This window comes from Talpa europaea (assembly GCF_964194135.1).
Source record: "Talpa europaea genome assembly, chromosome: 11".
In the NCBI taxonomy this organism is placed as follows: Eukaryota; Metazoa; Chordata; class Mammalia; order Eulipotyphla; family Talpidae; genus Talpa; species Talpa europaea.
In genome coordinates this window covers 2,522,122-2,583,069 of record NC_140078.1, presented here as the reverse complement: position 1 = coordinate 2,583,069, position 60,948 = coordinate 2,522,122, and the positions used below count along the sequence as shown (strand labels likewise).

Below are 60,948 nucleotides of genomic sequence, written 5' to 3'. Positions count from 1 at the left end.
GCTCGGGAGAGCAATTTTAGGGTCGCAGCAGAGTTGCACAAACAGCACAGTGTTTCTGTACATCCTTGCCAGCCTCCCAAATGCTGACATCAGGCCCAGTCAGGTCCAGAGCATCTTTAAAAATCTCCTCTCCAGTATCTGAGGCTAGCAGCTGCTCCAACCAAGAAGAGGTCCCTGCAGGAAAGGGGTGCCCACACCTATCCCCAGGGCATAAGGGATTTGGGAAGAAGGGCAGATTCTTGCAAAGGTCTAGAGCAGAAAGCTTAATGCCCCTCAGATGCAGCTACAGGTCCGCAGGCCCCGGGGCCACAAGGTCCAGGTACACCTGGGACTTGATCATGCAGACGGGGATGCCCTGGTCATTTCTCAGGACATCCCACCCCAGAGCTTGCTCTCTGCACACCAATGGAAGGGGGTGAGTTGGGAGTGAGGATGTGCTAAGGGGGCCAAGGAAGCCATAGAGCAGCTGGAAGCAGAGGAGCCATCTATCTCCGGGGGGGGGGGGGGAAGTTGTTACCCCCTCACTGGGGCAGCCATTGACCTTCCTGATGTAGTGAGGACAGCAACCTTCTCACCCCCAGGGCTTTGCAGGTCACTAGGGGGCCCAAGCCTTCTCCCACTCCTTCAAGTCAGCCCCAGGTCCATCACCTTCCTCTGATCCAACCCAACCACCTTCCAAGTGGCCAGGAAACAGCCCCCCTTGGCTGACCCTCTTCCTCTTTCTGGAGTTCCCAAAGGCTTGGTCATCCCCCTCCCCCAGCCTCGCCTGCCTGTCCTCAGAAATAAGTCTGTCTCCTTCCTGATAAGCCCTGGGGGAGTTGGGCACCTAGCAGCCAGGTGCTGATCCAATTAGCCAGGAAAGTGATCGCAGGTGTGAGGACTGATGCTCCAGCTGCAGGAAGCTGAGGACCCTGGACCAGGCCCTGGACCCAGTGTGTAGAGGGAACACAGGTGAGGAGAGGCACAAAGGTGGCTGCCCAGGCCCGCCTGAAACTCCCAGAAGGGACTCAGATTGCCACTAGCTGCACGGGGAAGGGTCACCCCATCTTGCTCTTTGCAGAGGAAGCTTCTCTGCCCCCTTCAGTGAGGGAGAGCAGCCTCACCCTGGGGAGTTCCCCTTCAGTAGATGGCCCGGCCCAGCTCTCTGCTAGAACCACCCCAGCAGCTCCTTTAGGCCTCCCTGGGCCCCCTCACTGCCTCCCAGTGAGGACACAAATCCACCAAGACATAGACATATGGGGGGCTAACTGGGGGGAGGGCCAGGAACCTCTTGGGTGGTCATGACTTCTTAAAGCATTTTATGTAAATTTTCTTTAATTTGAAAACTAAATAGCTATCATAATCCCAAATCCCTTCCTATCAGCTGATTGTATGCATTTAAACAACCATTTAAGGCCTTCTGGGCCTGGGTTTCCCCCATCAGGAGAGCGGAGTAGCAACAGCTCCTACTTCCTGGAGGGTTGTGAAGATTACAACACGGGGACACTCGCAGAGCACACCGCAGGCCCGCCCTGAGCGGCCATCCGCAGCCCCTGACTATCGGAGAGAAGAAAGGCCCGCTGGCAGGCGTGGACTGGACACGGTCTTTCTGGAGGTCAAGGCTGGAGGTGGGTCCAATTTTTAAGCACCTTCTTGCCAGCGGTGTGACCTCCATTCTTCACCTCTCTGTGCCTCAGTGTCCACACTTGCAACGGGGGCCAGTAGTGACTGTTTCCGTGGTCACCATGAGGATTAAACTGAATGGACAGGAAGCACTTTGAATGATGCCCGGGACTAAGTGTTTGCTTGATGTCTGTGAACTGACCCCATGATTCTGCTTTTCCAATTCTAAGTCCAATCTTCAATTTTCCAGTTCCTCCAGGGCGCTACAAAAGCCACAAACTGTCTGCTGCCTCAGTGTTTGTCACAGTGAAGAATGAGCCTAAACACCACGTGCAGGACAGGGGACGAGGGGCGGGAGCTCAGCACACAAGGGCGCTCGCAGTCACTAGAAAGGCCTGGCCTGGCCTGGCCTCGAGGCCTGTCCGAGACGTGCCTCAAGTCAGCAAGAATAAAGGACGGACTGACAAAACCATACACATAATACCATTGGAGCTTAAAAAGATTGTCAGGATTGCAAAAAATTTCTAAAGGATTTTCCACCAACTGCTCATTTCTGGAGCAAGGGACTTCTCTGTAATTCCTGTTTGGGTGTTTTTTTACTGTGAGACAATCTTTTTTTTTTTTTTGACGAATAATAATATAACAGTAGAGATCATGGAAATGCAAACGGCCCTCATTGCTCTCCTTGGAGGCAGTGGGAAGGAATCCCCAGGAAGGGACCCTCTCCAGAAAGGGGGCAAGCTGGGCTCCCGGGGTCAGATTCCAGGCGGTGAGCTGGAAAGGGCCGTCATGTACTTTGCACAGGGAGCTCAGAGCGTGACATGTGACTGGGACATGCTGGGTGATCCGAGAGCTCGGCTGGGAGCTGCTGCGGTGCAGAGGCGGGCGGGCGGGCGGGCGAGTGGCCCTCCGAGCCCTGCCTCAGTCCAATCGGTCGCCTCGGGAGACCTGCCCACTGCCTTTCCCCAGACCAGGGAAGCGGATTCGGAGCAAGCAAGGAGGTTCCCCCACCTGCCCGGGTGTGTTTCAAGTCGGGAAAGAACAAGAGGATGGGAGCGCAAGCTACTCTGACCTTCCTTTCCTGCCTGGCTTCCTCCACAAACCTTCCTCACACGCTGGCACAGGCGGGGTCAGAGGGAGGGTGCTAGGCTTGCCGCGGGCGGGATGAGCCGAGGAGCCCTGTCTAGGGCTCAGTTATGTCCCTGAAAAAGTGCAGTCAGGACCCTGAGACTCAGAGATGGAGGTAATTTACCCCAACCACAGTGCTCGTAAGCGGTGACATCTACACATTTGTGACTATACGTCTTTTGTGACTATACGTCTTTTGTAAAAAAATGACACTTTCTGTGAATTGTAAAAGCTGGGATTTCCAACTCACTCTGTGTCGAAACCATCACTAAACAAAATCATAAATAAACCAGCAACACCCAAGAGTGTCATCATCGACCAGCTCTTTGGAGATTCATTTCATTGACCAGCACTGATCACCTACACCCGCCAGGCCGTCCGCGCTCTAGTCTGGAGACGCCTGCTGTCACGCCTGCTGTCACGCCTGCAAGGACCCCAGCCAGGATTTCCGAGTGAGTGCGGGTGAATGACAATGCTGGGCCTATATTTTTAACACTGGAAAATTGCCCTAAATTTTCTGGGTCAAAAATCTAGAAGATGTGCCCTCTGGATGAGTTAGCAACTAGAAGACAGAAACGCAAACAGGTGAATGATAGAACCGTTCACCCTTGGCCTATAAAACCTCAGTCTACTGCATTGCAGCCTTGACCTAAGATCGTTCAAGATAACAATCAACATGGACTTCCTTCTGCACAGCTCTGCAGCTTACTTTGACCTAATTCACAAAACGAAGATGGAATGATGGATGGAGAGAGGGATCGGCAGGTAAAAAGAAAAAATAAGTTTGGTGAAACGTTCACTACAGAACCTAGGCCTTGGGCACCTGAGTATTCGTTGTACCATTTTCTTCCCTTTTCTATATCTTAGACATTTTTCACCAGAGAAGGAACAAACTCGACTTCCTTACAGAGCAGGCCCTTAGCGAGCGGGCCGCCATCGCGCGTGTCTAGCTCTTCGTGAGCTCGCGGATCCTAGCATCTATTTTTCGTCTTGTGACTCCAAATAGGACATGAAATGGAGAAAGCCTGTCCAGTGGAGGAAAGCCAGCTCACACTCTCACGTGGAGAAAATCGATTATTTTGCAGAGTAGACTTGGTACATTCTTTGCATTTCATTGGGGGTTGGGGCGAGGGGATTCAATTTGGAGACTCGGGTCACCAAGCCGGTCCAAGCTGCTTCATTGGGGGTAATTGAGCTGGGGAAGATGTCAAGGGGCTCTCAGCAGACAACCCCCTGCTCAGAGCCCGCCACCCGTGTGAACAGGATGCATGGAAACCCATTCTGATTTTAAAATCCCTCTTCTAAGGAGCCCTGCATTTCTTCCCTTCCTGAGATTAGAAAGCTTAGGCAAGAAGTTCATCCTTTGGGCCACCCTAAATCTGCCATATTGGGGCATGGCCTGCAGACTCTAAGATCCATGCCTGCTGACATTGCGCCCTTATAAAGTTCCCTCCCCGGGAGAGAAGGCTGCCAGTGACTTGCTTCTAGCCAGCAGAATGTGGCAAAACTGATGGATGTCACTGTCTGATTAGGCAGCAAACGACTGGAGGCCGTCATGAGCAGACACTCCTTGGCTCTCTATTGCCTTCTGGGCTCACAGCTTGGATGATGTAAGCAGCCACTTGAAATGGGCCACAGGCAAGGAGGTAGGGTCCTCAGCTCAGCAGGGACTGAGGATAAGGAGCTGAGTCCTGCTAACCACCTGAGTGAACTTGGAGGATTATCCAAACCTGATTGAGCTTTCGGATGTGATCGCAGCCTCTGCCAGTCGTTTGTGGCAACCTTGACAGACGCCCAGGGAGAGGACCCAACTAAGCCACCCTGGGACCCCAGACTTTCAGAAATTGGGAGATAATAAATGTGTGTGGCTTTAAGCTGCTCAGTGTATATTGTTTATCATGCAGAAATACGTACCTAGCTCATTTTTGTTCTGCTTTCAAAGAGATGACTGCTTACTTACCAGAACCTGGACATCACTCTTTGGCCAGCTCATCTTTAGAATAAAATTCCAGATCAGCAAATCCAGGGGTTGAAATCTCAAAGCCTCCAGTGCTCAGCGGGGAGACTGAAGGACACAGAAGGGCAGATGGGCTGGAAGCAGGATAAAGGTCCTTGTCCACAGGCACCAGGACCCTCCCATTGTGCATCAGGAAATGTGGGCCCAGTTGCCAGAGCCTTCCAAGATGCTAAAGAGAGCAGGACCTCTCTTTATGGCCCTCTTTTCCACCCACCACCTCCCCCCAGCTCCCAGCTCTCTGCTCTCTAGCCTCTCCCACCTTATGAAGTCACCACGTTTCTTCGGGGCATTTGCACATGCTCTGTTTGCCTGGAGCTCCCTCTTCCTTGTTTTGGGCCAGGTAGCCTCTCAGAGCTCCACTTGGGACTCACCTTCTCCATGAAGAATTCCCTGACTTCCCAGAGGAAATAAGAGGCCCCCTCCCCACCCACACCCCACTACACACATCCTATGGTCTGAACACTTACCCCATCTTTATTCTGTGTGACTGATGGATGTCTGTCCACCAGACTAGACTATGAGCCTCTCAAGGGCAGGACTACATCCCCAGAGAGATGATCCCAAAGTCAGCACCACATGAAGAGCAGCGCCCAGGGGAATGGGCCCACTAGCCCACAGGCCAACCTACCAAGTCCATGCACGGTGTCCACACCGAGTGGGGGCCGTGAACTGGCTCAATCAGGAAACACGGGGGGCGGGGCACAGTGGGAGAATGCCAAGAGATGGCCAGTCTTGCGGAAGGGTGGGCAGCAGGGGACATGCAGTGGGACAGGCTGTGTGTCCTCCGGCCAGATTGAACGCTGCCGCCAGCAGGAAGGACCCCAGCAGCGCAGCTTAAGCGCACCACCTGCTCCTTCGCCTGCAGAAAGCAGAACTGCCCTCATCACCCAGGGAGCTGCTTCCCTCACAACTCCTACGTGGTCCTGGGGTGGAGGCGTGCGAAGTCCTGTGCTCAGATCTCCCAGCCACGGTGTAGGGCTTGAGACTCATAGTCCATAGCCTGGAGCCCGGGGTCTTTGCAAAGAGCTCTTAGCATTGCAGGGACTTGGTTACATTACCAAAGTGGGGCGCAGCACCCACAGTTGTCAATGTATGGTGACCTCAACCCCATCAACAGTGTGCACAGTTGACCCTCCTGTGCAGCAGCCTGTGCTCCCCTGGGAGGCTTGGGGGACCCATCAAGGCCCCCCAGCCTCTCTGCCTGCGGCTGCAGGCCTCCCCGCCCCGGATCCTGGTCTCCCTCATGTTGTCCTTCCTCTTCTCCTCTTCGGGTCTGTCTTTTTCCTGTTTCCTAGGAGAGAGAAGTGGGCACCCATAAAAGCCCAGAGAGGGAAATCAGACATCAAGCATCCCCCGCTGCGTGAGCAAGGCAGCTCACTTAGCCTCTCTGCGGTTCAGTTTGCTTTTCTGGAAAATGGGGCTAACAGTTCCTATTCGTGAGGAGTCTCAGCCTGCGGCCCACGCAGAGCCCTTAGGAAACACTTGTGGGTGCTGGCTGCTCTCCCAGCCTTTCCCTCCCTTCCCGCACCCTGCCTGTCAATGCCACTGCCACGGGCCACCTGGAGGCAAAAGAGGACACCAGCCAGCCCTGGGCTGGACGCCTGAGGTCCTCTGCAGAGTGACGGCTGAACGCTTCACACGAGGTCCGCCCCAGTGAAACTCCTGCCTGCTTCCCCGTGCAACTCCTGCCTGCTCGGCCAGGTTCAGAGACTATAAATACCACCAGTGGCGGGAATCAAAGGCCAGGCCCGGTAATGACTACCCCTCCGCGGGCCCTCGTCTGGGCAGGTTCCAACCTGCCAGCCAGGCAGGCACTCCTGCTAGGCGAGGCTGCAGCGAACAGGCCCGCCCCGCGAGACGCACGCAAGTCAGCTTAAGGAGAGTGAGCTCGTGGGGCTGCGCTGTCAGCCGTCTCGGGCCCAGGCTGCACCCTTAAAGCAGAAATGGAACACAAGTCAGGGGAGGACCTTCAGAGGACGCCAGGAACCCCCCAAGCTGAATTTAGCAGGTGGAGGAGTTGGAAGAGCCCACTGCCCTAGCCATCCCAGGACGCGGCGGGTTGAGATCTGTCTCCTTGGCATCTCTGCCGTCCAGGCCGCTGTCTCTGAGCTATTTGTGTAAAATGCTTACTAGCACGTGACACCGAGGTCACACCCCGCCATGTCCTTGCATAACTGGGGACTCTCTTAGGAAGACACGGGAGCTTGTTCAGGCATCCGGAAGGCGCGGGATACAGTTTTGTGACCTGGCTGGAGGCTTCGGAGCCAGCCCTGGGGTCAGGGGTGGGATCTGAGTGGTGGAGAAGCAGCACAGAGGGCTTCCTCGGGCTTTCAGTATCACGGCGGAGGTGCGAGCTCAGCTCCCTGTGCCCTCTCCCTGTCTCCTCTCACAGGCACCTGCGGGGCGCTAAGGGCAGCAGCTCTGAGGGCGGCGGCTCTGACTGCTTGCAAGATTGCTCAGTTTCCTGGTCTGCTGAATGGGGACTCCGATGGCTCCCGCCTTAGCAGGGCAGCTGTACGGACCATGGATGGCTGCTGGGCCATGTCTGTCCCACGCAGCATCTCATCCTTGCTTTAAGTGCCTCGCCTTGCCCGCAGCACCCACTGAGACAGGCCCTGATATGCTCCCTGCTTTACAGGTGGGGAAACTGATGCCCAGGGAGCCTGAACAACCTGCCCAAGGTCACGGACCTAGCAAGGGTTGTGGTCAGGGAACCCAGGCGCTTGGCCCCAGAGCCAGCTTCCTAACCATGGCCCCACTGGCCCCTAGTTCACAGGGTAATGTGCGGCCCCTCATTGGCACCCAGCCACGCACACATGGAGCCCCGGCCCATTATTCACACCCCCCATAGGACACCATGCCCACCACAGGCTGGTCATCAACACCAGGTGAATGGGCCGAGGAAAGTGTGCAAGTGCTGGCATGGCACCTGCAGTGCCCAGGGAATAAAGCAGAGGACTTACAACACCTCTGGAAGTTTCCATTCTGGTGGGAGGGGACAGGCGACACGCTGGGAGTCAGAGTATTAGCTATAATGTCAGGCGGTGGCATGATGGGAATTAAGGAGAAACGATGGGCAGGAATTTTAAAGGGGAATAATTTATAGTTTGTTTGAAAATGTGAGCTTTTTAGAATGCAAGGGACAGTGAGAAAAGTCCCAGCAGGAATGTATTTGTGACTTGGCCTTTGGATCAAATGGCTTGGCCGCCACAAAGCAGTGAGAGCTCACCAGGGGTGCGAGTGGTAACACAGATGGCTGAGGCGGTCGACCTGGGGGTGCCACCCTTACCCCCCATTTGCTTGCTCTCAGGCACAGGGTGAGGGCAGGGACCTGCCCCAGCAGACGCCACCTCCAGGTGTCCCAGCTGCCCGTGTGGCTGACCTGGGACAGGGTTTCTCAGGTCCTGCAGCAGGCCCACTCCTGAGGGAGGGCAAGGAGGGCTCCTAAAAATGACGCTGGGCCTCCCCTGGTGGCGCAGTGGTTGAGCGCTGGGCTGCTAAATGCCCGCAGCCTCTGCAGCGCCCGTTCGATCCCCGGCTGCTCCCCGGCCACCGGAGGAAGGTCCCACATGGCGCGCAGACCTCTCCTGCCGCCCGCTGCTCCCCTCAGCAGTGTATTTTGTCAGTCTGCCTGTTCTGCTCTCCGCTCTGGCTCTGGTGAATTCTCTCACCCTCTCGTGCTTCTGACTGTACCCAGGGCTTGTATAAATAAATAAATAAATCTTTAAAAAATAAAATAAAAATAAAAATGAGACTGTCACCTGCTACCAGGAGCTAAGAATCCAGAAGTGCGAGGCAGAATGGGCAGCAGGGTCAAAGCGATGTTGGCTGCAACACGGGGAGCGATGCAGGTGGGCTTTGACCCAGGAAGACAAAGAGCAAAGAGATGCTGTCCAAGTGAGGGCACCTGCTGCGGCTGAGCTCACCCCATCGCCACTGAGAGGTAACAAGAGCATAAGCATCCACAGTGACAATGGCGGCTAATTTTTACAGGCGCTTACAACGTGCCTAAGCCCGACATGCATTAACACGCTTAATCCTCCCAGCAGCCCGGGCGGCAGGCACTTTCCCATCCCCGTCTCAAAGACAGAGAAAGTGAGGCGCAGAGAGCTCATAACTGGCCCGCGGTCACACAGCTAGTAGTCAGTAGCAAAACTTGGGGTGACACCGGGAACCCTGGCCTCAGAGCACATGAAAACCAAACCGTGTCTGCAGCTGGGCAGAGGGAGGTTTTCCTGCTTCTGGTCCCAATGGCCCAGCCTTGAACCACACTTTTGACAGAGACACCAAACCAAGTGCCCCCACCCCGCACGCCCATGGTAGAAGCAGAAGCGGTCGGACATCGAAGCCCTGTGGCTGGGACCATCACCCCGCCTCTCCACCCACAGATCTGGCGGTGCCCCCTCTGCTACTCTCTTCCCAGAACCGACCTTGTCTGGACAACATGCTAATGAGTTTGCCACGGAGGCTGACATGGCTGGCGGTGCTCCTTAGCGAACCCACCTTCTCAATAGAGAAGCAGCACTGGCAAGCAAACTCGAGGGACAGGAGCCAGGGGGAGGCCTAGTGGCCTTGGGGTCATTGCAGTTCAAGGGGACACCTGGAGGGTGCATGAAACAGATCGGAGGCTTGGGGCTGGTTTTCCAGTAGTTAGAGGGAAGCAGTGTTCAGGGGAGGGCGCGGGGGGAGGGTCCCTCTCTTGTGGACTGCTGTGCCCATAGCAGTGGCCAGGAGAGAAACCCCCCAAGCGCCCCCAAAGGCGTCAGAGCCCACCTCTGTTTAAAGAAAGGCAGCTGAGCGAGCGCATGGGGTGAGGGGAGAGAAAGCCTCCACCCCCTTACAGGAGCCATCAGCAAACTTCTAAGAGCCACCCACTCTGGTTTTCATTCGGCAGCAGATCAAGGGTCCGAAAGCAAACCAGGAAAGAGGGTTCCTGCTTAGGAGCTACAAACCCCCAGAGCCAGGGCCGTGGGGGGACAGAGTCTCAGCACAGATCTCCCCGCTGACTCCCACGGCTTGAGGCTCGTATAGAGGAGGTGAAGGTCCCCTAGTGCGGGAGACTGAAGTGGGATTATGGGAGGGACCAGCTTTTTCACCCCTTGTGCAACAGGCGGGGGCTCCGCTCCCATTCCCAGCTGGGCTGTCTCTGGGCGTCCAGACAGACACACTGACCTAGCCCGTCGTGTGCAGGAGAATATCTAAGTGCCTGCAACTTTTTTGCTTTTCCAAACAGTGAGGCAATGAATAACCCTGTGCTAGTGTTTACGGACACTGAATGTTCTAGAAGAAACATTTGGCACCACCAGAGGCCTGAGGAATAACGATCGCTCCCCCGGAGAGCCTTCGCTGCAAATCTTTGTGTCCTCCGTGCACGAGACCCATGCAGCCTCAGGAAAGCGGGGACGCCCGCACAGATGAGGGCACTGGGGCTCAGGGAGGCTGGGAGGCCGGCTCCGTCCCAGACCAGTCAGCGATGGGCCATCCCTGCGCAGAACTAGGCCTCTGCTCATCCAGCAGCGGGGCCTCCGTGGGAGGCAGGCATAGAGCCCAGGGCCAGGTTAGCCTCAGGCAGAGGCACAGCATGAAAGTCACTCTTCTGGGCTGGAAAGAGGCAACGAGGCTCTCTCCTTCTCCCTCCATCAGGGGGCTTCAGAAAGCCGGGAGCAAAGTTGCCCCAGCTGACTTGCCAGGCACCCCCGAGCAGTGGCTGGGGAGAAGCATGTCCTCAGTGTGCCAGACGTGCCTGGCCGGCCTCATGAAGTCCCAGCTTCCCCCCATCACCAGCATGCCCTGGAGGGCCTGTCTGGCCTCATCCTCCCTCTGCCCGGTGGAGACTCCAGCATCACTTGCACCTGTGATCGTTGCGGGTGTAAAATAAGATGCCCCCCTCCCTTAGCACGGGATTTGGCACCCAGCCCCTGGCGCCCCTCGTTCTTTCCTGTCCCGGTTCCTCTGTCTGCCCCCAGGCCCCATCCCCACCCGTGGTGGACGTTCAGCTGTCCCTGGTCGTAAGCAGCAGGGCCCAGGAAGGCCTTGCAGGTCAGGGTCACAAGTAGCTCTGCCCATGAACAGGCTGACGCGGAGATTAAGAAAAGGGCTTCCGCTGTCCACTCAATGTTTTGGTTTCCTTCCAGACCGGTGGGCTGGCTCTGGCCAAGGAAGAGGGAATGGGCAGGGGAGGTGTGACTTCTGAGTGGAACTGCAGGGCCACTGGGGCGCACTGGGCGAAATACAAGTAGAAATGGCCCCTGGGCCCGCCTGGGCCTCGGAGGGACCATGGAGCCCCTGGCAAGGCCAGCAGACGTGTTGCCTGTGTGAGAGGTGAGACTTCCCTGTGCCCATACACTGAAGAGTCTGGGCTTGCTCGTTACAGCAGCCTGACTGAGCCTAATCCTGGGGTCTGAGGACTCAGGGGGCATTTGAGCAGAAGACTAGAGGAGATAAGGGCAAAAGTCCCAGGACTGCGCCCGGGAAGAGAGTTTCAGGAGAAGGCACAGAGGTGCAAAGGCCCTGAGACAGCAGCGGGTGGTGGATTTCAGGAACAACCAGGAGGCCCGTGGCGGCTGGAGGGGCTCCAGTAGCAGGAGCTGGGGGCAGGTGGGGGGAGCTGGGGGCGGTGGGAAGGGGGAGGCCTGAGAATGTCCCTGCGGGTCATTCTATGGCCAAGCTCAACAATCAGTGGATCTGGGGAGGGGAGGGGGTCCAGACTCACCGGCACACCTGTCCTTCCAGAACTGTTTCCAGTTCAGCCTCCAAGCCATGGCCCCCTCCATCCACACGGGCAGTGGGCTGGAGCACTTTGCACACTCCCCCAACCCAGGGGCTCCCCATCTCCCCGGCAGGGACCTTCCAGCTGGCCTGGAGTTTGGCTGCTGGTCCTGGCCAGTTTGGGCTTGGGCGGCTTTCCGAGCGCCCCCTCAGCGTCTGTCTGTGAAGATGTCTCGGCTGCGTGAGCCTCCCGGGGCTGCTCTGTCCATCCCCGCATCCGCTCAGCTGAGTTTCTCTATTTACTTCAGCAGTAAACAGCAGGGCAAGGCAGGGTTCTGTGGTATTTCCACAACTCTCGCTGCTTGTGCCAAAAACTAATAAGATGCAGAGATGACGAGGGGAGAAATGAGGGCCCGTGACCCCAGCAGAGCGGAGCGTGAGGCTCTGAAACACTCACACAGAGCCTGTTGCTGCTGCAGGAACCCCCTGGCGGCCCCAGCAGCCCCGGGAGCCAGAGGCATGAACAGGTCTGGCCACACTGGTGAACAGCGCTGGCACGGCCCCACCAGCCTCTGTTCTCGGTTTTGCTGTTCAGAGCACCCCACAGCTGCCTGCAAACGCCAAAGGACCATCTCTCGCCTTTCCCGGTCCAAGGGTTCTGAAGGGAAACCTGAAGCCCCTGCTCCCTCCTGCCCCCCACACCTTGCATCCGGCGGCGGAGGATGAGGCCAGCTGCAGAATTTCTCCTGTCTGATGTCCCACACCTGCTGTTGCAACCCGCTTTGCGTTTGTCATGTGACACCAGCTGGGCCAATGCAGGATGCCCGGCACTCTTAGGGGACCCATGTGGGAAAGATGGGGTCTGACTGCTTGGCTCGCTCAGATGACAGGGTGCGAGCACGCAGCTGTGGGGACCAGCTCAGCCGCCGGTGCCGAGCACCTGCCTGAGAAGACAGTGCAAGGAAAGCAAAGAGGCGGGTGCAAGGACAGCTTTCTAGAAGTGACGTTGGAGCTCCTGGATCCAGCTAAGCCTGAAGTCCCTGGATTTCAGAGATTTGAGAGATGATATCATTTGCGTGGTTTCCAGTTACTCACAATCAATGCCCCCCTCCGACATATTCACATTCACACACCGGGAGACAGAGAAGACGGGCAGGGTGTGGTGAGGAATGACCGTTGTGCAGGATGGAAAAGGGGAGAAGACAAGTGTGTCTTCTCAGAGGGCAAGGCGGTCTGAGAATCACACACACGGCTCTCTCCGTACCAAGGCCCGACTCCTCACCACACCTTACACAGCCCCAGCTCTTGGGTCTCATCTATTTTGACCCCCTTGATCCTTCTGTTCCAGCCACACACACTCTATGTTCCTTTTCCATGTGACCAATGACACCAAATTTAGGGGCTTCATGCCACACCTCCAGCAGCTCATAGTTCTGAAGGCTGGAAGTCTAGCAGGCCGTGCTGGGTTCTTTGCTCGGGCTGCAATCGGGTGTTAGCTGGGTGAGTTCTTATCTGGAGCTGAAAGTTCTCTTTTGAGTTCATTCCTTTTGAGTTCATTCCTTTCAGAATTCAGTTCCTTGTGGTGGAGAATTATAGTCTCCATCTCCTTGATGGTGTTCAACCAGGGGCAGATCTCAGGTCCTGGAGGTCACTTTGTCTCATGACGCCCTCTGTCCTCAACCAGCAACAGCACAGAGACTCTTGTGCTTGGAATCCCTGTCTCCAGCTCCTGCCACCAGCCTCGGGAACTCTGCTCTTCACCCTGATTAGGTCAGGCCCGCCAGGCTCGTCTCTGCATCGTATGGCCAAGTGACTTGGACTTTAACTGCAAATGCAAAGTCCCTTTACAGAAGTAGCTGGATTCCTATTTGCTTGAATAACCAGAAGATGGGGCTCACGAGGGACTGGCTTTAGGATCCCACTGACCTTAACTTCTGTGTTCCTCAAACATCCCCCCACACTCTCCTTTCCAGCCTGTACTTGCTGTTCCCGTAACTAAGAAAGCTCTTCCTGCAGGCAGCCATGTGTCTCCCCCTTCACTTTATCCTGCTGTCCCTACAAAGGCCACCTCTTCACAAATCTCCCCCCAACAGAAAGACTGCTCTCCTCACTCTGTCTCCCCTTACTCCACTCCTTTCTTCTCCCTAGCTTGTGTTCTAGTGCAGATTTATTTGCTCTCCCCTGGGGACAGGGCCTGGCACAGAGCAGATGCTGATAAATATTTGTTGAACAAAAGGACGAACATGTTCCTTAAACTCCTTGATGGTCTTAATAGCCTCGCCGAGGCCTGTCTGGGGTTTATCTGCCTGCACCGGGCTCCACGGGAGGCCGAGCAGCTCTGAGGCCGGGAGCCCAGGCCCTGGAGCCAGCATGCCGGGTTCAGATCCCTTAGGCCCCCTTCATGTCCCAAAGCCCAAGTCTCCATCTGTGGCACGGGGAGAGAATTAGTGCCTGCCCCGAAGGGGGTCTGTAGTGGAGCAGTGACGCCCAAATCAAGACCACGAGGGACGCTACCTCGCATCATCAAGTGGCCAAAAGATTGTGTTTTGTCGTGGGTACCCAGGGATGGAGGGGATGGGACTTGCTCAGGCCCACGGCACCGCAACTGCTGAGAGCTCATCTGGCAAAATGCGGTGGCAACAAAGATGTGAGTGCCCTGTGCGCCTGCCGCCAGACACCGAGAGTGCTTTGCAGACATTACTCATTTTATCTGTAGCTCCATTTCACAGGTAAGAACGTGGAGGCCTGGGAGGTTGACAGCATTTGCCCGAGATGACACAGCTGGAGGTGGTGATGGTCGGACCTGCACCCTGGACCCTGGGGAGGGCACAGAGGGGAGGGGAGAGGCAGGAAGAGGAAGGAAAATAACCAAGGAGAGTGACAGCATCAACACCTCAAGAACAGCTCTCGCCTGCAAACTGCTAAGCCCGCAGCCGCAGCGTGACCAGGTGTGCACACGCTCGAGAAATGGAGACATGTGTCCAAGTAGTGCCAGACTGGAATGTCCATGGCATCATCGTACATAAAGGTGGAAACCACCTAAGTGTCCTCCGCTAGTGAATGGGTGAACAAGATGTGGTCCAGCCACACAGCCAAATGGTACTTGGCAAAAGAGCGTCACGTAGGCCCGCGCTGCCATGGGGACGCGCCTGCAAGTGGGCAGGGCCGGGAGGGAAGTCGTGGCCAAAGCCACAGGCCACCTGACACCACTGTCCAGAAGAGACCAAGCCTCAGGGTGACAAGGTGGTTGTCAGGGGTGGAGGAGGGAAGACCTGGCACTATGAATAAACCACTTATATGAAAAAAAGGTTAATATTGATAAATAATGAAAGTAGCCCTAATCCCATTATCATACCAAAATTTGTTGTTCACAATCATAATGTTGCCAGTTTCCATCACTGTTCGCCCACGGCTTGCTTTAGCAAAAGGATCCTCAAGACATTTGCCTCCTCTCTACCGTCAGGGACAGCCCCCGTCCCAGCAGCGCCCTTGTCCTGGACTCTGCAGACCCTGCCCCAGGCTCGCGCCTTCACCCTCACTCCCCTCCACGCAGGCTCCTTTCTTCATACAGACACCTCGTTTTCTTGCTCCACACCCACCGGCAGCCTCCCGCTGCCTTTAGACCAGGCTCTTACCTCCTGGGCCTTGTTTATTGGGTTGTCTCATTGTCTGCTGAGGGGTCCTGTCTGTGCAGCAAGGTATCGGGTCTCCACCCCCCAAGCATCAGCAGCAACCCAAGCGCAATGGCCAAAAATGTCTCCCAACATCCCCACTGGCCCACTAAGACCCCGATCGCCCTGGCTGGAATCTCTGCCATTGACTAAAGTCCAATCCCCCCCCCCCCTTTGGCCACACCCTCCATCTCTCCACCTCCCCAGAGCTTCTCCCCTCTGCACTGGCTCCTGTTTGTCCTCAGTCCTCACAGGCCAGGTGCTGTCTGCCCACCTTCCTTGCTGTTTCCTCCCGGGCCCTCCCTCTCCAACATCTGGATTTGTTTTCCTGGTAACACATCATTATTGAATTTGTCATGTATTTGGATTTCTCTTTATAATCTGTCTTTCCCAGTGAAATTCCAGCAATGTGTGTGCGGGCACTTGGTGAGCTCTGGGCACCGTGAAGGCAGCTGTCACCAAGCGCCTGTCGCTCCAGGTGAAGAAGGCCTTGTGGCTGTCACTGTGCTCGGGAGGGACCGACTAGCAGGGAAATACCTCAGCAGTTTTATCACCTCGGCTTTGAGCACCCGACATGCCTTCTGGTCTTTTGTAAAATGTCTCTTTCTATCAAAACCAGTTGCCAAGAAACCTCTAAAATGGAAAACAAACAGTAAAAGAAGAAAAAGAAGCAGCAGAGGGGGGAGGACAAGAATGACTTTAAAAGTTTTAAAGTCTCCTTCAATCAAAGCAAGTCTGTTCAGTGTTGACTGAGTTTTTTAAATAAAGCAGAGGCTCCCGGTTGGAGCAGGACTTGAAACCAGTCGTGTTGGGGTATCTCTAGGTCACAGCTTCAGCAATTCCAAAGAGGGGGTGTGAGGGGGAAAGCAATTAGCAGCCCAGTTGGGGTGTGAGGAAGAAAGAAATAAAAAACAGAGAGGATGAGTCAGGCTGGGTTGTAGCAGAAAAAACACCCTGTGCTAGCAAGCAGGGAGGGAACCAGGTTAAGGGCCCACTCCTGCAAGTGTTTGGGGTGCCCAGTGCAGAGTTGGGGTGCTTCTGAAGCTCCCGCAGGATCTCCTCCGAGTTGATCTGCTGCGAAGGGGTTATGAATTCTGCAGGGACTTTGCTGAGTGTGGCTGAATCCCCCAAGGCTCCTGGGCTGGACTACTTTTATTATTTATTTATTAACATTTTTTTTTCCATCTAATGTAAGAGGCTTATTGATGAGAGACTTCCGTTTATGAGAGGTTCATGCGAGTTCCGAACTTCTCAACATGGCGACCCCAGTCTTAGAAGCCCTGGAAGGTTATAACAGATCCTAAATATTTCAAACCACCTGTGAAATATATTTATTTTTAAAAAATCAAGCCAGAAAGAATCAGGTGCCCAAATCTAACCACCAATTTACAGGAAATTCCAAGGACAGGAAAACCTGTTAAGTAACACCACAGAGATGAAATCCACAAACTTAGTTATACAGAAGCCTCTGGGACAAAAGACAATGTGCCTTCAATAAACGCATTGCAAGGAAAAGAATGAGAGTCTAGAGAATTAAGGAGAGTCAAAAGATGGACAACCAACAGTGTTACACGGATGGACTTTTTTTGCACCTTGCTGAGAAATATAAAAACAATTTATAAAATAATTAGGGAAATTTTTACAGTGATGGAAATGGGCAACATTATGATTGTGAACAATAAATTTTGGTATAGTAGTAGGATTAAGGCTAGTTTTATTAACTTTTTTTTTCATATAAGAGGTTTATTAACAGCAACAGGTCTCTCATCTGGGGCCATGTGGTCCACCCAGACTTCACCTAGGACCAGAACCAAGTTCAGAGAAGTGTCCTATTCTCTCATGCTGACTCCAACAGGGTGAGTATATGGAGACACTGGTGTCATCCACATCCATGAATTCCACACACACACTCCTGTGTGTGCTCTCCCTGTGAGCCGGTCCTGCCCAGCACCTTGGTGACCCTAGCCAGCTTGATGGGCTGCATGTGGCTTATGTCCACAGTATTGGTATGATACTACCCAGAGACCTAGGTTACTTTTAAAGTGTTCTGATTTTTCAGAGATACATGTTCATATACTTATGGATGAAATGATCTGACAGCTGGAATTTGCTTTAAAACAATCTAGAGGGAGGGTTGAAAAGGAGGTGGGCATAAGTGAAGTTGGTCATGGGTTGTCAGGTGTAGAGGCTGCTGTTGGGTAGTACATCTTGCTCTAAAAACGCATAGTGAAATGATGCACAGGTTTACAAGTATTTTGGTAATCTTATAAAAATTCAATTTAACTTTCTTTTATGGATCTGCTTCACATCATATATCCAGCTTTATAATCACTGGCTGTGAAAAATGAGCAAGTCAAGTCACCAACTCTAAATGACCTTGACTTTGAGGCAATATCTTAAGTGACTGACAGTCGAGAAACTGTTCCAGTCAGCACTTTGCCATTTGCATCTCAATGAAACCCAGTCATTGTATGTATAATTCACAGAGCCTCCATTTTCTCCCTAGTAAATGGGAGGTAAATGAGATTCAGGGTGTGAATCACTTGGCCTGATGTCCTGTCCTCAGCAAACTACAGTTACTGCTATGACCAGGAGTGACAAAGCCAGAAGAATATAGAGTAGGGTTTTATTCACACACACAAAAGTAGGCTTCTTCAAGCAAGTCTGGAAAGATGCATAGGATGGAAATATTACAAATAGGTAACAGAGGTGATCCCATGAAGAGTCATTCATTCACTCATTCATTCAACAAACACTATTGAGTGAGGCACAGTGGAACTAGGGAACACAGCCCCTGCTCTCCTGTGGCTTAGGAGAAATATGGGCTTTTTGGGGCAGGGCGAGTCCAGGGGCCAAGACCTTAGGGGCAGTTCAGAGAAATGTCCAGAGATCTGAGGATACAGGAAGATGAGCCAGCTGGATTTGGGTGAGGTAGAGCAGAGAGGAGGGAGAGAAAATGGACAAAGCATTCCCAGCTGCTACGGGAAGGGCAAGCACAAATCCCTTGGGGCAAGAAGGAAGAATTCCAGGTGGGAAGGATCCAGAGTCTGGAGCAAAAGCAGCCAGACAATTGGAGGTGGGCCAGTGGGGAGGGGAGTTTCTCTCACTTTGACATGATACCTTCTGAATATTTTCTGAGAAGCATGCATCAGCAAAGCTAAAAAGACAACAGTACATAAGAAAAACACCTTATAAAACATCAAGAAATAATGAAATGACTCTAACACTCTCTTTACTCTTTTTCCCTGAATCTACAATGTGTTGCAACTTGCTTGTATTGCTGAAGAAACTGTATGGTTTAAATACACCAAGCGTGACCACCTCTCCTCTCTGGCTTGCTGGATGGGTGCCCATCCTTCCCTGCCGCCGTTCCCTTTTCATGCGCCCGTGCACGCATGTACACAGTTAGATGTAGAAACAGTCATGGCGCCTAATTTACTCCAACCTGGAGTTTAGGCTTCCTCTCAGCTCTCTCACCCGCCCGAGTGACCATGCTCTTCCCAACATGAACGGAGGCCCTGGGTCCCATACAGCTTCTGATATGAGGTGGGGATCAGAGGATAGACTCGCCCATGGGGCTTGGGGAAAAGCTTTTCATTTTCCCAACTGGGCGCAGCATCCAAACAGCTTTTGGGCCCACTCTGTCCCTGGCCTGCAGGAAGAAAGCCCTGCGATTTGCCTGTCCACCTGCAATCTGTTGCTAGGGACGAGTGTGTTTTTCTGGTTTCCTCTCGTGGCCTGGGGCTGGGCCGGGTGACTTTGATGTGGAGGTGGTGCCCTCCGTGTGCATGAAGTGACCTGTGGGGAGGCTGGTACCGGGAGGGCACCGCAGAGCAGCAGCTGCCTGGCAGGAGGGTGTGGCCTGCCCCACTGGGAGCCCTAGCCAGGCCCTTTCAAGTCTGCTTTGCGGCTTCTCCCCACAGGAATGCCAGGTTTATGATGGCCTTGCTCCCGTCACTGTTTTGATCCCTTCCCAATGCCCCCACCCACCTCAGGACTCTTCATTTCATGTCAGATGGAGTGAGGCCACGGCTCCTGGCTGAGCGTGCCTATGTGGTACGGAAGCTCCCAGGCTCATGAGAACCAGAGGCAGGAGAGCAGAGGGTTGCAGTCAGGAGTGAGGCATCTCCTGGCAGACTAGTCTCACTGAAGTCACTGACTTGCTCAGTGCCTTCAGAAGCCTTTTATTTGCTTGTTCCTCCTTGAGGATGATAAATGACAGCCACCTGCTGCCACACCCTCACCCAAAAGATGAGCAAACGGAGGTCAGAGGGGTCGTCCCATCACCAAAGCAGCCCTCCCAAAATCATGACGCACCCCTTTCTGATAGAGCTGTCATGTTAACCCCCAGAATCCCTGGGCTTGTGGGCCGCCCTGTCCTCTCTCACAAAATCACCGTGATCACATTAAGGACCTCCTGGGTTGCTTATGAAAATTAAAAGCCAGAGACTGAGTGAAATGGGCTCTGTAAACTCTCAAGCTGATCTAAGCAGTAGCAAGCAGCCGTAGCAAACTGATACATCAGCAGTCGCAAGGACAGGAATTTCTTCTGCCTTGATCGCTGCTGTGTCCAGTGCCTAGAAGACAGCTGGAGGACCACACCTATTTGTGTTAATGAAAATGAACAATATTGCAGATTGGATAGGATCTCAGTATGACAGACAGGTAAGTAGGTAGACAGACGACAGACAGACAGACAGAGGAGAGACAGACAAAACCATTTCAAGAAAGTCTGGGCACAGCATCCCCAGCAAGGAAAGGCCCACCACTGATACCCAGGTGGGGCAGCACCTGAGAGCCCTGCGCCTGCGCACTCCACCCAATGACGGTGCGGTGCGCATGCGTCCGTGTGGTGCGCATGCGCCCGGCCTCCCGGTGCGGTGTGCGCATGCGCGGGCGCGGCGGCAGGGGGCGTCCCCGACAATTGCGCGGGAAGCGCGGGCAGGCGGTGTGGGGCTGCGAGGGCCGCTGCTCATGGCCTTTGCGCCCGCGGGGCCTGAGGCCTCGTTCTTCGAGGTTCTGGACCGGCACCGGGCTTCGCTGCTGGCCGCCCTGAGGCGGGACCGAGGGGAGCCGGCGGGCGGGGGCACCCGCCAGGCCTCCGGGTACGTGGGCCCCGAGCTGGCGCGAGGGACAGGCCGGGGCGCGCGCGCCTGAGGCGCCTGGGGGAGGTGGGGTGCCCCGTCCCAGCACCGGGTGGGGGCCACAGAGGGGCCCCCTTGGCGGCCGGCCGGGTGAGCGCGGGGAAAAGGCCCCTCCTAGCCCCGCCTGGCGCGCCCGCCCTCCTGCCTGCCTGTGTCTTCTGGAATGTTCCAGGGCGCCCCGCGGCCGGCGCACAGGGTGCTTGAGCTCCCGGCGGGGCGGCGCGCGGGCGCGGGCTGGGTTTGTGCGTGTCCAGACTGCGGGTGAGGGGGTGCTGACTGAAGGGCTGGGGGGCGGACGGGCGTCATGAGCTCGACCCCGGCCCGAGGGCGCCTGTTCTCGGAGCCACGTTCAGCCAGGGACGCTCGTGGCCCGGCCACCGGATCAAGTGGCCCCGACCGTGGCACACGTGGCCGAGCCGCCCCCAGGCCCCCCCCAGCCCCCCCAGTCCTCCCAGCCCCCCCAGCCCCCGCAGTCCCCCGAAGACGCATGACGTCGTGAACCCCCAGTCGTGCTCCCTGCTCTGCTTTTCTGATTTATCAGCAAAGCTTTTCAGCCTAAACAAATTATCGTCTTTTTTCTCAAACCCAAGCCAACTACCAGAAAAAAGCCCAAAACAAAACAACCAAGAGAAAAACCCACAAGCAAATAGATTTGTATGAAAGGATTTAGTTGGAGGCAGAATTCAGGCGGGTGAGGGACAGGAAGGAGTGGAAGCTGTTTACGTTTCAGATGTAAATTTATCTGATCGTATCTGAAAGTTGGGTGCCATGTTGTCTTTTGCTCCCCCCTCCCATCCAAGCTGGAAAAATGAGCTATTTGTGTCTTTTTTCCTTTTTTTTTTTTTAACCTCTTGATCTTCGAAGACATTGAAAGTTTTAAAATGCACTGTCTGGCACCTGTGTTTTCTGTGACAGCTCTGAATTTCTGTGGAAATTAGAAACTCTGCATGTTGCCCAATTTCTAGCTTTTATTTGAGCCCCTTCCAAGGCGATAGGCTCGTGGTACTTAAAACAGGATGACATTTTTTGAAGCTGATGGCTTGTGATATTAAAAGTCGGCTGACAGAAAACTGGCTAATTCTTAATATTTTGCTGTACAGTGTTGTGATCGCTGCCAGCTCTTTTCATGGTACTGATTAAAGTTTTCTTTTTGTATCACTAAAATTTAGAGGGGCTGAGATCAGCTAGGGTAATACTCTACAACAAGAACTGTTTCTTTTAAAATATTTTTGCATCACATTTTTGGGAAAGAGATTAAATTCAAAGCCCAAATATTACATCATTTTAAATTAAAACAGTTATTTCAAGTCAACAAGTTTGTATTTAAAGTAGGTTAATGTGAAGAGTGGATACAAATGCATTTCTAAATTACATTAAAAGGGAGATACTTCAGTTGTCATTGAGAATTAAAATGACAAGCAAATGAAATCACTAGGTAAGTACATTTTGTAAAGAACAGTTGTTGTTTTAATGCAGTACTAATGTCAATTTACTGGAGATGATTATTGACATAGAGTACTTAGTCTTAAAAAACTAACAATGAAAGAAAAAGTTACTTTAGTATTGAGCTGGGGGAATGTTGCATTATTGTAAAAGCCTGCTTTATGAGTAAGATTGAATCATGGTGTTTTGTTTCAGTTCTGAAGTTCTTGCATCTATAGAACACATCATCCAAGAAGTAATCGCAAGCTTGGGGAGAAATAAAGCACCTGCATTCACAGTAGACAACAGATCAAGCTGGGAAAATATAAAGTGGGCATTTTGCATTTTTATTTTCAATGTCTTATCTTTGTCATTATGTGAATGTATTCAAGTGAGCATTCTAGTTGGATTTCATTCTTTTTATTGCCTTTACCCTGGCAAAAGGATTAAGGAAGTTTACAAAATACATACCATACAGTCAGGTGATATAAACTTGAAGTAAGTATGAAAGGTAAGGCAAAAAAAAAAAAAAAAAAAAAAAACCTGCTAGGGACAAAAAAAGAGCACCAAAAGAAGTTAGAGGTCAAGGTGATCAGGTCTTGTAGCCCTGTTCAAAAAGGGCTCTGAGCTTGGCCAACGGGGAAATATAACCAGTGGAATTCTCATCTATACACCTTGAAGGGAACCACTTGCTGAGGGAGCCACAACCCATCCTCATACGGAGACCAAAATAAATATATCTGGAGCATAAAGCACATTTCAAAGGATCTCCACCTTCCCCAAATCAGTGACAAGAAGGATAAAACCAGCCAATAATTTTGTCAAAGTTCCCAAACCTGCTTATATCGGGTTTGTTTTTTCATATCCTCAGCCTGTAGAATCTTCCCACCCAAGAATGAAAAACACTGCAAGAATAATCTTTAGTAAGAGTTACAGAAACAGAATAAAAGTACTTTTGAGGCATCTTAGTCACTATGTTCTTTTATGAATAATATAATTATTCTAAACTTTTGAATTACAGTTTCAAAATAGCATTTCATCAAATCTAGAATCAGTTGACACAGGGCATCTCTGCCTGGTGCCTGCTGCCACCTACAGGGAAAACTCAGCAGTTCAGTTTAACAACAGTAGAAATTCTGATGTAACATTGAAGGTAAATCAGAAAGAAAATATTTCACAGCTTCTAAAATTGAGTAACTGTTAAGTGACTGCTAAGTAACTTAATGGCTAAAATGATCAAAATGCTAATAAAATTGTGAAATAATTTTAAAATATGAAACACCAAAAGCTTTCCCAGGGAAGAAATACAGATATATTGTATATTTTAGACACACATTTTTTTTTTAAAGAGATATTTATGCATGCAAGAGCTGGGGTACAGGCCAGATATGCTGGGGGCGGGGGGGGCGGCTATGTGAGAGGATTCACCAGAGACAGAGTGGGGAACAGAACAGGCAGACTGACTAAAATACACTGCGAGGGGAGCTGCAGGGCGAGTCAGGAGAGGTCTGCTGCACATGTGGGTTGCTCCCACGTGCCAGGGATCAAACTCGTGCTGCAGAGGCTGCGGATTGCTTCATAGTGCGGTGCTATGAAGCACCTTAACCTCTTGCGCCACCAGGGAGGCCCCTCATTCATTTCTTTGCTTTATTCTAGTGTCTATATGTCACAATGCTAAGCATCTAATTACCACCTGGAGCTATCTAAGCTTATAGTCAAGGTTGTCCTAAAGCTTCAGTGCTTACATGGAGAAGAAATGTGGACTGAAATGTGCAGCAAGGGGCATTCAGTGTATATTTCTCAGTGTACAGAAATTAATTATTTTTCATTTTATTCCCTTGCTTTGAACAAATGACAGATTTGAAGATTCTGTGGGCCTTCAGATGGTATCTCATTGTACCATGAGAAAAATAAGAAGTGATTCAACAAAATCAATTAAAAAATTTGGTAAATTAATTTTTCTTTGCTTTTAGTCATAAAAAATTACTTTCTAGGTTTTACTTATTCCTATTTAAATAATTCTACTTGTTCTTTAATAGACCACCTGTGTATTTGAAATAAATTTATGGAATTTTGCAAAGTAAAAAAGTATTGTCTCACTTTTGCTGTTTGTAATGCAATGAATTTTATCTGATTCTTCAGATAATTGTTATTCGTACTTAACACTTCTATTTTGGAAAGATTTTTTTCTAATGTTATGGCGAGTAGCTGGGGACAGTCAATTTTTGATAGAAGTATGTTTTGAATTAGGATGTGACATGATGAGTAACTTGTTCATTGCATCTTATTTTACAGCTTTAATTCTCAAAATATTGTCCATGATTTATAAATTAGCACAGAGCAACACTTATGCAACCAAAAGGTAAATGCTTTTCCAGTAAAAAGCTCCTAAAAATGCTGCCTGGGGTCTAATTAGATTAACTTTCATTATAGGTTTTAAAATGCTCCATAAGAGAGACTAGGGTTAAGAAATTAGTTTCTTTGTAAATTGTGTTTTGTCTAGTTAAAGCTTTCTTCAAATAAAACCACAGTACTTGCCATCGGCAAGGAGAGTATGGTTAATTAGGAATATATATATATTTTTTATTTTACAGGGACATATATTACACTGACAGCCAACTCTTTGGTAACCAAACCGTTGTGGACAATATTATCAATGACATTTCTTGTATGTTAAAAGTGCCAAGGAGGAGTCTGCATATCGTAAGTAGCATTTGATACAAAAATTTTATTTTAAAACAAAATATATAAAATTGTAAGCAGCATAAATGCCTTCTGGTCCTTTCGACACTTTATGATACTATATTTTTCTCATATGTATTTAAAGATTCTATTCTCAATATAGTCTCTTGAATTAACCAAACACGTGAATTGGAAAATATTTGTCATCCTAAACATCCTTTTATATTTCTTAAATCCTAATCCAAGCTTAAACACATACACACACACACTTTAGACAGGTGAGCAGGAAGAACAACGTAGCATAAAATAGAGTAACAAAAAAGTTTTCAAACTTGTCTGCTATTTCTCAGTTATCGACATCAAAAGGCTTGCTCGCGGGCAGCCTGCGGTACCTGGAGGAGGACGGCACCAAGGTGAACTGTCCCTGCGGAGCGACCGTAAGCAGCCGTGTCCCCACACGACCTCACCCCTTCCAGGGCCTGTGTTTTTGAAATGCATTTTTTCCTGCTTTGCTGTAGTTTAGAGCTTCCAGTTTTAAAATAAAATTGAAGGATGAATGCTTTGGGAGCTCGTATATTACTCATTGCAAAACTTGCCAATTGTCAAGTGTCGCAGTGAGCTAAACACGCACAACATGCGCCTGGTAAGCATGTGTGGCTGTGTTCAGGTGGAGGGAGCCTTGATCATTTGGCATGGCTAGTTATACAATCTTCATTCAGAGTTTCTGGTTCTGAAATGAAGATGTTCAGTACAGAACTGTCTGCGAGGCGTTGGTGCACGGAAAGCTCGCAGGACCGGACTAGCGCCGCAGCTTGGAAAGGCCCATAGACCCTTTGGAGGAGAGTGTCAGGAAGCAGAGGTCTTGCCTTCACTGCCCTCTGCTTTTGAAACCCCATTTCCACAAAGTTTCCAAGAAATTCTCACCTGCTGGGAAGTGGTTTGGGTCTTGAGTCTGTTTTCTTACTAAGGAGTAAATCTCTTCTTACTAATTTTTGTTGTTCTTTTTGTTAGTGAGGAATAAATTTTGATGACTGGTATATTCAGAGAAAAATGAAAGTAGATTTGTGATAAAATTTAAATGTGGCTTTACTTGTTTTTCATTTAAAATAAAGGCAGTTTTGTTTTGTTAACTTAGGCTGTTGCTGTGCCTTCTAATGTTCAAGGAATTCGGAGTATCCTTTGAGTGGTAAAACAATTTCAACTTCTAGAATGTTCATTCATTCATTGCTTTGGTAAGCCACATCTTCATAATGTGTAACAAACAAGTCAGACCCTGTAGTGGTCAAGATGAACACACCACGGCCCCTTCTTCAGGATTCTTGTGGGGCCTCACCCTCCAGTAGGAAAGACAGATGTCTAAATATATGAGTAGGCATCTTTTTTTTTTTTTTTTTTTGGCATAGAAGAACTGGGGTGTAGGCTAGAAGTATAGGAGGTGAGATGATTCATCAGAGACAGAATGGGGAGCAGAACAGGCAGATCTAGTGAAATACACTGCTGCGGGGAGCAGCAGGCACAATAGGAAAGGTCTGCTGTCTGCTGTGTATCAGACTCAGGCTGTAGTGGCAATAGCGCTGAGACTTAACCCCTAGGCCACCAGGGAGGCCCTGAGTAGGCATCTTTTTATATTTGAAGTTAAAGATAAAAATACATGATTTTTAATTGACCTAAGTGGCACCAGTATTCAGTTTGTGGTTAAAATGAAATATTCTTGCCTTTAGTTTATCAGCCTTAACTTCACAGATTTAATTACAGATGCAAAATTTCTATTAATTGTAGAAAAAGATGCCACATTTCAGCGCCTGCTAGATGACAACTTTTGCAACAAAATGTCTCCTTGCATCATGGTTACGGTACATTTCCTACCTTTACCACAGTTCCAAGACCACCATCATTTAGTGATGGCCGCTGTCTGGCCTTCTACTTTTATAGAGCCATATAAGAAAAGCTCATCTACTTAAGATCCTTCTGAGTTACTAGATTAGCAGTAAAAGCAATGTCTGTGGCTAGGCTTGCGGAAGTGGTGAGGAGAGGGCCCTGGAGAAGCAGAGCTGCCCTGGAGAGAGGCTGCCAGGCATCACAGAAGGCCTGGCCCATCCCAAAGAGATGTCCTGATTTAGTTCAGAAAGCTCGGGCACTACCGAGAGTTCCTGAACTGGTGAGAAAGGGAAGGCCAGGCCTAGCTGGGCAGCCGGCCCGCTAGCCTGCGGATGATGTGGCGAGGGAGCAGATGGGCCTGGCACAGGTTGTCGGGGCGGTCGGGTGGGTGGGGGGAGGCGCAGTCAGGAGCAACGCTTCAGAGGAAAGGACCGGTTTGGTGACCTCCAGCTGGGAGAAGTGAGGCACATGGCTCAGGTGCCCGGAGCCCCAGCCAACCGTGAGTAACTGTAAGGGCTGCAGGACAGTGGCCGAAGGCTCCCTTCATCATAGAGGGAAGATTTTAAATTTGTATTATTTTTAGTGAAGTCAACACTGTGATTTAGGGATACAGTTTCATCCCTTTTCAGACTCACCTCCAAAGCCCCCATAGTCCTCCGCCTTAGTCCACTCGGCCCCTTTGCTGCCACCACACTCTTCCCCTCTGGTGGCCTCAGCTCCACTGCCAGATTCCTAGGGGTTCTTTGGCTTCGTTTTGTGTCTTCCTTTGTTCTGTTTCTGCTGTGGAGGAAAGATTTTGAGAGTGGGCTTAGAAACCGGAACCTGAAGTGGGAGCAGGACACCCTGGTGGCGCCTGCCCATTTTGAAGAGCTGGAGTGACGGTTGAGATGAACATGCGGCCTGCAACCTTGTGGAGGCCATATTTGAGCCCCGCTTGGTGCCCCGTGGGCTGTCCCCCCCCCCCCCCCACTCACTGCTGCAGTCCTCTTCCCTGTTCACGCCCTGCCCCTCGGAGGAGAGCGCATGCCCTCTGGGCTGGCCAGAAGCCAGGGCAGGGACTCATCCCATGGTGTTTGCGTCCCTCTGGTTCTGGCGCTTTGGAGACATTTAGGTTGAAGAGACCATGTGGCACTGGTTATGGACTGTGCATTTCGAGAGGGAAAAGTCACACATAATTCTATCTCTCTACCTTGGTTTTCTCCTTGATGCTGCCTGCTAAGCCTCACCTGTCCACACACGGTGCTGTCGCAGTGTCCCTTGACATTGGGGACCCCTGGGTGCCGACCCTAGTGCCTGCCTCTGAGTGGGGAGCTGGGGACGAGAGTCAGGCTGGGGAGGGGCCCTTTGTGCCCGGATGTCCACTGATGCTGTTTGACTGCTTACCACACACGTGTGATGTCTGTCCCCAAGGAAAGAATAAAAGTGCTCACCCCTCCCGTGTGCTCCTGTGACCAGGGCCCTGCCACCCCACACGTTGAGCGTTTGCATCTGGTGCTATGTCAGCTTGGAGAGTCTCTCGACAACCTTATGAGGCAGGTGCTGTCATCGCCCCACTTTAATAAGAGGCGACAGGGATGCAGGAAGGTATTTTCCCACACTCCTATGCCGGTCCACACCAGAACTTGGACTCAGATAGTTCAGCTCCACGTTTCTGTCCTCCCCAGCGCTGCGGCAGGCATGCTGAGCCTGATTTCCTGAGAAGACCCAGGCTCCCAAGACCAGGATACTGGCCCAGTGTGACCCGCTAATGGTTGTCAGGGAATTCAGACTCAGGGGAACACCATTCTCAACCTCTCCTTGCTTCCCTCGCTCCTCCGCGTGGCATGCTGCTTGTTCGCTCACGTTATAACGCTCTGCACGCTGCTTTTTCTTTTGTTTTAATAACTTCATGTGTTATTTCACCACGTGGGGCTTGTTAAATCCTACATTTAAGCCTGGTACTCTTCTAAGTGCCTTAGGGTGATTAAATTACTCAATCCCCAGAAGAGCTTTAGGAGGTGCGACGCAGAGCCCCAACAGCACGGTGGTTTCGCTGCCGGGGCAGGCAGCTCAGGTCCTGCCGCTAAGAGGTGACAAAGCCGCATCTCCAGGGCTGCCTGACCAGAAGCTGGACCTCTCCGTGCTCTGCTGCCTCCCGTGCCTAGTCTTGGAGACTTGGGCGGTGCACCCGTCTGTTGTTGTCTTGTGATAACTGTTAGCAGTGGAACAACAGTGAGCGTCTTTATGCAGGGTCGTTATTATCTGTTTCTGCTGACAGACTTCCTCAGCTTTATTTCCAAGGGCTGAGACGTTTGCGTGAAAGATTTGAATACTGATGGCCCTTTCCACCCTGCTGTATGCGTCGTACACCTCACACAGGCTACAGCAGTTTCCCCAGTAAAATTTAAGATGAGGGAATCTCACATTTAAATTACTAATGAAATAACATTATAGTTTTATCATTCCATTGGAATTAAAGTGAGTAATTTCAATTTGCTTTCAGGGAAAAGGAGTCCCTGATCTGAACACCAGGCTTCTAGTCAAGAAGCTGTGGGACACATTTCACATTCCTGTTTTCACGCTCGTGGATGCTGATCCACATGGTAATTTATTGCTGGAACTCTGAAGCAAAAACTTAAGCCAAATTGTAGTTGTGTTTTTCTGCTCTTAGAATACGTCCATAAAAGATTTTAAAATAATACAATTAGATTAAGATTAGTGAGTAATCATGTGAGGCGACTTGTGGCTATTTTTGCTATATTAAGCAGGACTATATGTTTCTCATTGGTAACGTCCACAAAAATAAAAAACTACAGGTGCTAGATATAATTTGAGAGTACAGATTGCAAGACTCGTTTTAAAGGTACCTTTCTTTTCACAGGCATAGAAATCATGTGCATCTATAAGTATGGATCTATGGTAAGTGGGAGAAAGTATTTTTCCTTTTCCAGTCAAGAGGGTTTATATTCTTCGGGGAGATCTCTTCATTTACTTATGAGCCCCTAGGAGGCTGAGGGCACCCAGCATGTACCAGGGCAGCTGCTGTCCTAGCCGAGGGCCTGCTCTGTGGCAGTGACTCCAGCTTCCGGTGTGACCAGTGTGACCACGGTAACAGTGGGCCTGGCTGTGGGCAAGAGGCATTATTGTTCCCCTCGGACCCGTAACCATGGGACCTCAGGGCAACCACTCGATCTTATTGGCCAGTATACTCTGAAAATTACAGAAAGCCTTGACTTCTGGCCTGCCTAACTCCCTTTTCTCCCGCCATGAGGAGAAATGGAAAGACAATCAAATTTCACCCTTGTAGTCAGTCTGCAAGTGCCATTCGTCAGTGGTTCTCAAAGTGTGGGACCAGGGACCAGCAGTCTCGGCACCCCCTGGGAGCCTGCTGGGAATGCAGAGCTCAGGCCCTGCCAGGACGGGGGGAAGTTCGGTGTGGTGCTGAATGCGCCCTAAAGCAGATGGAAAGGACAGTGGAGCCGGGGCTAGACCATGGGCTCTCACAGTGAGTGCAGAGCAGAGAGGTTCCTTGGTAGTTTTACTTCATAAAAAATGATTACACCCACGTGACAGGACGGTTTCAAACCCCTCACTGACAGCCCAGCTTAGTGAAGCTGCCGGTCTTTTTCTCACTCCTATGGGCAGTTTAGTATTGGCCCTTCCTGAGAAGAAAAAACAAGGGGCACCCTCTACATTTTAGCCTTACCAATATGCTTTTGCTCTTTCTTTTAGTCTATGTCCTTTGAAGCCCATCACCTCACAGTTCCAGCTGTTAGATGGCTCGGCCTCCTCCCTTCTGACATTAAAAGGTCAGCCCTCGGCGGGACAGGGTGTTCACGTGGCGGCATGCGGGCCGTGTGGCAGTGCGCCTCGAAGGCCTGGGCTGGGCGTTCAGCCTCTCGTCTCTCTTGTTCGCTGTGATGCAGGGCTGTGTAGTTTTGAATAGTTCATCAGTGTCTGTTGTAACGACTGAAATACTTAAATGAACTTGGTTGATGGGCTTTGAGCTACCTGGAAGACTGCTTTTATGGTTAAAATATTTTGTAATTTTTTTAAACTTAGAAAGTATGAGACGCTGAATCTAATGATAATCATTGACAAAATCATTTGTCATATGAATCTGTTTTATAGATTTAAAATTTTAATTTCACTTAAAAATCCAATTTTAAGGTTACTTCAAGTTTGGGAAACTAAATTTTGGCAAGTGTGATACATAGTTCATTATAGAAAAAAAATCATTAAATAGCAAGGTAAATTTCACCTCCGATGAACAGTTTACCTTTAGATTTGTTCTGTGTATAACCATAACTTTCTCACAAAAGCAGGCTCTTACCCTAATATCACTTTACGGCCTGCTGTTCTCACACCACAGTGGAGTCACTTCTCTACATCAATAAATACATCTCTCTTCTACGGCCTCATTTTCAGGTCTCATATTTCTGAGTTCCAGGACTGGGTGTACCATGTTTACTCAGCCAACCCCTGTCATGGGACACTGGAGTGGTCTTGACAGCTTTGCTGGCCCAGGGCAGGGCTGGATCTCCGGAATCTTGGTCAGAGGGCGTGCGCGTTTTTAAGGCACCAGCTGCCTCTTGCTTTCCCTAGAGAGCAAGTACCCTCTGCCCCTCGGAGTGGCTGCCCTGCTGCTCATCTCTGCTGGTAGAGGTTTTAAAGTATCTTCGGTTGTTTTAATTGGCCTGTGAGAATGAACTCAAAATGTGTGTATTGGATTACTCTAAGCAGTCGTGAAAGGGGCTTGTTTCCAGAATACAGAATGTGAACAGTTTTGAGTGATTGTCATTTCTTACAAAGTAAGGGCACTAAAGAAAACATTCAAGTTTTGAGTGAATCAAAGTTTTGATCAATTTAATGTTTGTGTCATGTTAAAATCCTTTAGGAGTAATCTGTCCGAAGATCATGTCTAACACAAATTCAGGATAAATGATCGCTCATTCCAAATATAGTATAAGAAGAAAATCAGTATGGCAACCACACAGATGTGACTTCTAGGGAAATTGTCTCTCCTCCATGTCATCAAACCATCACCCTATCAAGGAGCTACCACTGGCAAATGATCATAATTATGGGGACATTAAAAGAAAGACTATTTGAAACTGGAGCTCTCCTGGGAAATCCAGGATTTGTGACTTCCAAATGTGTCCATGCCAGAAATCCTAGGCCCATCATGTTCTGTTTTTAAAACACATAACAAGATTGCATTCTACTTTTTAAAATTTGAAACTAGATAGATGCTTGTATACGTGTGTGTGTGTGTGTGTGTGTGTGTGTGTGTGTGTGTACACATGCACGAGTAAGTGAAAAGTGATAGACTGTCTTCCAAGACCTAGAAAGCTCTCAATGAATTAGAAATAATTAAGTTCTTTGGAGACTAAAACCCCACATACATGGAGCTCACAGCTTCAAGAGTATGAGTGGGGCCTGGAGGCATCGTGGCCCCATCACTGAGCCACTGGTGTCCATTTATGTGATGTGGCACTGTAACCACTCACCTTTTAACAAATGTCCATCTGCCTGTCTTCCTCCCCGAGTGTGACATGAAGGAACACAGCTGAGAACTAACTTCCAGAATGAACTTGAAATTTTGCTGGTCTCGGCCATGCAAGATCCCCAAAAATCATGGACTCAAAAAGTGAATCTGTACTGATTTTCTTATCTGTTGAGATTCCTGAAATAGCACAGTAAATACAAATGAAATAATGTGATCTCCACATTAAAGGAACACTAGCTTTTACTGATGCTTTTCATCTATTTTTTTCCAGGTTAAATATATCTAAAGAGACTTTAATTCCATTGACAAAACAGGACCAAATGAAACTTGACAGTATCCTGAAGAGACCCTATGTCACCTCCCAGCCATTTTGGAGAAAAGAAGTATGTTTTTCTTTAAAATCCAAGTTTTGAATGTTTTATAGTCTTTTACATTAGTAGTGGCTGGCTATGCACACACTAATGTATATGAAAATATCCTCCTTAAAATTTTACATAACCAACAGGTTATATATTTGGCAGGTTACCCCCAGAGGATTTTGACCATGATCATGTCAAAATATCAAATTATGAATCCTAGTGGATAAGATCAGCTGATGTGTTTTTATCCTTGCAGTTATAGAGCATTGTCTAGAGCTGCATCTGAATTTATGGGGGATAAACACAAGAGAATGATGTTGATCATTCCTGGCCATTGAAGGCGCCCATACCAGATATTCTGCTATTTTTAGCTATTGCAGCTCTAGAATATTCTGGCTGTTCCTCAGGGTTTTGGAAAGTAAAGTGAGTCAAGATTGACTAATTTGTTGTATTGACAGGCTGGACGAAAGGCCTCTGCTATGACTGTATCTACTTCTATTGACAGATGGAAATAATGGCAGACTCTAAAATGAAGGCAGAAATCCAAGCCTTGACCTGCCTATCATCAGATTATCTCTCCAGAGTATACTTACCCAATAAGCTAAAATTCGGAGGATGGATCTAAGAACATCAACATAACTTATGATCACAAGAGGCTTTTCTTTGGTTTTGTTTCCAGTAGTAGATATTGTTGTATGTATATTCTTAATCCTCCAGAGGTAAAATGAAATAATTTTCCCTTAACCATTATTTTTATCAAAACAAATGTTATGCGGTACTTTTCTCTAAAGGGCTCTATTTTGTCCTCTGTGATCTATGTCCTAAAGTAAATTATAAAGGATATATGTTATTTTAACTTTAAAATTTTATTTGGGAAAAAACTCTTTAAAGTCTACAAAAATGTTTTCATTTCAACAGTATAACTAACATTAAGGCATATAGCATCTTATTAGTAACACAAACTAATAATAACCTAAATTTGAGATGTTGTAAATGAATTACAGTGTCCAGAAGTTTCTTTTGTTTTCCTTTGCCTTTGTAGTATGGAGCCAAGCCCCATTTATTCATTGGTGAAATTATGAATAAACATTTGGGTTAATGTGGTCTTCAGTGCTCTATTTACTCTGTTTTTGAGCATACTGTTTATTAATATTATTTATTTGAAAACTTTCTCTAGGTTTTTATTAGTTCTCTTGCCAGTTCAAGTCGCCTCACTGCTTTTCTAGTCTAGTCTAGGTGATAGAACAAAGAACTTCAGTTTGAAGATTTGCAGAAGTCTTAAATTTTAATAAAGCCCTTCTGTGGCAATAAAGATATGATCTTTCCTGTTCAAGAACCGATTTTAATCTTCTCTGAGATGAGTTTTATGATTATATTATGTAGTTTCAACCGCTCTACAAAGTTTCTTGTAATTCTAAGCAAGAATATGTATTTATCAGAGAAGTACAGAAAAGTGGGCTTATCCAGGTATATGTCAGTAAAAGATACCTGAGAACGCACATGTGCCAATCACAGCTACACATTTGCTTACCAACCCTTCCCAAAACTTGGGGGCTTAGGGGTCATCATTCTGTTGTACAGGGGAGGACAGTGAGGATGTCACTTGTTCAAAGCCCCCTCACTGAACATGCCCCAACAGGGACAGTCACACTGCCTGCCTTGGGAGCAGGTGTGCAGATCAGAATGTAAGCATCAAGTTCCTTGTCAAAGTGATTATGAATTTCAAAATGACTGCAGCAGAGAACTGAGCCCAAGGGGTCTTCCCGACATAGGCCTTCATGACCGCAGAGGCCGCTCCCCCACAGAGCCAGCCTGTTCACAACTCTGTGATGGGGTTAAATCATGTCATTGTACAAGAAAATACTAGCAAGGTACTTTATGTGTGCCAGGTATTTTTCTAGGTGTTTTGCAAACATCCGTTTCATTCTCACAGAAGCCCTAAGAGCTCAGTGCTTTGTTTATCATTCCCATCTCACGGAAGTGACAGCAGCGGCACAGAGAGGCTCCGTGCCTTTTCCTGGTGAGGTCACATAGCGACTAAGCAGGAGCACAGGGACTTAGACCTGAGAGTCAGGCTCCAAACAAACCTCCTTCACCAGGCAGGACCTGGTGTGGCCTAACACCCCTGCTCAGGAGAGGCCTGCACTGCTCTGTCCACCAAGTGTGACTCGAGCCTGGTGCCAGGCCTGTGAAGGCAGCAAGTATGTTGTTCCCTGTCACGCAGAACCAAGTCACTCGTTTGGAGAACATTCTGGTACAGTTTGACTGACTTGTGAGACTGTCAGAACTTCTAAGAACTTTTTATACATCACAGATTTTCTTTGGCTTTGTATCGTACGTCCTCCCTTAACATCTAATAATGTCATGAGCTTTGACCAGTTTTATAAAGGAGAAAATGATGTAGAAATAAATGACTAAGCCGTAAAGTGTCTGGGTTAGAATATACTGTCAGCATGGAAAGATATGAAAAATCTAAGTCATTGAAGTAGATTGAAAGAGAACAGACACTATGTTCAATTTGGATAAAATCATGTTTATGATTAGAAATCAGTTTACTTAAATTTTTTTTGGGGGGAAATAAAAATGGAAGGAGAGCAAAATACACTAATTTGAATTTACTTTATTAGAAATAGATGAAAATTTAATATTAATAGCTATTTGGGAAACATCTATAATTCTGATTCTCAGGATTTGTTTCTAGAAAGAATCACTCTAAAATAGGCAGCTATTCAAAAGGGCAACTGACAACAGATCCTTTACCATCAGCTGCTCCATTTATTTCTACTATTTTCATAATTTTAACCAAGAAAGACTGTTGGGATTGGATTCTGTTTGTAATTAAAGCGAATAACACCTGGTGCAACAAAAGGTGTTCAGAGAATCTTGGTTTTTCCTTAAGGGCTCATAGTCACCCTTGCAAAATAAAAGCTGCTTTTCCCCAGGTTCCTGGGAAATTTAACTGTCATTGTGGTGATTCTAAGTGATTTCAGAAGTCACAATTGCGTGAGAAAAACTATGTTGCACTTTACACAAAACAGGTAAAAAGAAAAACACTTAGATTTTCCATCTTAAATTCCCTTTAATGAGTGTGTCTCAGTTTGAATAGTCTGGTGTAGCTCTGGTCTGTGGTGCTGAGAACAGCTGCTTTGAAAGCTAAACCACATGGACATGGGTACTAAGAAATAGTTTCAACAGAACGTCTTTATAATCAAGTTTTCTGGAACAGTTTTGTTTGAACACCTTCACCCTGGAAGTCATGGAGCCCAAGAAATGAATCGTGTTAAAAATAAGCCAGGGACGCCCTCTGCTGGCAGAGGCTCCACTCTCATCTCAGTTCCTCCATCCGGTGGACGTTTCTTGAAAATATTTCAGGTCATTTTTTAAAGAAATGGGGTGGGCGAGTCTGAGATAAGACAAGAGGTGGTGGGGACCGTTGTGTGAAACGAGCGCCCCTGGAGGGGAAGTCACTTGTGTCATAGCTTTGGAACCCGAGTATGTGATTGGAACCCAAGGAAGTATGTGCATCTTTGCAACCAAGCTGTTCACAAAGCCTAGTTCAAATTTTTTAATTAAAGATAATTGTTGGCCCAACAATACCAATTAGGATTTTGATAGAAACCTTGGTTCCTGGGCCCCCTGGACCTACTGAATCTGCATTTTTAAACAAGATCCCAAGGAGTGTAAAGTTCCCTGTGGATGGGACCGGACCACACTCACGAGCAAAGCCGCAGCTGCGGGCGTGCGCGGCGCCTCGCCTCGAGGGCGCCCTTCCTCCTCTCCCTTCCGACGTTCTTGAAAGGGGAAAAAAGCACCAGCTGAAATGCCGATATGTTCACTGTTGGTACGTGGTGACATTCCTACGGAGCCCGACGCTTAGCAAAAGCCTTCCAAGCGGGTTACTTCGTTTGAACCTAATCCGGGGCGCCCTGGAAGCCTGGCCCCGTTACCCCCAGCGCGGAGCGGGAACGCCCGGGGGGCCAGGCGGGAGCCCCCGTGACCCGCTTCCCCGCACTCCGGGCAACGTTCCGTCAGCTTCTCGAAGAATGGACTCGGGCCTGAATAACGGGCGGGTCAGAATATTGCTGGACACGCAGCTCACAAGCGAAAACAGCCACGCACCCCGCACCGGCGGGCGAGCGGATTTGTAAGGCGGTCGGTGCAGCTTAACGCCGATCAACTTTCAGCCAATCCGCAATCTGCTGGCAGGAGGACTTCCCATCGGCGTCAACAGCGCTTCTGCGCATGTGCCCTCACCTCGCGAGAGGCGGAGTCTTTTACTTCCCCGTCTTCCGGACGACACCGGAAGTGATACAGGAGCGCATGCGCAGTGCTTCCGCAACAAGTAGGACCGTTTCATCCGTCGGCGAGGAGACCTCGGTCTTCGGCTGCTCCTCGCGCCCCTTCGCCTTCGCCTCCTCTCGCCGGCGTCGGGCCCCGCGCCCCGAGCCCGCCGCGCTCCCGCCGCCGGCTTCCCGTCGCGGCGCGACTCTCAGGTAGGCCCCGCGCCGCCGAGCGCGCCCCGCCGCGAGATGCCCCCGGCCGGCGAGCCTGGGAGTGGCCGGGGCTGCCGCGGGCGGTCCCGGCGGGGTCTCCCCGCCGCTCGGGGCCGCGGGCGGGCGGGCGGGCGCGGGGGCTGGTCGGCTGCCGCCTCGCCCGGCGCCCCTCGGAGCCGGCCGGCCCCCGCTCTGCGGAAGGCGCCCCGCGCGCCTCGGGGCGCCCCCCGAGGGGCCCACGACGCCCCGCGCCCGCCCTGTGCGCCCTCCCGCCGCGCTGTGCCGGGAGCCGCGCGCCCCGGGCCCTCCCGGGCTCTCCCGGGGCGGAGCCGGCCGGGCCGCGCGTGAGGCGGGCGTGCGCGGCGGGCGGGCGAGCCGCGGGGGAGGCGGGTTTTGCTTTAAAAACATTCTGCCTGGCAGCGCCGCGGTGCCAACCACCTCCGCTGCCCGGCCGCGCTCTCGGGAGGAAACTTTTGAAGGGGACCTGAAGGCTCAAAGGGGGGCCCCCGAGGGGTTAGCAGGGGGGGTGCCGCGAGGAGGGGGTGCCGCACTGCTCAGGAGCGAGAGGGGTCCCGGGGCCGGGGTGGGTGGGGCGGGGGAGGGAGGAGGTGGCGCAGGTGGGAGAGAGGCGCGCAGGCCTCGGGGGCTCCCGTCTCTCTCTCAGCGGGTCTCTGCTCCCCGGCCCCGCGGCTGCGGAGGGCGAGAACGGGAAGGCGCGTCTGTCAGGAACCTGCTGGAGGCACAGGGTGTCCGCCTCCTTCAGTCCCTCTCTCTGCGGTGGATATTCTGTGTCAGATCGGGGCTCGGACTCGCCCAGAGCCACGCGATAGGTCGTGCCTGGCCTCGTCCTTTCCCTTCGCGCAGGTACCGGGCTTTTCAGACACGCTCCGGGCTGGAGGCAGAGGTGGCCGCGCTCGGAGCTGTTAATGTGCGCGCGGCTATTGCTCTGACCTTGTGTGTCTGTGCTGGCTTTTAATGATGCTCCGAAAACTCAAATGTTTTCCCAAAGTTCCTTGCAGTTTCCCCATCTGGGTTGTCCTTAGAGATGCTACCCGCTTTCCCTGCCCCTCCACTGCCGCTGCCAGGCTCCTTCGGGAGCGGTGACTGACCAGTGAATCCGGGCGTGCAAATCTGCTAAGCAAGGACAGAATCGAAAATGTGGCATCGAACGATCAGTCATCGGGAAGTCACAACACGCAGACTTCCTCCTGGGAAGGGCGGGCTGTTCCCTGTACGCACGTCAGTCTTCCTGCAGGCGGTCACTGCTCGGCGCAGCTCTGGAGAGGGTGTCGCTGTGCTGTGTGTTGCGGGGCAGTGAAGTCCAGTGAGATTAGGGCCCCGGCTCTGGTGAGTGGCACATGCAGCTCTGGCGGGGCTGCTGGACTGTGCTGTCTGGGAAGAAGCTCAGAGTGAAGGGGTTTTGATGGCAAATGATCAGAACATAGATGCCAGACCTTTTGTTGCCCAAGCAGATCCTCATGGATTACTTTTTAAACTCCTCTTACCTAGAAGTTACTGAGTCGCTAGCAGGATCAGCTGCTTTTCCAGGAAACTTCATGGAGAGCCACTACCCTAAATCAGAGCGCAGAAGTGGGTAAAAGGAGAGTGAACGCTCACCGAGTGGGTCTCTGGGAGGATGGGCCCTCTGCTGGCATGTTCCTGTGCTCAGCTCCGTGGGTCTAGCAAAAGAATAAGCTGGTTTATTGTCTAATTAGTGATGAAAAAAGACTGCAGTCTCCTGCATTGATGCTGGTTCTTTCTCGCGCTCCTGTCTTTACCATTTCTTTCACATTTTAGTTTACTTTAAAGTAACAGCAAAGCACCACTCTGCTTATCTCACGTTCAGATCTCTCCAGAAGAAAGAAGCCTGGATCAAGTCATTTAAACTGTTTCCCTCCTGTGACTTCATTACCTTCATGCTGACTCTGGGTGATGTTTTTTCCTTACCGTTGTCCACTCTTTAGGGCCAAAATGAGTCTGTTTGGAACAACCTCGGGTTTTGGAACTGGCGGGACCAGCATGTTTGGCAGCACGACGACGGATAACCACAACCCGATGAAGGTAGGCCCGTTGCGGCCCCGATCTCCACTGTGAGATTGGCCAGCCGGCTTCCTGGGGCCTCGGAGCCCAGAGCGGCCCCCTGGACCGGTGTCCTGTTCCACCTGAATCCCCACTCACTGCAGTTACCCAGCCTTCTTGTTAAAGTTGTAGGTTCCCAAGACCCAGCCTTCAGCTGTTGAATCAGAATTTCGGGAAGCGTGAGCTGCGGAGCCTGCCCTTGGGAGAGCAGGTTCTGAACATTCCAATGCTGGTGCTGCTTCTCGCCCCAACTGCGCTGGCATTTCACTGCCTTGTTATTACTTGCTCCCCTTGTTGGTCAGATGAGAAAGGTTTAGTGCAGCTAGCTCTTGAGCACAAGGAGACTCTACCATGGCGTGTATATTGAGGGAGAAATTTTGATTTATTTGTGACAAGGCACATACTTAACATCAACTTTCCCCTCCCTCAGGACATTGAAGTGACGTCCTCTCCTGACGATAGCATCGGTTGTCTGTCCTTCAGCCCACCGACCTTGCCCGGCAACTTTCTCATTGCGGGATCCTGGGCGAACGATGTGAGTGAGCCTTGAGGCCTGTTCCCTGGGCATCTCTCCTCCCCTTGAGTGGGCGAGGGCAGCTTTCCTTGTGACTCCATCCTCCTCCAGCGGACAAAGCAAGCGGCATGGAGGCTTATGCAGGGCCTTTTTTTAAAGGAAACCAGTTTAGGGGGTGTGGCCCCTTCGAGATGGCAGGCATTACTTGATGTTACACTGTTTTCTGTCAGGGCGGCATGATCATGTGCATCACTCAAGAGTCTGCTCTGGGCCAGCGCTCTGCCCTGTGTTCTCACATCAAGAGTAGTGTTCACTGAGCGTGAGGGCTGTCCACGATGGCGGGCATAACTCCCGGTCCGGGCATCCCGGAAACGTTCTTCAGGCCTGTGTTCAATTTTTCCTACTTTAGATATGTGTTGCACAAATTCTGTATGGACATGATACTTACAGTGGTGGCTGAAAAGTAAGCAAAACAAAGTACGCAAAAAGGAAGATTAAAAACTCTGAAAGGGCCCCCCTGGTGGCCTAGGATCAAGTCTTAGCCCTGTCACCACTGCAATCTGAGTTCAGTCCCCGGCCAGGGAGCAACCCACATGGTGCAGCAGACCTCTCCTGTCTCATCCGCTGCTCCCCTCAGAGTGTATTTCAGTCAGTCTGCCTGTTCTGCTCCCCGCTCTGTCTCTGGGGAATCCTCTCACCCCTCGCATCTCTGGCCTGTACCCCAATTCTTCTGCTCACAAAAAAAAAACCCCTCTAGAAGAAAGACTAAATAGCAGTTCTGACTAGCAAAGGATATGAAAAGGCATCTCACAAAATGAGTGCAAGTGCCTGTTAGATGGAACCGTTCAGCCACACTTGTAATCACATGAAAGCCAATTTACGTGATAGTTTCTTTTCTATCAAATTGAACAAAAAAGGTTTCAAAAAGGAGTGCTTAGTGCCAGCCAAGGTAAACTGAGACCTTACCTGCACTACTGGTTGGTGTGTAAATTGGCACAGCCCTTCTTGGTGGTTGGCAATAATATCAGAAATCCTTAGGTGTCTACCCCTGAGTTGTCTCAGGGAAGCCATCCTAGGCCTTCAGCTCTGCAGTAACGCGCTGACTCACCGTCATCTCACCTGATAGAGCAGGAGAGGAGGCTTATTAGAGAAGGAAGTACTTGGCCCAGGTCCTGCATCTGAGGTGGCAAATGCTGCAGGTCTCCATAGCCTGACCTGGGATCTGGGCTAAAAATCACCTAATTTTAAAAGTCTTCATGTTTGTCAGTTAAAGAAACCACAGTCTCCCATGGTGATGGGAAGTGATGGCAGGTCTGTCTGAAATGCCACTTCAGAAGTTTTGAGGAAAGGTTTCAAACTGCACAAAAAGCAGGGGAGTCGGAGGTGGTCGTGGTCGAGCAAGTGAGCTTTCCAAATAGCGCTTCTGAGAAGATTTCAATTGATTTGCTGCTAAGAATGGCAGAAGTGTGTTTACTGGCAGCTGGTAATGTAACTGGGGAAAGCTGCGATTACAAAGGTGAAGCTACTGTACAATCTAGTTTCAAGAAAACAGGTGCGCATGGAAAGACAGAACACTGACCTGTCACTGTGGTGGGACTAAGGTAATTTTTATTTTCTTGTTCTAATTGCATTACTTCTATAATCAGGAAAGATAAAATTATTCGGCGGACAAATTTAAGTTCCTCTGAATGGTGAAAGGTGACCTTCTACTTTAGAAGACAGGTAGACTTACAGATGTACTGAAAAAATTATCTCTAGGTTTAGTATAAACAATGGAATTTGTTTATTTTAGAAATAGGAAAAGAGCTGCTTGCATATCTTTTCCTTTGCCTCACTCTTGGGGTTAGACCATCGGGTGGAGATGCCCTTTGGTCACCCCGCTCTGTCCCTGTAACAGACGCGCATCCACCTGCCTTCCTCTTGCAGGTTCGCTGCTGGGAGGTCCAGGACAGCGGGCAGACCATCCCCAAGGCCCAGCAGATGCACACGGGGCCGGTGCTGGGCGTCTGCTGGAGCGACGTGAGTCCACCCTGTTTTTAGTGTTGGAAAACTTTGGATATGGTTTGGGTCTTTTTAATTCTCTTTTCTTCCCAGATTCCCAATCTAAGCAAACATGTTCCAAGTTTGTGTGTCTCTGAGCTTCTCCATTTGTTTTGGTGATTGAGGAGAGTTTAATGAGGGGATCTTTTGCAAAGAACCCCCACAGGGAAGGTGAAGAACCAGGGGCAGGGTCGTAAGAGCTGCAGCTCCAGCCGCTCACCCCCACCGCAGAGGAGGGGCTAGGGAGGGACAACCCAGCGCCTCTTCTGGTGGTTGGACCCAGCAGAAGCCAGAAGACAATAGACCTGACAGGCAGGGCCAGGGGAGCAAGCCTCAGCCTCTCCCTGACCTTGTCTGTATGTTTTCCGGCAAACTTGGAAACTGTGATTTGGAAGAGTAAAATTTTACTAGCATGTAATTGTCTGTTTTGAGAAATGCATCGAAATGATGTCGAGATCCAGGTCCTCTTCTGCCCTGTGTGCCCCCCCCACCCCTTGTTTTTTGCCCCCGGGTCATGTCGTGTCAGTGGGGTTCTGCCGCTGTCTGTCGCCTGGAATCTGACCTCTTCCACTCTGCATAGTTGGTCCCTCCAACTCAGTGCCGGGGCGCCTTGTTGTTTGGAGTGTCGCCCTTTTTTGCCATAAATGGATGGCAATGGATCATAGGTAATGGATCATAACTGTAGTTTCATATAAAGTGTGGTAGGAAATCGAGTTAACTAGATGGGAGTTGTCTCCTCCCGACATTACGGAGTGGCCGGTCTCCTGGGTGCCGCCATCTAGTGGGGGACGGGAATACAGGCCTGCAGATGTTGCTACAGCTGAGTGCTCAGGGAGGCAGGAGGTGCTGGCACTGGGTGGGAGGGAGCAGAGAAGGCGACAGGGAGTTTAGAAGGCTGTGAAGAGAATTGCCCAGTCTCACAAGGAACAGGAACCAGGTGTGGCTTTTTGAGCATTGTCTCGTCCAGTCCAGGCCCAGGTTCAAGTTTTGCCTCTGTCTCCTCTGGCTTTTTGATTTTGCCAAATTACTTAATTAATTGGAATCTGTTCCCTCACTTAGGAAGTGAAAGTAGTAATAAATATATTATTTAATTTGGCAGATAATTATCAGACACTTAGTGTGTGCTAAGCACTGGGGAATGTGGTGACAGTCCCACTAGGCAAGACAGGGAGATCCTGTGCTCCTTGGAACTCGTGACTACTTAGGACAAATGGACATGAGAATTTCCGACAGTGGTACATTGTGACAGCTGGTAAATCTGCACGAAGGGACCAGCGTGCTGCCCGTCACCAAGTGGTGGGTGACACGACTTGCCCGAGGGATACAGCAAGTGAGCAGCAGAGCCCAGGCCCAGGCCTTGCTGGCTCCAGAGCCCTTGCACTTGACAGCCTCTCTCCTAGGGGCGATAGGCAGCAACTGAGAACTTATGATCCGTTACCTGAGCACAGTGGGAAGGGCTTTCCAGGAGAGGAAGGCACAGGAGCACAAAAGAGCCAGCATGATCTTTGAGGTATAAAAACCAAATTTGGGGCCTCCCCTGGTGGCGCAGCGGTTGAGCGCTGGGCTGTGAGGCTGCCCACAGCCTCTGCAGCACCAGTTTGTTCCCCGGCCCCCGGCGAGGGTCCCACACACACACACACAAAACCGAATTTGGTGAAGGTTTTTGTCGCAATATTCTTGTGACTTTTGTGAAGACTTGAAATTGATCAGAGTACAAAAAAGATGTTTGTGGCCCTTGAAGTTAGAGGTGCATGTGGGATATGCAAAGACTTTCAGAGCCGCCCAGGGCTGCCTCTGAGGGGAGCATTAGAGTCAGGGATAGGGGAGACTTGGGGTTCCCTGTAGGACTTACATGCCCTTTGTATTACTTCACCCAGTTTACATATTATAGTATCTTTTGGAAAAACGCTGGCCCCCAGATATTGGTAAAGTAAAAACTGGAAAGAAAAACCTGCTTCAATATGTCCAATCTGATTTCTCACTGTCCATATAGGTAGAATTATATATTTTCTTAGAATGCCAGATTGTCTCCATTTTGTTGTAGGATGGGAGCAAAGTGTTCACAGCATCCTGTGATAAGACTGCCAAGATGTGGGACCTCAACAGTAACCAGGCAATCCAGATTGCGCAGGTAATGACAGCCTGCGGACAGTGGGCCAAGGCGAGCGCCCTGAGTCGTGAGGGTTCTTTAGTTATAAGAATTCTTTATCACAGACAGAAATGCAGTTTGGCTCTGCCAGCTCAGGTAGACTTCAGTCTCTGTCAGGAACCTCAGCACGAGAACCTTGCCCGTCCAGGGTCACAGGCCTGTGGATGAGGGTGGCAGCGGCAGAGTCACTGACAGCTTCTGTAAAATAGACAAACATTACACGGGGCCCTCAGCGTTCACGTTCGCCTTTCCAGAGCCAGGTGTGACATACCTTCTACCAGTTGTGTGGAGTCACTTACTCATTCAGCAGTACTTTTCAGATGCCTGCTAGGTTTCAGGCACTGTTGTTAGGGTGGAGATTCAGCAGTGAGTCAGGGACCCTCCCCCCACACGTGGAGCTTTTATAGTGTGCTCAGGACAGCAGGGTGTGAGGGCAGCAGAGGAGAGAAGCGTCGAGTCCGGGGGCTGCTCGGGTCAGAGCAGCTTCTAGCGACCACCACACCACGTGCGGGACCTACCTCCTGGACTCTTGGTTCACACCATCTGAGTGAAAAGTGAAGCCTCGGGAGCTCCCTACTAGTGACGTCTGTGCTACCCCTCCGGAGGGCGTGCGGTCAGCCTGTTAGATGAGACTGGGTGCTCTACGTTACAGGGGCTGCTGCTCTGGTCTGGGACTGTTTTGTTTGTGTCGTGTGACCTGTTGTTGAAATGAGTTTCTTCTCTTTGAGTTGCAAGAACTGAAGTGTAACATTTTGTTAAGTTTACCTCGATCTGTTTTGATTTTGTCTTGTTGAAAGCATGAAGCTCCTGTTAAAACCATACATTGGATCAAAGCCCCCAACTACAGCTGTGTGATGACCGGGAGCTGGGATAAGACTCTGAAGGTAGGCCCGCGTGGCCGGACTGCTCGCCCTCCCAGAGTTGATGCTACTCCTGCACCGTTTGGGCTGAAGCTCCAAATGGCCTCTACTTACTGGCTTTTCCCCCTCTTTTAGTTTTGGGATACACGATCCTCAAATCCTATGATGGTTTTGCAGCTCCCCGAGAGGTGTTACTGTGCTGACGTGGTAAGGAATCTCTGTATTTTCTTTTCTTAAAAGAGAAAAGCGCTTCTTACCTTACACACCATCTTGCAGTTAGAGGATAGTCTATAAACCTCTCAAACTTTAATTACAGATATAGGGGATTATTTCCCATTGCCTCAGACACCTTATAGTGGGAGATTTTTGTGCTGCATTTAGTCCAGAATTACTGAGTACAGGATGTCAGGTTTTATAATCTCCTTTCCACTTTGAAAATGTGCAGGCAGCCGAGCCCATCATCATTTGACGCTTTATCATGATGTGACCAGGAAACTCACAGTAACTGCTGCTCAGTGGGGGTGGGGGGACTGTGTCTGAATGGGAGAGAAACTGAAGGACTTTCTCTGTCACATGGTCTCAAGCTATAGTTGCACTGCTGCCCCAGTAATTCCACTTTTCAGAATTGATTATGAGGAAAATAAAGGTGCAGATGGTCTTTGCCCTGACAGTCTAATGTGGGGAAACATGGGACATGAACTAGTGCCTGACAGATAGGCAGGGCTCAGTGGCCGCATGCAGGCCCATGTGGATGGGGTGTTAGCTGCCAGCCTGTTGAGGGATGGGGGCAGGATGTGCTGTGCCCGGGGCTCACTGCCCTCACTCTGAGTAAAGGATCAGGATCCTGTCGAAGCTCACGGGTGCACATGCGCTGCTCAGACATGGGATGCAAGTAAAATGTGCTTGACACTCACAGCGGTTGTCATTGGGTTTTCATTTCTCCTGTGTCCCTCGGCATGTTTTGTGAATATTCACATTTTTTTAATTAATTATTCATACAAGCACTGGGTATAGTCAGAAGCGCGGGAGGGTGAGAGAATTCACTAGAACCAGAGCTGGGAACAGAACAGGCAGACTTACGAAATACACTGCTGAGGGGAGCAGCGGGCGGCAGGAGAGGTCTGTCACGCCATGTGGGACCCTCCCTGGCAGCGGGGGATTGAACCGGTGCTGCAGAGGCTGCGGGCAGCTTTGCAGCCCAGCGCTCAACCGCTGCGCCACCAGGGGAGGCCCTATTCACATCTTTTTTATTAAAAAAAAAAAAAGTTGTAATATGTGAATGTTCTGTTTTCAAATATGATTTTTTAAGTTTTTTGTATTTCATGAAGCATGTTACTGGACTTTTAAACTTGACAAAAATCAGATTTATTTTTGTCGTTAAGAAATTGATCTAACATGGGGCCTCCCCTGGTGGTTCAGCGGTTGAGCGCTGGGCTGTGAGGCTGCCCGCAGCCTCTGCAGTGCCGGTTCGTTCCCCGGCTGCTGGCGAGGGTCCCACAAAAAAAAAAAAAAATTGATCTAATATGTTGGTATTCATTTTTTAAAAGTACACTTCATTTTAAGAAGGTCTCTGCTTGCTCATTCCCTAGATCTATCCTATGGCTGTGGTGGCAACTGCAGAGAGGGGACTGATCGTCTACCAGCTAGAGAATCAGCCCTCTGAGTTCAGGAGGATAGAATCCCCACTGAAGCATCAGGTGAGTCGCAGGTCAGCTCAGCCAGCGTGTGCTTGGCCCTGTCTAAGCAGACAGTTCCACACATGAAAGCTGGTCATACTCTCAAGCACCTGTGTCTGCCACGGCGGTGAGTGTCTGGGAAGCTCCTGGGTGTCCAGTGAGTGAGCACGCGCTGCTCTGGACTGGGTGCTCTACGTTACAGGGGCTGCTGCTCTGGTCTGGGGCTGTTTTGTTTGTTTCGTGTGACCTCTTGTTGAAATGAGTTTCTTCTCTTTGAATTTCAAGAACTAAAGTGTAATTCATTGCTTCTGGCTTCAGCCAAGCCCGGATCACCAAGTTTCGGTCTCCACTTCTCCAAGTTTCTTAGATTCTTCAGTCTTCACCCTCTTCACAGTCCACAGTCCCACTCCTTCAGGCTTTGTCTCGGCACATCAGACTAGCTGTTGCTCGGAGAACATGCACATGGGTGGCTGGGGAATTTCCTCCTCTTTCCCCTGCTGGGTCTGGTGCGCTGCCTGTGCCTACGTTCCCCCCCCTTGCCTTGTGGCTGGAGTCAGACTTCTCTGGAGACCAGTTATGTGCTGGGATGCCGTGCCCTCCACCTGCTCGGGAGCCCTCAGCTCCTAACAGAGGCACTCCTGCATCTTCCTGGTATCCCCATGAGTGCTCTGGTACCTCCTTCCTCGAGCTCCCCCTGGCACCGCAGCAGCTCAAGGCTAACATCCCAGAAAAGAAACCCTGATTTCCACACCCTCCTCCAGTACTGCTGGGTCCATTCTCCTTTAGCACTCAGCGTCTCTCGTGAGCTTTCTTGGTTCCCTCACCTCCCAGCCCACTCATTCTCACCTCGGTGGCGACTGCTGTCCCCATCATGGCGCCGAAACTGGCTTTTTGGCGTGGCTGATCCTGGCTTCCTTGTCAGTGATTCCATTGGATGCTGATCAACTCCTGTCACCTCTGTCCTCATGTTCTTAAACCTTCTGTCCTGGGCTTCTGGGGTGTCAGTTTCTGAGCCGTGCTTCATCTCCTTGGCTGGTTCTTGCTGAAAGTTGAGGTTCCCAGGCCTCTGCCTTGAGCCTTGCCCTCTCTACCTGAGCAAAGTCTCATCTCTCGTGCATTGCTGTGGCTTACGTACACTTGGCGGAAGGGAGCTGGATCCCCTGCACACCTCACCTCTGTGCTCCCGACAAGGACACCGCCGCCTCACTTCCGTCGTGCGTCCCCGCGTCTCAGTCAGTAGTGTCCCGCAGCGAACCAGCGCCGCCGTCCGAAGATTTTTACTCAAATGTGACCTCTCCTCGGGGGTTCCCAAACTGTATGTACGCGCCTGGGCGTCTTCTGTGGCACATTTACATACAGTTACCCCTTGAACCGTGAGGGGTTGAAAATCCTAGTCTAAGGTACACTTCGTTCCCCTCTATTCTCGGGCTCCTCGTCTCGGATTCAACCAGGGACACGTGCTCGGCTGCGTCGCAAGTAACTGGGCCCACGCAGCTCAGGCCCATGTCCACAGCCATTAACTCTGCCTTACCCTGTCTTGACTAGAACATAAACTCAGCAAGAGCAGATTTGCTGCCTTATCCCCAGCACTGGAGCTGGCCTGAGATCGTTGTGTTTGCGGGCGACCAGAGTGACCTTGACCTGCCCTCCTGTCACCCCTGCCTGCTCCTCCCCACGTGCTCCAAGTCTGTCACCAGCACCTCCTTCTGCGTGTTGTCTGAGTCAGAAACCTAGAAATCCTGGATTCACTTCTCTTCCCCTTTCTGTTATCTCCTTAACCTCCAGGCTCTCTTCTGCCCTGCTAGTGTGACGAGATCTGTTTGTTGCCACATCAGGCACGCTCTGGTAGCCACACTTCTGACCTGGCCAGGCCCTGCTGACCAGCAGTGACTTCTCGTTTCTTGATGCCACCTTGCTGGTCTACTTCATCTTGCCAGCCCGGGCCAGGCACCAGCCTCGAGGTGTTGTGAGGTGCTGCTGTTGGCTTCGCACCGGGCTACCATGCAGCTGTGTCGTGGTGGAGAGGCGGGGAGAACCAGTGGCCCTAAGAAGCCGTAGCCCGAAGGCCATAGGCGCTAAGGAGTGAGACAGTGACACTCGCCGGCCCAGAAGTCCCTCCTCTGTCATGTCTGCATCGAGTCTGTGGTTCCTCTAGGCCCAGAAGTGGGGTCGAAATTGTCGGCCTCCGCTCCGCCCCAGTGTGAACTGTTGGTATTTTCCATAGTGATCATATCCTTTTCCCTTCACACTGTAGCATCGCTGCGTGGCCATTTTTAAAGACAAACAGAACAAGCCGACTGGTTTTGCCCTGGGAAGTATCGAGGGGAGAGTCGCCATTCACTACATCAACCCCCCAAACCCGTAAGTGGGCTCGATGACTTGCACACTCTCGCTTGAGACCCTTTTAAAAAAAGATAACTTAATTGGGTCTTTGTTTTTCAGAGCCAAAGATAATTTTACCTTTAAATGTCATCGCTCCAATGGAACCAACACTTCCGCCCCTCAGGACATCTACGCGGTAAGTTTTGAGACTTGGCCTTGCGCACGCCTAGAAACCCAACGAGGAGGTGGCGGCTGACTCATCGCGGGGCTTGGGCAGGGCTGTCGCAGCGCTCACGCACGAGGCAGGTGTCTGTCTGCTGTTTTCGTGAACGTGCGACTAATTATTCTCTTGCTAATATGAGCTTGGACCTGGGGCGAGTGCTGCCTCCTCCTCCAGCGTGGTGGCGTGTAAGCTTGTGCCGCACTGGATCCGAGACCACTGTTTGCTGAGAAGGAGCCAGGTGTTTCCCTGAGGTCCGTGCCTTCTGTCACAGCAGCTCAGCAGCTTCTGTGTGTTCGTGATGGGAGACAGAGCCTGGCTGCTTCCTCCTGTGGCCTGTGGCCCCTCTCTGATAAAACACCAGGCCGGGACTGCTGTTTGCCAGCAGACACCGGAAGTACTTTCAGGAACCTGATTCTCTCTCACGCTCCCGCCTCTCACTGTGCCTCTCCGCCCTGCAGGTAAATGGCATCGCATTCCATCCTGTGCATGGCACCCTCGCCACTGTGGGGTCTGATGGCAGATTCAGCTTTTGGGACAAAGACGCCAGAACAAAACTGAAAACTTCGGAACAGCTGGACCAGCCGATATCGGCCTGCTGCTTCAACCACAACGGGAACATCTTCGCGTATGCCTCCAGCTACGACTGGTCCAAGGTGAGGGCGCCGCCTGTGAGGCCGGGCCCAGCCCGAGTGGCCATGTGTCCTGGGCAGTCATCTGGCCCTGTGGCAAAGGAGAACAGTGGTAGCGGGGCTGTAAGCACGGAGCAGGGACTCGGTGGTCACCCCTGTACAGGGAAACCTCACGCCTTTGCCCTGCCCCCTCTCTGGGGCCTGGCCCTGCACGGTGGTACACAGGCATTGGCCTTGTCAAGAATGGTTCACACTCGGGCACTTCATCTCCCTTGCTTGGGCCACTGCACGCTGCAGGCCTGGAGCTGTGGGCAGGGTCTCAGCTCACATGTCCGGTCTAGAGGCTTCCTTTCATGTCCTCCCGTCCCTCCACAAAACTGTGTCCTTCAGTTTTGCCGACATTTCTGTTTCCTGTTTTCTTCCCCCTCAGTGCTCCTCAACCTCCTCTTCTGGCTGCTCTTCTCCAGCCTCATCCATCTCGTGAGCCAGCCTTCCCCCAGCTTCAGGCTGATGAGTTCTCCGGCTGGACCTGCATTCCTGGGCCAGCCGGGCTCACAGCTCCATTTCTAGCTTGGCTGCAGACCTCTGCCCCCATCCTCCTAGCAGGCTGTGGCACCAGGGCCCTTGCTAGGGGCGGCTCCTGCCCGCCCCTCCATGCATCTTGCGGGCTTGCTGCTGCCACTGCCTTCCTGCTTGGAGCACATTGAGGTCCAGACGCTCAGGTCATAGTCTCGGAGCCACCTTGGATTCTCCTCAGAGGAGCCAGCACTCATCAAGCTTGGCTGCCACCTGCGAGGTTCCTGGCCCTTTCAGCAAGGCCTCTCAGGTGCTCGACCTGCGCCAGATCTCAGCCTGCGCGCCTGCCTGCTCTCTGAGGGTTTGCTTTTGGGACCCATGCAGCTGCTCCCCCTCATTTTGAGTAGCTTTCCCGGGGTATAACTAGTGCAGAACGTCTACACGTTTAAAGTGTGTGATTTGCTTGGTTTCGGTGGCTGTATATACCTATGAAACCGTCACCACAGTTGAGCTGACATTTTTCTCCCCAAAGTTTCCATGTGTATCACTGTCACCCCCCCATGCACCCCCCCCCCCCCCACTGAGCTGCTTTCTGCAGTGTAAATGAGTCTGCGTTTTCTGGAATCTTCCGTAAATGGAGCCATACACTGTACTCTTCTTAGCCGCCTTCTTGCACGCAGGTTTTTAGAGCTGTTTCGCCCATGATGATGCATCGCCATGCTTCCCTTCTCCCTGCCAAGTTGTCTCAGCAGGCACAGGTGGGACGTGGGGTCGCTGTCCAGGCTTTGCTGGGGCCCCTCTTGGGGGCTCTTCACAGGCTCAGCCCAAGGGGCATTGCAGTGGCCTGGCGGGAGGACGTCATTTCCTTGAGTGCCACTCAAAACAGACTCAGCCGAGCAGTTGGTGCCACTTTACAGTGGGAATTACTTGACGGTCTTTAAATGACAGGAATTTTCCGTTCTTAGCTCACGGATTGATCGCTGTCTCCATGACTAAATGTGATTAATGTCACGAGCTTGCTGTTTGGAAAAGCTGTGGTTCGGCTTTTAGAGAATTAATGGTCATCACTGAGCAGAACTTCTGGAACTATCTCGCTGTCAAGGCCTAGAGTGAAGCATGATGTGAAGTACAGGAGCAGCATGTGCCCAGAGGCGCTTCCCCCTGCCCTGTTGCAGGCCTTTCCATCAACCCAGGCCCCTGCTTACCTGCCCACACTCTGCTCTCCGCACCACAAGTCTTTCGTGTCCCGTCACGGTCCCTCCCTCTGGCTGCCGTTCCTTTTCCCTATGGTCGGTGCCATTCATGGCCTTTCACATCCGGGCCTCCCCACTGTTGCCAGCCGTCCTCTACCTCCCTCGGGCGCCAGCACACCTGCCTGCCCCACATTCACTGCACCCCTCTCTCCGGGTCTCTGGAGCCTCGTCCTGCCCCCTGCCCTGGCCCCGTGACGCCCCAGTCTCCTTGCTGGCATCTGGTCCTCTCCTGAGGACTGCCGGCCGTCCGCTTGGTTTGGGGCAGCAGGGGCAAAGGTAAAAGGAGCTCAGCACTGAACAGACCAGTGTGGAAGGTCACCCTCTGCTGGACTTGAGAGACGGTCCACTGGCTGGTCTTGGCACCAAGTTCTTATCTTTTCTCTGAGGACTGAAGATTTTGTTCCGCGTTTGACTTTTATCTCTGTCCATCGACTTTTACTTCTGTTTTCCCCACAGAACTAGTCCTCAGACACCTGGCACAAAACTTGATATTTAAAAAGTGCCCACAAAATGCTGACTTCTTCTCTCTAATAATAAGATAATTGGGTTTTTCTTCCTTCTAGGGACATGAATTTTATAATCCTCAAAAGAAAAATTACATTTTCCTGCGTAATGCCGCTGAGGAGCTGAAGCCCAGGAATAAGAAGTAGTGGCCCAGGCTTCCGGGCGTCCCGAGTTGTTTTTGTTCCGCTTGCCTCATCTACGTGCGGACTTGGGCCCCAGCTTTTGGTGGGGCAGCAGCCGTGGCCGTGGATTTCAACCCCGGGAGAAGTGTCTTGGCAGCAGCGAACCCCTGCCTGGGGACTGCCGTCTCCGCCCGTCACAGCTGCTGGGCACTCTCTGAGGGATGACATGACTCTAGAAGGTAGAGTTGTCATGGCGGCCGCCGGCTCAGCAGCGCCTCCCTCGGCAGCGCACGTGTTAGGGAGCGGGAACATTCTGTGAACCTTGTACTGTATTTTGTAATAAAATATTTTGAAGATGGCTGCCAGGCTCTCTGTGTCCGTCTCCCCTTCCCCTCCCGTCAGCTCGCAAGTGGCCGGGCTGCCTGTCATCTTTGAGGGACTTGAGATGAGATTTCGGATGCGCTGTGGGAAGCGCAGGAGAGGGCCCGGCCCGGGCGCACCTCTGCGGTCCGGCGGGACAGTCTCGGCCCCTCCACGCGCAGGCGGGCAGAATTGTGTGCTCTGCCTCCTTTGTCCCACCTTCCACCCCTGTGCTCTCGGCTCGGTGACGAGGGACAGGGCCCTCGGGTGCCGTCTGTGTGGTTTTCAGGCTGGAGGAGCCCCAGCCCCTGCATGGGCAGCAGCTGTATAACTCATTCCCCGGCGGTGGTAGTTCCGGGGTATTGCTTTTTTGATTCATGTGATTGAAAATTCCTGTTTAGTAAATAGCACATGCAATTCAGCTTAACATTTGACTTCTGTGCTGCTTCTATTCTGTGATACCAGATGCTGCTTAGGCTGGACTGTGGGGCTGGTATGTGAACTGTTGCTGTGTGAAAAGCTGGTCTAGAAAGTATTGTAAGGTGTCTTGACTGCCCATAAAAATCAATGAAAATAAAATATTCTACTGGAAAAGACTCCCTGCACTTTAACTTTGGTAATCGCATCATAAATGAAAGCAGACCCCTCAACTCTGGCTTTTAGCCCTAAGATTTACTTTCGAGAAATACATTCAGGTGCACTAGGAAAATAAGAATTTTCAAATTACAGCTAATTTTCCCCTTCCTCTGAGGCATCGGTCCTGGGGTGAGGTGATGTGCACATGTCAGGGAAACAGAGGGAAAGACTAAGAGAGGCCCAGGTTTGGTGACCTCGGCTGCTCCTTCCTTTCAGGTGGGAGTGGATTCACCAGCTTCAGTCTGGCAGCTGCTCGCAGGCTAGAGACTGGCTCGGTCTGAGAAGATCACTAGGTCTCTAACCTTTCGATGGGTCTTCCTGGCCCGTTCCCAAAGGCGCAGCTCTCGGAAGTGGCGAATTGAAAACTTGGCCCTAAGCCCCACTTGGGCCTTGGTGCCCCCCCCCCCACCATGGAGGGCCCCGTTCCCTGCCTGCCCGGAGCCCCGGCGAGCCTGCTGCCCACCCGCCTGTCTGGCTGCGGGAGTTGTTGACCTGAAGAAGCATTTCCTGTTTCCCTAAAAAGCAGATGGGTCTGGGGGGAGGCACACGTCGCCCCCGGCCCCAGGCCCGGCCCCCACCTGCCCGCTGCCCTGGGGGTGCGGCCACGGGTCCTCTCCATGGTGAGAATGACGCAGGGAGGTGATGCTGGCGCCGGCGTCCTCGTGGATCCGGGGCCTTGGACCTGGGCCTGGCAGCTGCACTCCTCCGGCTCGCACGTTGTGTGACCGTGTTCTGGGGGACATGGTGGGAACAGCGTGGAAATGGCTTCACGTGCCGGGGTGCGCACACCCACAGCCCACCTGCCTGTGGGATCCGCTCCGGTCAAGGGGGCCTGCTGACCACTGCCTGCCCAGCCATTGCAGGGGAGGCGTCATCGGTCGTGGCCTGGACAAGAGACGCTGTGGGTGGCACTCGGTGGAACAAAGTATGTGCCCGGCTCACCAGGAGGAACAACCCCAGAGCCCCCCGGCAGGCCCGGACGCCCAGCTGGTGAAGGGTGCCCGCCAAGGCCGCTCCCCTTCTCTATCCCTGTTACCTCCATTCTGTCTAGGAAGAGTCCTTGAGGTCCCGACAGTCACCTCGTAGAGCTGCCCCGAATACTTGTCATAACTATTCCTGCATTCGCCCCCGGGGAGGGTCACACTAGCAGTGACATCTGAGGTACCCGAGGGACGTCACAGCTAACACACGCCTGAGCTGGGCTCTCTTCGGACTCAGCTAGGCCTCGGCACGGGACTGACACTTCTCTGAGCCTCTGGGACCTCACCCGTAAAGTGGGAGCCCTTGAAAGCAGCTATCGAAAAAGGTGGGTATCGGTGTTCAGTAAAATCTGCCAAGTGCATGGCTGCCCCACGATAAAAGCCCAAGTCTCCACTCCCGCTGCCACTGTCCCCTCAGGCGGGGTGGCCACCGCGGGAGGCTCCTTTTGCAGGGGACTCCCCACTGCTTGGAGGCGGTTGGCCAGAGGAGGTGTGTTTCCACACAGCCAGCAGATGGCGCCAGTGACCCCGGGGCCAGGGCCTGGCAGCAAGCTCTGTGTTCAATTCCACCCACTTCAACTTCTTAAATGAAGAGTGGGGGCCTCCCGGGGGGCCTAAGGGTTGAGCCTCAGCGTTATCACCACTACAGCCTGAGCCCGATCCCTGGCCTTGGAGCCGACCCACGCGGCGCGGCAGACCCTCCTGTCTCACCCACTGCTCCCCTCAGCAGTGTACTTCAGTCCATCTGCCTGTTCTGCCCCCCACTCTGTCTCTGGTGAATCTTCTCACCCCTGCACCTCTGGCCTGCACCCCAGTTCTTCTATGTGGAAAAAAAAAAAAAGAAAGGTGTTGGCTCTCGCTTGGCTGTTGTTACTAAGCTTGTAACACAAAAAATGGACTGGAGCATCTATTACCCCGCTAGAAGAATATTCTTAAAAATCACGCACTTTTATCTTTAGAAAGATCGATGGCTCCTTAGGAAAAGCTGAAGATGACAGTTTTTCTGAGGTTGACTCCTGATTTAACATCCAGGTGGGTACCGGCAGGCAGGTCGCTGAAGCCGTGCAGCCTGGAGAGGGGTCCTGGCACTCGCTCACCTCCCCGCGCCCCGGTGTCCCCCGTGCCCTCGTCTGTGAAGTGGTGACTTGCAAACGTGCACAGACTCCGTCCGGACAGGCGCTGGGGCAAACAGGGACGTTTCAGACCAGTTTTCGCGCTTGGAACTCTCCAGGCCTACGTGGGACTGGTCAGAACGGAGATACAAGTGCAAAATGTGCAGATTTCAAAGCCTTCATACAAAAAGAATGTAAATTCTAATTGTTATGTTGATCACACCAAGAAATGATAATATTTGGGTATTAAAATGAATTTCACCTGCTCATACTTATGTAAATTTGGCTGCTAGGAAATGTCAGTCACACTAGCGGCTCCCAGGGACGCACGCCCCACCCCGCCCCGCCCCAGCGCCCCCCGCAGCTGCTGAAGGCTGCACATCTGTCAGGTATGCCCCACACCCACCCTCCCACATGTGCCGTTTACAGCAAACAATTGAAAACATCTTTTGCACATCTTACGTCTGCAATAGCTTGGCAGTCTTGAATTTACACTTGGTGAGCGTTTAACACTCACCTTAAACACCAAGGCATCTGTCAAAAGTGAAGCCTTTGACTCATTGCAGGAGGTTGTCCTGTGCGCCGTGGGATATTTAGTAGCGTCCCCGGCCTCCACAGCATGGCTGCTAGGTGGCATTCAGTCCCTTAAGTTGTGACAACCAAAAATACCTGCAGACATTATCAACTATCCCACGGGTTTAGTGATATCACGACTGGTGTCAGAGTTTCTTGGCCTTTGCCTCATGGCCACAAAATGGCTGCCACAGCTCCAGACACCCCATTTATGTTCAGGGCAGAAAGAATCATGAGGCACTTGTATCAGCTACCACTGTCTCTTTTAGCAAAAAGCTGATGTGCTCGGGAAAACCCAACAGACTTCCATGTAGGGTCCCCTCACTTAGGCGCTCTGAGTCCCACCTGCCCTATCTTCAAAACAGGGAGACAAGGCCACGTGCAAAGAATAAAATGGGGAAGACAAGATGGAATCAGGGATTGGCTGGACATCAACTGCCCTCAGCGGCCTTGGGGGAACTGGTCTGAGCTTCAGCCTGAAACCAAGCGAGCTGTGGGGGCCAGGGGACGGCCCAGCTGCTGGGTCCCCACCTGAGCAATTACAACAGTGGGACATGACTCAAAAGCGTGCACAAGGGGTAAAACAACAATCACAGGGTTTATTTACAGTGCGTGAGACAAAGAGAGCTAAGTGGGAGAGCGTGTTTACAGGCCAGACTGTGGCGATGTCGTCTGTGCTCCCCAGACCAGAGTCCAAGCAGTAGCTGCCCTTGGGAGACTATGTCCAGCCTGCCACGGAGAGCCTGGAGCCGGTCACACACACGCGGCGGACCAAGGGGCCCCCGGTCAGAGATGGAAGCCTCAGGGCGGCTCACGTGGAAGCAGCCGCCCTGGAGATCCAAGGCGAGCCCCGGGACGGACATGCAGTTAGTCGCAGCCAGTGCTAGGGTGCAGGGGCCCCGGGGCCCTGGCCTCAGCGCACTCGGGCACAAGCAGCCTGTCTCTGGGCATCGCGCCGGTGCAGTCACGTGCTCGCTGCACCGTCACCAGCAAGGCCCAGAACCACTTTCCGCTGCCTCCAGGAACTAAGGCCACTGGCTGCAGGTGGGGTGGCTGGCACCACCTGAGAGGGGGCTGGGGCGGGGACCCCCAGCTGGCCCTGTGAGTGGGCTGAGTCCCACCACCTGCTGCACTTGGTTCAGGGGCCGCCGGGCTCTGGCGGCTGCCCCCACTCACAAGTCCCCTCCCTCTGTAGGCTGGGCTGACCGTGGTGACTGCAGGGAGCAGAGCAGCGGCCCTCGGAGGAGCCCTCCCCTGCCTCTGCGCCTTGGCATTCTGTCCCCTGGGCTGTTCCCGAGGCTCCCGATTCCCAGAGCCTTCCTGCCCCCTCGGCCCTCACCCGCCCCTCTTGCTTGCGCCCTTCTGGGCACCTGCCTGGAACAATTGACCTAAATAAAAATTAATATTCATCTGCTGTCTCTCTCCTTCTAAATTGTAAGTTGGGGTGGGGGGAATGGGGGCGCGGGAATGTTAGTTTCTGACTTGCGGCATCTGGGGGGTGCACCCTAAACCCCCACCCCGGCCTGGCCCCTGTGCCGCCTGAACGGCTGAGCCTCAGGCAGGCGTCGGCGCGTGCTCCGAGGGCACCCGGCGGGCGGGGAGGCGGCTGGAGCGGAAAGCCCAGGGGCCCCAGCCCGGCCTCGCGTTTGAAGACACGGGGATCCCCGCCCCGGCCCTCCCCAGCCCTCCCCAGCCCTCCCCAGCCGGCTGGGGCCCGCCCCGCCCCGCGTCCTCTCGCGCCCGGCCCCCCCTCCCCGCGCCCCCGGCACCCCCCCGGCGCCGCCGAGCTCGGACCCCCGCACCCCACGTGCTGCGCGGACGCCCCGCGGGCTCCCGGGCCGAGGGGCCGGCGCGGCGGGGCGGGGCGCCCGGGCGGCGCTGGGACTTGTAGGCCACGCGCGCTCCCGGGGAGTCTGGGGGCGCCGCCCCGGCCCCGGCGGCCCCGCCTCGTCGGTCAGGGCTGGGGCGCGCAGGGCCCGGCTGGCCCGAGCTCCGCGGCGGCGCCCCCTGGCCCCGGGGAGCAAGGCCGGGCGCCCTGCTCAGTTTCCCGGGGGCGCGCTGTCCTCGCCCGCGGCCGCGCCGGGGCAGGACCCGGACAGCCCCGCGCGCCGCCGGGAGCGGCCGGAGCTGGAGGCGCGGGGCGGCCGGAGGGCGGGTCCCGCGGGCTGCTGCGGACCCGGGGCTCCCTCGGCCGCGGGGCCCGGGCGGGCCTCGGGAAGGGGGCGCTGATCTGCGCGCGCGGTGCGGCCGTCGGGCCGAGGGTCTGGCGGGAGCTGCTGCTTCAGCCAAAGACTCAGCCCCCCCCCCGCCCCCGCCCCGGGCCCCTCGGCCCTCCCGGCGCCACCCCAGCAGGCGCCCCACACCCCAGCCTGACCCCAGCCGCGTCCCGGCGGAGGGGCTGGCCCCGGGGACTGGGGGGCGCGCAGAGGCCTGAGCCGGCCCCCCAGGATGGCGCCTCGGGGGAGCCGGCGAGCAGGGCGCGTGCTCGGGGGGCTGGGGGCCGCGCGTCCGGAGGCCGAAGGCCGGGCGGCTGGGGCCCGGGGTCCTGTGGATTCCTCGTGGCCGCGCCGGACCCCGGGGAGGCCGGCGGGGCCTGTTTCTGCGGCTGGGGACGGGGGACACGACGCCCTGGGCGTGCTTTTCCCCAAAGGGGCGCCCACGGCTTTGGGGAACCCCCGACAGCAGGTGGTGCGCCTGGAACCACCGCCCAGGCCGGCGCGGGACACGCTGGGCACCCTGCGCGCCGCTGACCGGATGCGCGCCCCGTCGGGGCCGGCGATGCGGCTTGTTGGGGCTCCCCGGGCCCGCCCAGGCCCGCCCACCCCAGCGCGGGAGGCCCCGGGGAACGTTCCTACCACTGTTGGGCGTCCACAGCCCCCCCCCCGCGAATCCGCGCCCCATTCCGGAAACGCGATCTACGATCTGAGCCCTTGACAGCCGCGTCTTCCCGCCGCGCGCTCCCGGGGCCGGGCACGTAGTAGGGCCTCAGTGGGCGAGTCGGCCGCCCCGCCCCGCCCCGCCCCGCCCCGCCCCGGCCTGCCCGGACTACATTTCCCGGCGGCCCCCGCGCGCGGGGCGGGGCGGGGCGGGCGGGGCGCGCGGGGCGGGGCGCGCGGGCGGGCGGGGCGGCTACAAAGCCCGGGGCCGGGCGCGGCGCGCGGAGTGTCCGCGGCGCCGGCCCGGGAGCGCAGCGCAGCGCAGCGGCGCCCGCGGAGCGGCCGAGTGGACGGGCCGGGCTCGGAGCCGCCCCTGCTGCCCGCGCGCCGCCCCCCATGAGCGCGGCCCCGCGGGGCCCGTAGCGGCGGGCGCCCCATGCTGCTGCAGCCCGCGCCGGGCGCCCCGAGCGCGGGCTTCCCGCGGCCGCCGGCCCCGGGCGCCATGCCCGGCGCGCACAGGGACACCACGTTCACCAAGATCTTCGTGGGCGGCCTGCCCTACCACACCACCGACGCCTCGCTCAGGAAGTACTTCGAGGGCTTCGGGGACATCGAGGAGGCCGTGGTCATCACCGACCGCCAGACCGGCAAGTCCCGCGGCTACGGCTTCGTAAGTGCCCGCCGCGCCCGGGCCCGGCACCTGCTGCCCGCGCCGGCGGTTCGCGCCCGGCCCCCCCGCCCCCCCCCCGCGCCCGGACGTGCCCCCCCCGCCCGCCCCTCCCCCCGCCCGCCCCGCGGGCCGCTCCCGCCCCCCCCCGCCGGCCTGCGGAGTTGGGGCTCCTGGCCCACGCGAGTGGGGGGCACAGGCCTCCTCCGAGGGCCAGGTGGGGGCCTTCTCGCCCCCCCCCCCGTACTTCCCGCGGGCCGCCCGGGTGAGCCTGCGCTGGAGGGAACGCTGGAGGCGCGCTTCCCACCCCCAGTGGCTCTAAACCCTCCCCTGAGGGGTCCTCGCTTCCCTTTGGGGTGCGCCCTCCCCTTGGGGAGCAGACGCCCTTCCCTGTCTGCCAGCAGGGAGGGTTCCCGGCCTGCGGGGAGGAGCCGGGTCCGGGGGCAGGTCTGCGGAGGCCCAGGCCGGGCTGGAGGGCACCTGCCAGGGGTACCCCCGCCTTGGGACGCTCCTGACGCTCTGTGCGCCTCCAGGTGACTATGGTGGACCGGGCGGCGGCTGAGAGGGCTTGCAAAGACCCGAACCCCAACATCGACGGCCGCAAGGCCAACGTGAACCTGGCTTATCTGGGCGCCAAGCCGCGGAGCCTGCAGACGGGTGAGCAGGGCTGCCCTTCCCCTGCAGCTGGTGCAGCCTTGGTGTCTGTGGGTGGGGGGGCGCCCCCCCTGGAGCGCAGGCGGCTTGGGGAGCAGTTGTCCCCTGCTGGGAGGGGACCCCCTGGCTCCTCTGGCCTGGGCTGATGGGACGGGGGAAGAGGGAGCCTCAGCAGGCCCTCTGCCCCCCTGGAGCAGGGAGGGAGGAAGTTGGCCCTGGGCCCCAGGCCAGCTCCCACCGGGTCCCTTGGGTCTCGGCCTGCTTCAGCCGAGAGCTGTGGGGTTCATGTGATGGAGGGGGGGAGCTGATTATCCCTTTTGCTTAGGCTGTGGGGGTTCTACTTTCCTGGATGAGGCTGAACTTGGAAACATTTTCTCGTTTCAGGCTTTGCTGTCGGTGTGCAGCAGCTGCACCCCACCTTAATCCAGCGGACTTATGGGTGAGTGGGTGTGGCCAGCCGGGGGGTCCTTGCAGACCAGATGAGGCAGGGCCGTGGGCTTCCCGCATCTCCCAGTGTGGGTGCCCCTTGGTCCAAGGGAGTCTTCCACCTGAGACCCCAAGCCTGCGCGCCCCTACCCCTTGCAACCCCTTTACTGCGTGTGTGAACGGTCACTCTCTCCAGCCCCTCTGAAATGGGTTTGCATTTGGGGGCAGGCCAGGAGAATGGAGAGATGGGTTGAGTTTCTGGCCTGGCTCAGGCTGTGCCACAGAGAGATGGGGGGTGAGCACCAGGGCCTGCCTGGGTTCACATCCTGGCTCCCCACCCCCATCGGGCAGTTGTCTGTGCCTCAGTTTCTCTCCTGTGAATTGGGGCTGGCGCAGAGACAGCCTGGCTGGCTTTCTTGGGAATTAGTGTTCTGGGCCATCCTTGGGGCACCCCTCTGCTGCCCCAGCACCCAACAGTGGGCGGCAGCAGGTCCCTGCCACCTGGGGTCCCACGTTTATAAAAGCTGCAGCAGGTGAGGTGGGATTGGGGCCAGATGTCCTGGCTCGAGCCCGGCCTTGGGCCTTTTGTCTGACGGGCTGAGCAGCGGCCCACCCTCCTCCTCCGAAAAAGGCCCCCTCCCCCTTGCCTTTTTTTTTTTTTAAAGATCTAATAAGGCCTGGCAGCTGCTTGGGGCAGGACACACACACACACTCACACACACACACACTCCAGGGGCACAAAGGAGCCTGCCATGCAGACTGACTTCCCGGCCTGTGATTGATGTCAGCTGCGCCTCAGCTTGGGGACATGCTGACCGGGTGGGGATTTCTTCTGGGGGCCGGGGGGACCGTCATAAAACTATGCATAGAATGTCCTTTTAGGACACTGATCCTCCTTAAACTCTCAGAGTTCTATCCTGGGCTGTGGATTTTGTGTTTCAAGGGGTGTGTGTGTGCGTGTGCACGCGTGCGCACATATATGTGCCATAGATATAACCAGGGTCTCGGGCAGTAGAACCAAGGACCGACGCAGGTTGGGCCCAGTAGGGCAGGCTGGCCGGTGACCAGGGCGCCCCGTCGCCCTCCTGCAGCCGTGCCATGTGCCATCTGAGGGCACATAGCGCCTTCCGCCCAGATGGGCAGCTGGGTGCGAGCTCGACCTGTCCTGAGAGGGAGCCCCGGGGT

General features: G+C 53.0%; 3 protein-coding genes across 5 annotated transcripts in view; all 3 read left to right on the top strand.

Moving 5' to 3' along the window:
- Positions 1-20,080: 20,080 nt before the first annotated feature.
- On the top strand, positions 20,081-32,724 carry SPO11 (SPO11 initiator of meiotic double strand breaks; the record flags this gene model as incomplete). Of its 3 annotated transcripts, XM_084247125.1 has the most annotated exons (13): positions 20,081-20,231; positions 21,909-22,022; positions 23,551-23,639; positions 23,988-24,054; positions 24,287-24,395; positions 24,725-24,811; positions 25,510-25,546; positions 26,118-26,227; positions 28,735-28,834; positions 29,113-29,150; positions 29,964-30,040; positions 32,012-32,123; positions 32,605-32,724. In XM_084247125.1, exons 1-13 carry the CDS (start codon positions 20,101-20,103, stop codon positions 32,722-32,724), a joined length of 1,191 nt encoding a protein of 396 aa, XP_084103251.1. In that variant the 5' UTR covers positions 20,081-20,100. The 3 variants fall into 3 exon arrangements, with proteins under 3 accessions (XP_084103251.1, XP_084103253.1, XP_084103252.1); XM_084247127.1 differs by lacking the exon at positions 21,909-22,022 and having other exon boundaries at positions 26,130-26,227; XM_084247126.1 differs by lacking the exon at positions 21,909-22,022.
- Positions 32,725-38,563: 5,839 nt separating this feature from the next.
- On the top strand, positions 38,564-51,503 carry RAE1 (ribonucleic acid export 1; the record flags this gene model as incomplete). Its single annotated transcript, XM_084246905.1, has 11 exons — positions 38,564-38,653; positions 39,102-39,206; positions 41,112-41,204; positions 43,270-43,356; positions 44,172-44,258; positions 44,370-44,441; positions 45,824-45,931; positions 48,165-48,271; positions 48,353-48,428; positions 48,914-49,108; positions 51,417-51,503. 11 exons carry the CDS (start codon positions 38,564-38,566, stop codon positions 51,501-51,503), a joined length of 1,107 nt encoding a protein of 368 aa, XP_084103031.1.
- A 6,949-nt stretch (positions 51,504-58,452) lies between these two features.
- RBM38 (RNA binding motif protein 38) overlaps positions 58,453-60,948 on the top strand; it is a gene marked incomplete at both ends in the record, with an annotated part of 12,628 nt that continues 10,132 nt past the window's right edge. Inside the window, 3 exons of the mRNA XM_084247633.1 lie at positions 58,453-58,686; positions 59,217-59,340; positions 59,722-59,776. Coding sequence (XP_084103759.1) covers positions 58,453-58,686; positions 59,217-59,340; positions 59,722-59,776 — 413 coding nt within the window. The remainder of the gene's footprint in view (positions 58,687-59,216; positions 59,341-59,721; positions 59,777-60,948) is intronic.